At 45.6% G+C, this 70,801-nt stretch overlaps 1 protein-coding gene across 1 annotated transcript; it reads left to right on the top strand.

Annotated features, from left to right (window-relative positions):
• Positions 1-41,672: 41,672 nt before the first annotated feature.
• On the top strand, positions 41,673-68,178 carry PAK3 (p21 (RAC1) activated kinase 3). Its single transcript, XM_018070683.2, has 15 exons — positions 41,673-41,918; positions 42,433-42,629; positions 47,868-47,968; positions 52,653-52,806; positions 53,752-53,789; positions 55,000-55,131; positions 55,719-55,881; positions 60,073-60,136; positions 62,322-62,370; positions 64,053-64,165; positions 64,983-65,100; positions 65,453-65,552; positions 65,981-66,177; positions 67,519-67,656; positions 67,913-68,178. Exons 2-15 carry the CDS (start codon positions 42,455-42,457, stop codon positions 68,000-68,002), a joined length of 1,632 nt encoding a protein of 543 aa, XP_017926172.1. The 5' UTR covers positions 41,673-41,918; positions 42,433-42,454; the 3' UTR covers positions 68,003-68,178.
• Positions 68,179-70,801: the final 2,623 nt, after the last annotated feature.

Below are 70,801 nucleotides of genomic sequence, written 5' to 3'. Positions count from 1 at the left end.
TTATATCCTTGACTCAAAAGGTCATCTTCATGATTCTTGAAATGCATTTTTACATTTGTTTTTGATCTGTACTGGATGGAGAACAAAACTTCCATAAAGTTGCCATAAATTAAGTGTTCTCCCATCCTATGGATACATGCAGAAACTGATGTTTCCTTGAGCTTTCTAAAGAAGCTGATCACTGAAAGTGATTGGAAAAGGTCTCCAGCAGGTCTCACCCTCTTTCTATGGATTGTCCTGTGCTCAGGGTCTTATCAACATATCTTTTCTTAATCTTGGTGTTCAGAACTCTTCTACTGTTTGGATAAGACCTGTCAAACCTGGATTGCATTGTATGCTGAAATGTGTAGTTCAAGAATCATGAGGAAAAACTCCTCTATTTTGTCAGAAAACTCATGCTGCACTGCCTCTGAGCTCTGAAATCATGATTAAAAGATTATTTCTGGGATAGTGGCCTTCTGTCTTCAAACTAATGGTTGGTCCTGTCTATGCTGTGTCAAAGCAGACTAACTTTCTCAGTGACATGGAAGATAAATCTGTGGAACGAACTTCTTGTACCTGCACACGTGCTTACCTAGGTGACCAGCCTTTGCTATTTCTTGTGGAATTCTCTTTGTGGCCAAAGAAAACCAAGAGTTTAGAGACAAACAGTAGAAACAGGGCTTGGCATGAACAGATCTGGCTTTGCAGTGAAGAGCTGCAAGTGTGTGCAGAGTTATCGGGGAGAAAGGGAAGGAAGGTGCTGGAGGGTTCACAGACAGTGATGAGGAGGAGAGTGGGATATTCTCCTTTAAAGAAGTAGGTGTGCTGAGGTTGTCTTGGAGGCAAGGTTGTGTTTTAGGCTCTAATAGCTCCTCTCAATACATATAAGTTTGGGGTTTAGCACATTCTCCATTTACTATCATGATGTGGTCAGTCTTGCAAAGACAGTAGTTCTTCCTCTGGACCAACTTCCTGAGACCTTGTTTGAAGTGTCTCACTGAATTGGGTTTCAGAGGAATCTTCAGCTGGTGCAAGTTGTTTGTATCACCAAGACAGAGTCAGTCCTGCTGCTTTAGCTGGCATTGGGCAAACTAAAGGGAAGAGGGACACTTCAGCCAGTGCAGTTGGTGCCTCTGTGCTATAGCTGAGAGCCATTGATTGTTTAAAACAGTATCAACCACTTTGCCTGGTCAGCAGCCGGAGAGTTTCTTGCATTTTAATTTTCCAGGTCACAACCCCAGCAAGCTGGGGAAGGGTGTTCTCTAAGTCAAGACATACAGTCTTTATCATGCTTTTTCTAATTGTAAGGCTTTGGTCTTGCAGGCTGGTATGTGCTGTAAGACCACAGACAGCCCTTGTCTCTGGTCTTCCAGCTGCTGGGAGGGCACTGCCCTGAGCTGGCATGGCAATAAACCCTAACTGTCATGAGATATTCTCCAGGCAATGAAGTCTTCATTTGTGGAATGGGAACCACATAAAGACCTTTTTCTTCTCCAGACCCTCTGGGCTGATGTTATCCTGATGCCTATAGAACCTTTGCATTGCAACACACCAGTAACCCAGCGTTCTCCAGCCCTCCAAGCCATCATGCAGTGCCATGTGTTTTCCATCCATAGCACCTTTGTTCATACTCACCCGTGACACCACTGGAGTTGCCATAGCTGTGAAATCAGAGTTCATACTCATCCAGTATGAAATTAATTCTCAGATTCACAACATTTGTTGTGGGAAGAGTGGATCTTCAAGAGGGAGCTGAATATTTCCTCTTCAGCTTATCTGTTTCTGGGCGTGAGTCTGTATCTCCATCCTGTTTTGTAGTGCACTGCTGCACCCTTCACAGGTTGGCTCCCTTCCTGCTCCCATGGAGCCTGTCTCAGGGCTCATAGGGAAATCCTGGACTTCAGTGGCATCAGACTTTCCTGCTTTCCCCAGAGTACTCTGAAGGCAGCAGGAGATGAAACATGGCAAAATTTTCCTGGCAACTGCTCAACACTGCTTCTCTTCCACAGCAAACAACACTCCAGTATCTTCAGTCCAGTATCATCCCCCACGTGAAATCTTCTGGTGATGGAGTGCCAAAAAAAAGGCCTGAATCCCTGCCTAAGTCCTTTCTCCTCCTGAAGCACAACTGCATTGAGTGGAAAAGAGCCAGAGAGGATGATTTTTTTTATTGCAGACATGTCTGACCAAGAAACAGGCATTAAAAAGATTTGATAGTGGTTCCAGTGTAAAAGGTGTTAAAGCCATTTCATCTTCTAACAGCCTTATTGGCTTTAATCAGTTCATTTTCATACCTTCCCTTTGGACATCACCTCCATGTGGTTTGTTCTGGGATGCTGAGATGCTCTGGACAGTCACAGACTCTGTATTAGCCTCTATATTCAGCATTTCTGAAACCCCAAAATACCAGGTACCACCAGTGGTTGACACCTTCCAAGTCTGTACATCGAGGTGGGAGCTCAGCAGGTCTCCTGCTGTCACATGTGTTCTGAGCACAGAGCTGAGCTCAGGTGTCAAGAGCTGAGGGCTGTGCAGGCAGGGCTGCTTCACACTTACTCCACCTCAGTGCTGCAGTAATTAGTCCTAATGATTACATGGAGGTGAATGTAAATTAAAACCCCAGCTCCAGACACTGCCACAGCATGGCTAAGCCTGAACACAGCCTGTAAAATGGTGACATTTCACCTCTTGAGCCTCTCTGTTTTGATGTCTCCCAGCAGGTAAGAATTGGTGTCATTCCTGCTCACAATTAATTGGGGAAAAAATGGAGAATAACTTGTCTAAAAATCTAGTATGGTGGCAAATGCATTTCATATTAAAACAAATATAAACAGATTGGAGAATGGTTTTTATGTGTCTCACTCAGCTCTAGGCATTTTGCAGGTTGAAAACAGGGGCAGGGTGATGTGTGACTGTTCCAATGAAGAATCAGTGTTGAATGACAATTTTTGGAGATGATAAATTTGCTGCACTGGCCCATCTTGCTGTGGTGGTTTTACTGTCAGATTGTGCCCTTAAAGCATAATGTGGAGCTGTTCCTACATGAGAACTGATCTCTCACCTCTGCTGAGACATTGTAGTGCAGGGGGTTGTGCGTGGTCACGGGTCAGTAACTCTGGTGTTTGTGCTGGGCCGTGACAGCTTGGCCACACTCCTCTGGGTCTGGGCTAACGTGCTGCATCTCAGAATCTCAGCACCTCTGATGCCAGGAAGAACTGGAAACTGTTCCATGCTGTTTGGATAGATAGGGTGAATCTTGGCTTTCTCAATCCTGAGAGCAGATTGGATTCAACATCTTGAGCAGATAAAATCCAGCAGGTATGTGGGTCGTCTTTGCTTGTGTTCAGTCAAATGAGATGTTCCCCAAGAAGGAGGATGGGAGATGTTTAAGTGCAAACTAGACAGAATTGGACTTTACAGGGATTCTCCTGAAAAATTCTGGATCCCATTGCCGTTTCTGCAGGAAGCTGTGATGTGTTCTGTTTACAAGCTGTGTTAAGGTAGGGCTTGATACATTCAAGCTGTTAGTCCTGCTACACCTGCTGGAAGGTGATTTAAATTGCAATTTCCAAAAAAAAAAAAGGGGCCTGGGAGTGACACTGGGGATCCGTGGGAGGCGATTCCACTGGGAGGTTACTGCACAGCTGCCACTGAGCTGCTGCCCAGCCTGAGCAGCTCTTTGCCTCAGTTTCCCCTCTGCCAAAACTGAAGGAGCAATGCTGCTGGGCTGTACAACTTCTTGTGGAGAAGAATCATTAATTACAGCTTGGGTAGGATTGTGAGTTTAAGCAGTATTGGCTCATATTGTTTCCCTCTTGCAAAACCCTATTCCAGTATGGGGATCTCCTTGCAGGCATTCCTGTCCTTTCTGAGAGAGGCAGGGTTTGTGAACCTAGTGCCTACTATAATTCTGAGAGTATTTCTGTTACGTGCAATCAACTGTATCTTTGTCTCAGCTTTGAATTTTATATCACACACTTCCCCCCAGTAGGACAGCACTAAATTAAGTTTTACTAGTTCGTGGAGGTGGATTATATCCCACTTGATTGTTTACAACAGTTGTGAAGATTCAACACCATTTTAATGAGGTATAGCAGTGGTATATTAAGAAATGTGTCTATTAAATGCAGTCTTTAGTAGTTGATTGGTATTTAATTGACATGTGTTAATAGTCTTATTACGTCTCAGTTAAATCCACAGTTGAAGCGCTAATTTTGAGTAGGGAAATTATGGTTTGAGGTAAAAATATAAGCTAAAAGTACAGCAGCTTTTAATAGGAAAACTTCATTAATAAAGTCTTACACTGACTTAAGCAAGTGTCTACAGTAGATATTTTTAAACCAGATGAAAATTACATAAAAGACGCATTCTGTCAATTATTGCTGTAGGATTCATAAGGAGTTATCTATGGAGGTAATTTCTGTCTCCTCTTAGGAAAGATTCAGACTGCAAAATTTTGCAGGGAAGTGTTTCTAAAAAGTGTGTTATTTAATGTGAACGTGGGCATTCTTCTCCAGGGACCTGGTCCCGGGGATCAGTAATCTGGCAACTGAGCTTCTCCAAGCTGGGGTATTATTGCCATCCATGAAGGTTTCAGACTGCAGCACCCCAATCCACTCTTACTGCTGCCAGAGGGAGCTACCTCATGGTTCTCTTGAGTACAGGGTGAATGTTTCACAAAGACAAGATGAAAGACAAAGAGTTTCCTGGGATGAGAAGACAGTGCATGTGTAGATCTCAGGGGAAGACACTGTTTGGTGCTTTGCATGATTCCCTCAGGTTCAGTCTCCAGTAAGGACAAGGGGCATCTCTGTCCTGTCTTGCACCTGAGCTGAGAGGATGCTCAGGACAGCAGAGTCATGCATGAATTCTCTTTGAATGAGCTGTGTTGCTGCCAGTCTGTGCCCTGCCCTGTGCAGAAGGACAGGCATGGTGGTGGGAAGGTATTCTAGCCATTCAAAGAAGTTGCCTGCAAATAGGGTAAACTAAGGAACAGAGTCTTTCAGTGCCTTACCCTCTAAGAGGGAGCATGTGAGAGCAGCAGCACAGTAGGAAGGCCTCTGTGCCAGCCTCACCGTGTCACTTGTCCCAGGCTGCATTACTGCCTCGTGCTCAGCAACTCAAATCGTTCCCAGGCAGCACTTGTGTGTCCTCCTTGCTCTGTCTTTGCCTGGATCTCAGCATACAGCAGATCCCACAGCTGAGCAGTTGGGACCCCCTCGCTGCTGGCAGGCAGCCTGCCTGTTCCCATCGCTACGTGTCGGTAGGTGGTTCCTGTCTAATGAAGCTTCTTTCCAAGGGAGGCTGTTGACGTGCTCCAGCATCGCCAGATGGTCCCCTTACCTCTTCTTCTCTCACGCTCCCTCGGAACATTAATGATCCCTAAACCTCTCTGACGGAGGGGCTCCTTTTTGTGACAGCCTCATTACGTGGTTATCAGGAGCTGCCACTATCCAGGTTGTCAGGACAACCAGCCTGATTCAGAGCCGCTGGGAAAGGTCTGAACCTCAGGCAAATAACCATCCCCAGCTCCCAGCAGATGCTCACCCGCAGCCAATCGCCGGGGCGCTGGGAAGCCATGACATCATGGGCCAAGCAGGCCCCCAGATTTAATTGTTGGCTTTTGGCTTCCCTCCGTGTCCCTTCCCCCCAGCGCTCCCCACATCAGCTCCCAGCACAGCTAATCCAGTCCTGCTGCGGTGCCGTTTCAGAGCCCCCTGGAGCTGCCTGGGCTTGGCAGGGCTGATGGAGGGGCCCCCAGAGCCCCCCTTGTAGTGCAGCCTTGGTGAGGAGCGGGACTGTGACTCGCAGCCTGGCACAGGGGGAGAACTGCAGGGTACTGCAATAGCCCAGCTGTGAGGGGCCACAGTAGGTTCCTACTTGTTGGAGTTTTGTTAGTGGGGATGGGAGTTAGTTGTCAGAGTTGTAGGATGAGCTCTCTGGCAGCTACCACTAAGTGTGGGAGATTAATGGGATACTTAATGGGATATCCTCTTCCCATGAAAACCTGATACCCCAGCAGCAGTCACGCTGTATTGCTCAGATTGTGTCATGTTTGCCAGTGAGGTGTGATAAACGTGGCAGAACCAGTTCTGGTGCAGATGGAGACTGTGTCCACTTTCCTGCCCTGCTGAAGCAGAGGGGTTTGCTCCATGACCGTATGCCTTCACTGGGATGTATGTGAGCCACCTCTGGAACTGCATAGCCCATTAAAGTTACATCCTACATAGCACTAGGCATCCTGCAGATGTGCAGATGCAGAGCTTTCCTGAATTCCTGTTCTGCTTGAGCACATTCCCTTTGAAAGCAGGATCAGGCAGCTCTTTGAAAGGATTAATCTTTTTGCTCAAGAAAGATTTTTTTTTTTTTTTCAAACTCCCTGGCCATCCTAGCTAAGTGTATGTTTGGTTTACAAAAATGCCAGTGCTCGGTGTCCTTCGCTGAGACATTCAGCCTTGCACATCCCCTGTGGCACAGGGCAGGGTGCTGGTCAGGCAGTGTGAGTCTGCAGCACTGCCATCAGTTTGGGAGGTTCTAGCTGATGAGATCTAAGAGGTGAGGTTACCTGGCATTTGGCTTCTGAAGTCCTCAGGCATCTTTTGGAGGCTACAAGAAGGCTATTTGCTGCTCAGAGCTAATATTTCTTTCCCTTGCTATGCTGTGTTGGCTACCTGGTCCTGAATTTCCATGGGGTTGCATCTTCAGGGAGGAGTTGCCCCTGGGCCACTCAGGGTTGGGAGTGCCCCAAGGAGGGGCTGGGAAGCTTGTGCACAGCCCAACACAGAGACACTCCAGCATGGATGGTTGTGATACAGCCAGCCCTGCCTGTTTTAGTACAAAAGAAGGGAGCTTGTGATGGATCTGGTGCAGCCAAGTCCTTCCTCCTGCTTCTCAGACTCCTAAAGCATTGGGCATTGGGGCTCAAATTAGGGCAGCTTCTGAGATTGCTTCTGCAGGATGAGACCCCTGCTCAGAGACCAGGTGGCTCCTGAACATACAGGGTTTGGGCAGGCCTTGGGGGTCTCAGAGGCTTGGACCTCATGGGCATGCAGAGCCTTGAAGTATTTCCGACTTGCTTGGACACCCATGTGACAGTCACATGGGACTGATGTCTAGCAGGGAGTGGCCTGCTTTTCCATGCCCTATGGGGAAAAAACTGTCACCATGTCCATGTCTGGGCTGGATCAGGCTCAGCCATGCTCTGCAGGTCTGGCCCAGCCCAGCCCGTGGAGCAAGTCCAGCTTGCACTGCTGAGCCCGGCACCCCGGGACTGTGTGGGTGCCTTGACCGTGCAGTCACTCCGTTTTTCCCCCTCCCAGCAATGTGCTTGAGCAATGTGCCTGTTGTCAGGACACTCAGCTGCTCATGGTGTGTGGAGGAGCCCTCCAGCTCCCACAGGGTCAGCCTCATGTATGGTTGGGATGAGGAGCAAGAGAGCTCTGCGGCTTTGTGGCCTTTGCTTTTGCTTCCTCTCTTAGTCTCCTTTCCCAGGATGGCATGGGACAAGCATGCCAAATCAGCTTCCTATCAGGTATGGAACAGTTGGCTCCCATCCAGTATCTTAAAGGTAGCTGGAGAACCCAGGAAGGCTGAAATGCACAGGTTCAAAAACCCTCTGTGGTTTTCAGGAAAAACTCCACATGCAGAGTCAATAGTTGCAAGGTTTCTTTGGCTCTCAGGAGAGTTCTAACTTTGGACAAGGCTGTGAGTGAGGGATCTGATCTTGCTTTTTCACTACATGCAGTAACAGAGTCAAGTTTCTGCTCTTTCACAGGGCAAAGGAAACTGAAACTCTTCCTTCATGTGCTTTCGCCCAGCCTTCGGAAAAGTCAGACAGGAGCCAAGGCACCAGGCTGCAGTTTTCTTATCGTGCTTATAAGAGCAATTTTGCTAATAGTTTATGCTAAAACTAGTTTTTAGTTGGACTTTTAAAAATGAATGGAAGGGATTCACCCACAGGTTCAATCCCAACATCTGTAATTGCCTGACTTGGTGTTCTCTCTGTAGCTTTTCTTGAGCTGTTTCCCTCCTTTGGAATGGGACACAGATCTCCCATGGTGTGTGGTGTGCAGGGATGTGGGGCTGATAAACGACCCACCTTCTGTTTCTGAGCCATCAGGAATAATTTTCACTCTGAAGGTGGCTGGGTACCACTGGTCCCCCACCTGCTCAGTCCTTTCTAACTCTGGGCTGTTTTAAACAGCAGTTTGCAGCAGCCAGTGTGGTTTGCAGGGCTGGGTGAGACTGTGGGGACCCTGACAGTGTCAGCTGCATTCCCTTAATCACTGCAGTCAAGGGACATTCCCCAAAATCTTTGCAGGGACATCGCTCCTGGATTTACAGTGTGCTGTCACCAGGGTGGACACTACTTGCAGCAGAATGTGGAAGGCCTTTTATTCCACTGTCAAAGGACAGCAGCTCTGCAGGATTCCTGCTGACCTTAGAGGATCCTGAGAGTTACCTGTCCACTGGGTTATTTCTCTGTGGGGAGGGAAATAGCACTGACAACTTGCTCCATGGCTTGACTGTGATCCTGCAGAGCCAGCCAGCCAAGTGACAGATTTGACTCATACTGGGGAAGAAAACCTTGGTGAGACCTCGGCGTACAGCAGGAAGGGATGGTGGTGATTCAGTGGGGGCTGCTTGTCACGTCAGTGTGGATTGGGTGACTCAGTGAGCTCCTGCTTCTGGAGAACCTGTCCTTTGAACGAGCTCTAGGGCAACAGTGTGACCAGTCGTGGTCAGAGAAGATCACATGCCGTGTGGTGGGGCTGGGAGGGTTTGTTATCTCCTCTTGGTACGTGTGACCTGCCTCGCCTTTGGCAGCAGCAGCCTACAGAAGGCAGTCTTCATTGCTCGCCCGTGGCTGATGCATAATGTGTTGTTAAACACACCTTGTGCCTCTCCATCAGGAAAAAACACCAAACAAACAAAAAAAATTTGGTCAAAGGGATGCCCACTTTGGTATGTAACAACACAGCCCTTTCCACTGCGCTCGGACGGGCAGGACAGCAGCTGGCAGAGTGTCCTGCCAGCCCCGGGACCGGGCACAGCCCCGAGCTCGGACCCGGCACTGCCGCCTGTCCGCGGGCTCTGCCCCGGGGCTTCTAAAATCGGTCCTGTTCTTATGTGGATTTTTTTTTTCCTGGAAATACTGCAAACGTGAGGTCATCCTCATCAAAGCAGGGTCTGTTTCTAGTTTTGAGACCTTTCATGGAGGAGCTGAACTCGGAGGAGCAGGAACGGGACGACGCTCTGCCTGGGGAAGCGTAATTCGAAATGAATGAAGGAGAAAAGAAAACACAGACCGTGAATAAGATTTTCCTTCTGGTGCGTTTGGGAATCCTTGCAGGGAAGTGCCCTCTTTGTCGCAGGAGTGGCCGGAGCTGGTTGCTCCAGCGTCGCTGCCTGCTGGGTTTCTCCCACGTTTGGATGCGGACTGGAGAAGCCCACAAGCTGTCACACGCAACGTCATCCGGGGGAGCCCCGAATTTCACGGTGCATTTCCTATTCCCAGCCGACGAAGACCAGGCAGCGTTATGACGCCTCGCAGGACCCATTCCGGCACCGGCCGGTGCCAGTCACGCCTCCGAGGTGCCCGCGCACCCCCGAGGGGGCTCCCGGGGAAGGGGCTTGGCGGGCGGCCACCCCCCCGCGCCGCGCTTTCCCTGCGCGGCTGCCTTGAAACACAAGATTTGCCCCAGCGCCCAGCCCCGGCCCGTGCTTTCGTCACCCGCCGCACCGCCTCGCCATTGCCTGCGCCGGCGCGCTGCGGCGGCCCGCGACGCGCGGGGCCGGGCGGCGCGCGGCGATTGGCGGCGCACGGGGGGACGGGCCGCGCCGGGGGGCGCTCGGCGGCGGCGGCCGCGGCGGCGGGGGACGGGCGGGGCGGCGATGACCGACCAGAGCTCAGGTAACGCCGGGCGCAACCTGACGCTCCACTGCGGCTTCCGGGAACCCGGGCCAGGTCGCACTGACCACCGCGGCTACCGGTACCGACCGGGGCTTGCCATGACCCAGACCGGGGCTCCCGGTAACCGGCCGGGCTGCAGTGACACACGCGCGCTCCCGATAACCCCCCGGCCGGGCCCTGCGGCCGCCGGCGGAAGCGCGGTGGCCCGTGGCCGCGCGCTGCGGCGCCCGTCTGTGCCGGGCGATGGTGAGGATGCCTGCGGGCAAGGGCCCGGGCTGCGTCCGGTGCCGGGGCTTTGTCGCTGCGTCTCCCGCCCGGTGCGCTTGCACGTGAGTGACACCTGTGCTTGGCCGGCGGCCGGCGGTGGCCGGAGACCGGTGTCCTTGCGGGAGGGCTCCTTCCGAGCGCAAGAGACCGCGGACCCGGGCCCTGAAGTTGTGTCAGCACCGGCACCGGCCAGAACGCGGCCGCGGTGCGTGTGTTCCCCGTCTCCCAACAATGCCGCCTCTGGGCTGCGCTTCTGCAGAGGAGTGAGAAATTCTGGGCTATAAATAACTCCGCCTTTTCCTTTTTTTATTTTTTTAATTTTTTTTTTTTAATACTCGTTATTGACAACGCGCATCCGATTGACCCGTTCAGCAGCACCTGCCAAGTTTTTCTCGAAATCCGTTCAGGGAAGGGTGGTCTCTCCCTGTGCGTGCCTGGTGGTGCCTGATGCCACACTGGAGCCGGTCCCTGTGCTGGGTTGTCCCTTTGTCCCAGACTTTTACACCAGGCAGCCGAGGGAGTGCTTCGGCGTGATGTCTGGCTGCTCCAGGCTCCCCTCCTCCGGGAAGGGGGGATGCGCTCGGCACGAGTGGCACCTTGTTTTGGTCATCGAGGCAGTTTTCAGATCCAGTTTTCACCGGTGCCAGAAACGAGCTGTGCTTTAAATGCAGTGAGGTATTGAATGTGGAAGGCTGAGGAAATTCAGGCAGCAGAAGCCATGGCTTCAAAGTGAGCGGCAGCTGAAAGAGATGGTGGGCCCGGGATGGGAAGAGCGGGGCTGTTTCGGGACCTGCAGCCCCAAGGGGTGACGAGCGGCTGGATTTTGCCTCTCCCCGCGTGGCTCCGTTTGCGAGGTGGGCACAGTGCGTGCCAGCAGTGAACAGCCTGGGTGTCTGTGGTTGGCAGACGCTCCTAAAGGCTTTGTGTCTCTTTTGCCCCACCTGCCCGGGGCTGCGGGAGAGGGGAGCCTGCTTTTTGTTGTCCTCCTGGGCACGGTCCGGGATGCCGTTCAGCACAGAGAACCTGGAGGCCGGAGATGAGCGTGGGCTTTGCTGAGCCGCTCTCAGACATGAACCGCCTCGGAGCGGGGAGGAAGAGGAGGAGGAGGACGGGCTGTCGGGAGGGCCGGAGCCAGGCTGTGCCTGCCAGCCCGAGGGGACAGGGAAGGGAGCGCTGCGGCTGGAGGGGTGATGACATGAGATCGTCTGCCCTGGCTCCTCTCGTGTGAATCCACCTTCTCCGTGGCTGTCAGACGGGGAGAAGGGGGCCCGGGCACATCTCCAGAGCTGCCCGGGAGGAGGACGCTCTGCCCAGGGAAGGGGGAAGTGGAAGTGGGGCACGTGGCTGCAGAGGAGCCTCAGGCTTCCAGTCACAGGTTGCCCAGCGATGTGAGCAGAATACAGAGTAAATCTGGAGTCGGCTGTAGTGGGTTTCAGGCCTGGCACGTGGGCTGGTGGGTTGTTCAAGGCCGAGGAGTGAAGGATACCGTGACAGGTTATTTGCATGGAAGGGAAGGATTGCCCTGAGCCCGGGTTTTCTGCGGTGAGCACAGGCTGGTGAGGGAGAGCGGTGCTTGCGGCTGCATGGGTTGGAGCTGCATTCCTAGAGCGTGGAATTGGGCAGAGGAGCTTGTGGCCCGCATGGTGTGGGGGGCTGGGGGATGCCTGACTTCATGGGTGAGGGGCTGCAGCTGCCTCTGGGCTGCAGAGGAGGTTGTGCTGTGAACTGAGAGCTGCATGGATGGCATTTCTTCACTGAGTGACTCTGGATAACTAAAAGTAAGTCTCAGTAGCTCCTGTGAGCCCTGAGCTCCTGTTACAGTATTAAGTTTCCGGCCTCATGGGCCACTGCTTGCAGCAGCAACAGTTTAGGAGGCAGCTGTGGCAGCAGTGCTGCAGGAGGCAATGCCCAGGGTGAGCTGCTTTGGCTGTCACAGGCCCTGGACTTGGGCCTCGTTCACCTCAGGGCTTCAGCACGAGCGTGCTGGCTTTTTGTAGGGGCTGTCTGGTGGGGGCTTTGTACCCTCTAAGCTAACAAGCCCAGTAGAACTGTGTAAGGGGGGGCCCACAGGAGAAAACTTTACCTTTCCGAGTAGACTGTTCCCTGGGCAGTTTCTATGTAAGGATCTGACCAAAACTCAAAAAATGTGGAAGTTGGAGTCCAGATTGTCCTGTGTGTCCTGAGCCAGCTCACAAGGTCTGGAAAAACAAAACTGGGCACAAGAGATTGTCTTCCTCCCGTCTCCTGTATTTCTTTGCAGCTTTTGTACATGCAGTTGCAGGGATAGGTGAGGCACATTCAGCTCTGCCACATATTGTTGGCCATAACAAACCAAGCTCCTGTGTTAGCCTGGCAGCATTTGCTCCTAGAGGAGAGCCAGTTTGTGGGGATAGTCCCATTTCAGTTCCTGTTCCCTCTGCCTAAAGCCTTCTTCTCTTTTTCTTTTAATACTTTAATTGTGACTGTGGATCCAAGTGTTTCTGGAGCTGCCAGTGTTCTGGGATCAAAACCAGCTGGGAAGCTGAAGGTCTTTCAGATCTGCCTTCAACTCCTCCTTAATTTTAGCCATGTCTGCACAGAACTGGTCACAGGGGGGATGTTGCCAGATTTGGCTTCCGCTGCTGCTCTGGTTGGACACCCTGTGACTTTGGGACATTAACAGTGCTGTCAGTTTGTGCCTTGCTGGTTTGAGTACTGATTTCTGTTCCTTGCTGTGCTACACAGTGGGCAGGCGAGAGCCCAGTGGGATCTTCCTCTTTCATTACTATCCTTAGCTCATGCCAAAGGTGCTTGAAGCTTTTCTCCCAGGAACTTAATGGGGAGGGCAGCAGTAGGAGGGGGAAGGAGGAACATGAATTAACTTACACCTGCAGAAATAAACCTTTTCACTTGCCAGTGCTATTTTGTGTTTAGCTAGCATTTTCTCCCTGCAGCTCTATTTTGCTTTTTACCTTTCAGACACAAACAGTTGAACTTGTGTATCTTCTCCTTCTTTTATGTTGGCTTTGATTTGCCTGTTACTTGAAGAATGGCATTAGGCCAAGTGGTAATTGGTAGGTTTCACTGGGCCCGGGTCAGCACAGGTAGAGACGCTGATGTGAACCTCTTATCTCAGACCTACTGTCGCTGCTGTGTCTTCTGCTCCTAGGAGCAATTCTGTAGTGGAAAAATATGACACAAGTATCTGTGGTTTGCTAGTGGTCAGGCTCAGTGCATGGAGTTTTGGAGATCTTTTCCAGGTGAATATCAGCAGCTGTGGCTTGTGTGCAGCAAACAGCAAGTGTAGCACTGTGCTTTGTTGGGGACAGCCCAGGGACCCTTCATTTTGCATGTTCAGTTGCACAGCTGCAGCTTAGCTCTGGCAGTGCCCTGTTTATGAGTTGGCTTCTTGGGTCTCCTGAGACAGGGAATTGGGCTGCAAGGTGGCACTCACCATCTCAACCAAGTGGTGTGGGACGTGGCAGGTGGGTGCACCTTGCTCTGGACAAGCAGTGTGGGCATCCACCCAGTCAGACCAGGAAGCCTTTATGTGATCTTGTTGATGTAGTCTCATGTCCCCAGCTTTTGGAGCTCTTGACCCAGGAAGCTCTATGGGGGACCCGCAAGCCTACAAGCGTTCCAGGTCTTTGGCTTCTGGGCTGGGAGGATCTTTGTGTCAGCATGTGCCACCAGCCCAACCTGCAAGTCTGATTCAGAGCAATGGGCTAAGTGCACCTCTGGGTGCTGGGATGTCCAGTGTCATATCGTCCCTTCTAGAGGCAGACTTGGAAATCATGTCCCTCTTAAACTGGGGCATGTCCTGCTCAGTTGGGAAACCTCTACTGTGAATGTTGCTTTGTTTTGGTCTAAAGACTTACCAGCATGACTGTGTGCATTAAGTATTTAGGGGTAAAATAGTGTTGTTATATATTCAGTGTGCTTATTTACCAATGTTATTTCTTGTTTTCAGTTGTTTATCTAATAGTGTATGGGCAGATGCAGCTGACTCTTGACTGATGCAGAGCAAAGCATATCTCTGCCCTGGAATCTTTGCTACCAGTTCCACAGTGTGATTGGTTTTCAGTGCCTGCATGTGACAGGGCTGGCTTTGGGGCTCGGTGTGGTACAGGTGGGAGACACTCTGATATAGCACCATGTAAGGCTTGTAAAGATGGGGAACAGCACAGTTAAGGTTGGATACACATCCTTTACTCTTCTCTGGTCATGTGTACTCTTTTATTGCCATCAGAAGCAAATTAAGGCAGTTTGGACCCCAAAACATGTTCAGGGAATCTTTGGGAAAGTTTTACATGTTTCTTTGCTATCCTGAGGGCAAAAGTGTCCTTTCTCTGGGAAATGGAAGCAAAGATTTGGATGTGACCCCTTGACTTCTGAAATGATACCTCACACATGGACCAGTGAGAGCTGTGCTGGGGTCCAGCTTGGCTTTGCCACAAGTCAGGGTACTGCAGTGTCATTTCTGTCCAGCTGTAGATCCCCTTAAGCCTGGAACAAGGTGCTACTTTGACATTGCAGTACAGCACAGGCTCCAGAGCTGGACCATTCTCATTTCCCTTCTAATCTTCAAGTGTTGAAAATGCTCTGGCACCTTAGCAGGCTCAGCACTGCTCTGCAGGGTGTGCGCAGCCGGCTGCACGTGACTAGGGGAGTACTAAAACATCTTCTTCCCGTGTTACCTGGCTGTGCTCATTTCTCCAGACGGTGCTGTTGAAGGGGCAGCAGCTCTGTGGCCTCCCCAGACCCTGTCCATTTGCTGGCATCAAAAAATTACTGTTTGCTTTATTTGGAAAGGGCGCTGGAAAGTACTTCTGTGTGTCTCTCAAGGGGAGTGAAAGGCCTAATGTTTTCCATTTTCTGTCTCCTCCTTCTCTATTCCCTATTGTGAAGGAGAAAATCCTCCAGATCAGAAATTTTCCATGCGCTTCCCTGCAGAGAGTCTTGATTCAACCTGCAGTGCCCAGATGCCAGCTCGTATTTATCAGGTGCACCCAGCCACTCCCCAGATGAAACACAGGGCTGCTGGTGCATGGTAAACCTGAGAGGGGAGAATGGAAGGCACACAATTAAAACCCTGGGCATTTGCTAAAACTGTTTTTAATGTCTCCTGCCCTCACAGGCAGAAGATTGTGGACTTGGATTTGGGATGCTCTTGAAGTGTCACCAGAAAAGCTGTCAAATATGTGCATGCAGAAATGGAGGCTTGGAAAATGCTTTTAATTGTGATTCTGCTCTGCACAACACAGATTGTCATGCTTTGAGCTCAGGTTTGTTTGTATCAGGGACTGACATTGATACCACAGCTCCTATTGGTGCATGAATATTTCAACGACTGAAACGATGCCTGCCTGCTCCAGAAAAGAGCTGCTTACATCCTCCTTTGATCTTTTTAGCAGGCCTAGCCAGCTCAGGTTGGCATCCCGGTTATTTATTTCCCACAGATATGGTCTGCATTAGCTGTGCTGTGCTATGACTCTCCTCTCTTCGTTCCAGAGACTTTGGAAATTCAAGTTGGGAAGAAGTAAGATTTTTAGCAAGGAAAAAGACTAAAGCAGACAGATTTGCTCCCTGGTTTGTTTCTTTTTGAGGAGGCTCCTTGCACTTCATAGGATGCATGGAACAGAAGGAGGTGGGGTAGTATTTGAAAGTATCTAGAGTGGCAGTCTGTGGGGACAGTCTTCCCTTTCATTTCTGCCCCACATCCTGTCCCACACCTTCTGTCCGTGCTCTTGTTCCCTCTCACTAGGGGAATGCAGAATCCTCCTTTCTGGTGGCATTAGTGAATAATGTTAAGCACTTCAGAAGGAGTCATCTGGGAGTGGAGTCTTATTCTTTTCTGCAGGATATTGACAGTTCACACACAGAGGTTGTGTCCTGGACCCTTTTTGAAAGCTGCAGTCCTACTGAAATGCTGGAACTACTGCTACCTTTGTGGGTTTCAGAAGTAAATTGTCCACAAAACATCTAAGACCTGTAATACAGACAGTGAGAGCTTTTGAGCAATGTGTTCTTCAGGGCATGGTCGGTCTTCTCCCATGGTCTGTGGTGCACTCTGGACATGCAAGGGTGAATGCCAGGCTTCTTCATGGAATAAGGAAAAGCAATAGGAATATGGATATGAGGTAGTTTTCCAGTTCTAAGTCCTTGATGTGGCAAGATCTCTGTCCTCTCACTTTTTAGTGAGCAACAGCACGTGAACGAAGTTTCCAGACCTGCACCTGACACAAGGTCTGTTACCAGATTCTTGAGTACTTTTTGAGCTGTATTTCACGGTGTTTGCATTGCTGATCCCAGCAGAATGGCAGAGCTTGGCCTCACGGGTACAGCTATACAGGTGTGATTCTGTTTGAGGACTGAATCTATTGCAGTGCTTTTCCCAAGTGTAATTGCTTGTGTACTGGAACAGAAATTACCCTTAGCTGTGTGTGTACCCCAGGAGCAGTCTGGTAAACACAGTGTAAAAGTCAACCCATAATAGGACTTACTTTTGGGCAAGGAGAGGTAAAAACTGTGCTCTTGCATATTCCAAACAGCCTCTAAAGTATAAGTTTTCATTAGGCTGTTGGCTTTTGTTGGTGGGATCATTGCAGAAGATGCCTTGCACTGGTCTGCCCTGCAGTGTTGGTGAGGCACTGTGCTGTGATCCATGGAGCTGGCCATGTCTGACCACCCGTGCCCTCAGCCATGGAAAAGGCAGCTCAGGCTCTCTCCCGCTGTGCTCGCTGGAATTTTGAATGTTGGTGCCAGAAGGCAGTGAGCAGTAGGTGCATGCTTCAAACATCTTTTCTGCACTCTGAGGATCTCAAAGCATATTTTCTGTGAAAACTGTTTTAAAGATTTACAATAAATGGCTTAAGGTCAGGCCTGGAAAAAAACAAGAGATGTGTTAAGGCAGGGCCTGACTGCTCCAGGGGAGGCTGGATGCCAGGTTGACTCCTGTCAGACGCGCTGGAAACAAAAGGATGAAGTCAGATGCCCAAGGTCATCGGTAGGGTGCTGTCATAGCGATGGAAGACAGCAGTTAGAAGCAAACATGATTGAACTTTTGTGTCCTGAACTCTCTGTGGGGAATAGGGGTGTTGGTGTGGCCGAGGACATTGAAAACCTAGGCTAGAAGGTACCTGAGTGGGTCCATTTCAACTAATGAGGACAATTTACATGAAACGTTACTTACTGTGTCCTTTTCCAAAGCAGACCTGTGGTTCTTCCATCCAGCAGTGCCAGGGAGAGAAGAGCACTGGCACCCCGAGGCCACAAGGCTCATTTGAAACACACAAGCTGAAGGAGGGACATGTTGGATGGCAAATTGCTATTTGTGATATGTTAGGTGTTAAATGCATTGGAACAGGGAGCTTGTTAAAGGGTCTGGATTTAGGATGTGCTTGTGCTTAGCAGAAATGTTCTGTTCTGTGAGTGTTCTGAGCAAAGAGACAAGGCCCCCCACCCCCTGCTCAGGCTGGTTGCCAAGTGAGTGTTGTCAGGTAACCATTACATGCTACACAGGTGGCCACGGGATTTGCAATGGGAGATGTAGGGATCCCAGTGGACTGGGGATTTAGGGGTGTTTTAGGCACTTTGCATTGCATTTTGCTTGTGAGTGTTTGGGAGGGGTGTCCTTGTACGCGTATATATCATATGCAAATATATTTTGAGTTGTTGTGTGTTTCGTCTGAATTTAGAAAAGGAGTGATTTGGATAAAGAATTCTCCAGGAAATGCTGCTTTTGCAAGCACAGGCCTCTTGACTGTGATTTGGGGGGGAGGAGGGAGTGGGAATGAGGGGGAGGTTCACTGAGGTTTTCTTCTTTTCTTGTAGCGTTTTGGGAAAACTCCAGCCAAGGCCCACATACAGTCGGATGAATCAGCCTACTTTTGCCATAAGTAATTGGCAGTTCTAGCTGCAATGCAGTTTTGATGTATGGCTAATACACTTTTCCTTGGTTTAATTGAGAAGAAACACTGCAGTAAACGCAGGATGTTGAGTTAGGCTTTGTATGGAGACTTCGAGCTAGTAGAGAGTTATTGTAGGCTGCTTCTTGAGAGGTTGGAATTTGCTGCAAATTATATTCCATACTCTAGTCTGAAGGCTGTCATTGCTGTTCATCTACTATAGAAAATACATTTCCTGTCTCATACACGTGTAGAGAGCACTGTAAGTTGGCACATGGCACTGTTCCTCAGTGCAGGGTTTCCTTGGAAGAGTCTGATTTTGTAACAACTTAACAAAATATTCATGTTCTTAGAAGAGTGACTGTTCCTGTGCTGACAAATAAAGCATTTTGGCCTTCTCATATTCCTGTAACAAAATGCAATTCTCTTGTTTTCCAAAGCATCTGGTGCCAATTCAGACTCAGAGGTTTCAGTGTCTGCTGCAGGATTTCCACTGGGCTCGGAAAACTTACCAGACAAGCTCAGCATTCACCACTGGAAGTATCTGGAGTAACTGGAGGGCTTTCTTGTCCTGGAAACAGGACATGTAGCAGTTGCCCTTGGCGGGCTAAGACTTGCCAAATGCCTTTTATTTCCTGTTGGAAGCCTATTTTTACATGGAAGGACTCTATTACTTTCACCACTGTAGTATCTGTTGGTAAATATTTGCTTTAATAACATACGCTTCACTTTAGCAGAATAACAACAGTGCAGAGAAATAAGCGTGCTGTACTGGGGCAGTAGCATCAGTGTTCTTTTACAGTGTTTTCAGTGGTAAATACCATACCTGTTATTTTCATAGCATTTTAAAATTCATTAGAAACAAGTCCCTTTGAGGAACCTGTAGTCACAAATGTGATTAACTCAGCCTTGGAGTTTTAGTCATGGCCAAAGATGCCCTAAATGTTGTCTAAACAGAGAGAACAAGCCTGACCTCAATTTATTCTTTCATGGGATTGCTTCGTATATGGGCATCATGTGGCCTTCCTCCCTCCACTTGTTCTGGGGGAGGGAAGCAGGCAATAAAAATACAAATAAAGTCTTCACAGGGGGCAAATGAAACAGTTGGCTGTGTAGTAGTTTGCACCTGAAGTGAAACACAAAAGTGGCTGATTTTGCCCTGTACTTTTTAGAGTACAGAGGGGACTCTTGGATGTTTGAAGATGCAAACACATAGAAAGTGGAATGGTATCTCCTTTCCCTGCATTCTTAGCTGAGCAATACTCTTGCTTGCTTGGTTCAGTGTGTTATGTGTGTCTGGAGAGGGATTATACCCAGACCAGTTGGGCTGAAGTTTGGTCTTTCTCCAGTTCACTGGACAAGTGTTTTACATCGTCTTCAGCGTAACTTTAAATGGACATTATTTTACCCTGTTCTGGAAAGGAGCTGGTATTTCTACAACTCATGCTGTCGTGTAAGTAACCTTTTTCTTTTCTGAACAAGGTCATTACATCATGATGCAGTAATCCTCTGCCTGTGGGATAAACCATCCTCTCTCTGTGTCTCTGTCTGCTGCTCTTATCTGTGTTTGTTCTTTCTTAAAGTGTGCACAGTGGGGAGGAGACATAAGGGGTGAGAAAAAGTTTTGATTCCGACCTGTTAAACTATGTTTAGAGAGAATAATGCATGGGTTGTGAGATGCAAAGGGCTGTTGTCTCTCAGAGCTATTGCTTTGATACTGTATCCACAAAGAGAAGCTCCATAGTCTTAAGTCAGAAGAGCCCGAGGATGAAATTACACCTTTGCCAGGCTATGACAGGTTAAACTTCATGGAGATGCAGGTAGCAAATTATCCACAGACTGAATTGCAAAGGAGGGCTTTAAAATGGGCTTTAAACCCTGCTGGGGAGATTAAGTGGATAAAAATAGTTAGTTCTTGTGTCCCTCATTTTGTCTGTAACGCTGAAAGCAATCTAAGAAGGAAGGAGGGACAATGTTGTTGTCTTGGTCTCAGCCCAGAGGAACCTGAGGGATGGAGCCACTGCCGGTGGAACGGGAAGCATGGGAGCTGCCGGCAGGCCCCAGCCTTCTTCCTGCCTGTCCCATTCCCTGGCCATTGGACTAAGCTGCCTCCCTGCCTACTGCAGTTTCTAATTTGTCTTGGATGTGTCTGTGTACTTTTTCCTAAGTCAGTTTAGACCACAGTGTATCATTCATGCCTACCCTGGGGTGTGCCCAGTGGAGTGTGGTTCGTAACTATTTTTGATTCATTTACAAAGGGGGTAGGTGACGTGGTTGCCTAGACAGCAGGGACTGGACTTGGTGACCCAGTGGGTCTCTCCCAGTCCTGGGTTCCTATGTAACCTGAGGTGATGACATCTAAGCTGCATCAAGATGCCAGTGATGTAATTTCAGACTGTCTGGCCTGAGCGCCAGCCCAGGCAGGGAGGCTGCACATGTGTAAGATGGGATGAAGCAGAAGAGAGGCAGGGCTTGATTCAAAATGAAACCAGTTAACTGAGCAGAGTACAGCAGATGGATTAGTTGTTAATTCCATCTTTCACCTGCTCTGAGAGGAAGTAGCCTATACTTATTTCACTGTGCAGCTCCAAGGTCTGTTGCAGATTAAGACAAATAACTAAGTTGAGTCATCAGGTTGTAGTGTCTCAACAAACTACTTAAAAAGATGTCAGGTTCTCACTGTGGGTGGATGTTAAAGTAGCACAGCTATCAGAGAAACGCATCTAGAATCACATGAAGACTTCGCTGTGTCATGCAGTGGTGGAGCACACGTCCTCCAAGCTGAAGTGACAGACGCCTGTAGCTGTCAGCAGGACAGGACGATGATGGACACCTTGCAGGGCGTGGGCACATCCACACTCACATGCCTTTACAGTTCTCAGAGCAGACACGTGCATAGAGTTGTTTGGAGTGCAGGCAGAGGAGCTCAGATCGGGCTGTGCCCATGTGGAGACTCTGCTGTGGCTGAGAAGTCCCAATTCCAGTCAAAAGGGACACAGTAACAGTCACTATATCCTCATGATAATATTTCTGTGGTTTGTACTTGTCCCTAATTTATTAAATCCCCAAATCCAAGGGTCATTTTATGGAGATTACATGGCTGATAGCATTTTCACCCATGTTTCAGCTGTGCTGCCACTGTTGATGCAAACAGGCTCTATGTAGTTTGGTCCAATGTCAGTGTTTTAATGGAGGAGGGGAGATTATTAATTAGATTAATTGATTATGCTTTTATATCATTATCTGTTACTAGAAAACTTCTAGCAAATGAGCTTGTACTACATTTGCATTATTGGTTTGCTTCTGTTGAATTCAGAACTTCTGTTGAGTGCAGGGTTTCAGTGCAGTGCAGATCAGAATCTTTGGACTCAAATTCCAAGGGGATGACCATGTTGTAGGAAAACCATGTTCACAGCAGAAATTCCCAGCTGTATTGTTGTGATAGCTTTGACTTTTCTGCCAGGCTAAATTTCAGAGCAACATTGATTTTTATTTCTTCATGCAACTTGTGATTTGCTGAGTTACAGCTGACAGCAGCATTCCCCCATCCTTAGGGTCATTCTGCATATGTGTGCATGTTTGAAAGCTGCAGAATCACATCTTACAAAGAAAGTCCTCTAAACATGCTTAGCCAAGTGTAATACCTTTCCTTTTCCACCTAGTTTTCAAGGCAAATATTACAAGAACAACTTTCAGTGCTTTGATGTGGGCTCCTAATTTTCTCATTGATGCTATTAATATTGCATGCCCAGTTGCTCCGTGGTGGGTGTCAGTGCTGTATAACAGCAGCCATCTGTGAGAAAGGAGCTGCTTCCTGGCGTGGAGTAAAATTTAGGCCAGCTGTGGATGCTGGAACCACATCTTAGAGACTGTTCCTCTGGGCTCTCCTTCCCTGTGCTTTGCCTGAGACTTGCACTGAGCAGAATTTCTGGTACCCAGGATCCCACAGCCTGGGGAGCTGCATTTCTGTATTAATGTCTGAGCTTCACAGTGAAGGCAGAAGGAGAGGCCTGAATTATTGCCACACTGGGCTTGTGCTGGTGTCATTCCAGAAAACTGGTTCCCCTCAACTCAGGGACTCGCCCGTGCTCTTGTTCAGTTTGAGCAATACTTAAAACTTGATGTGTCACCCTGCACCTGTTCAGCACAAGTGGTATTTTATGGGTCTAGTAAAACAAGTGAAAATGTAATTGCAGCTCTGGCCTGATACTTTATGGGAAGACAGTTTTCCTGTATTTTTTCCTGTGATGTTTGGAAAAATCTTACCACTCTCTCCTTTAGCTTTAATTGCTAGACATATAAACAGGATAGAATTGAAAGAGCAGGGGAAAACAAACTTCAAGCAGCATCCTAGGTAAGTCTTAGATATAGAGGATGTGTGTCTTGCCACATCTTGAATTGTTTTGCAGTCAGGCTTCTGGGACCGGAATGGATTTTCAAACCTGTGTCAGGGCTCAGTGGTCGGGTTGCTGTCAGCAAAAAGTAATCTGTCACTACTGTTCCCTTAGTCTGAGTTAACTATCTGGGCGCTTAATGAAACACCTGCTGGCCTAGAGGCCAGTCCTTATGAAAAATAATGGCTTTTGGCCAAGTTCTGCCTCCAATTATATGGCCTGATTTCAAGTTCTCATTTAATTTACAGAAATGAGGTTTATAAAATAGCTGTGTTTAATAACACATCAGTCCTCATGTTCGTATGGCACCTAAAGAGCATTTGCAATTGGAACATGGTCTGAAGATTTCTGTTGTTCTCCAGCACATGTTCATTCTTTCTGTAACTCCCTTCAAAGTCCTTTACCTCTCACAAGATTTCCTTTCTCAGGAGGTCTTGGGACAGGCATTTTGTGCATGGCTGCAGGTGTAGGTCCAGTCACTCAGAAAAGAGCTTTTACCCTGGAGGTGCTTCCTTATAGACAGGAAAGAATATGTGGTTCTGCACTCCATGTGGCCTTTGGAGGAATGGAAACTTTTTTCTATGAGGGCAAACAAACCTTCTGCAAAGACTTGGGAAGTGATTCATCTCCATTTACACAGTCTGCAGTATCAGCTTGTGAGACTAGGATCATATGTTGCACCTTATTATATAATGTTCCTGAATGTAAATCAGATCAAGACACTCTTACAGTTTGCAGCAGCCAAAGTTATATTAGTCCTGATGATAATTGCTAGAAGAGTATAATGGTCTACCCAGATAATCATGGCTGAGTTCCATCAGTAACATGGGACACTCACCTTCTGATAAAGGGCCCAGCTTTCAACTGTTGTGAGACTATTGAGCTTAGAATGGTACAAGCCCAGAAAACTGGCACGGAATCTGCCTTGGTGGCTGGTCGCATACTGACCACGTGGAAATTTTTTGTGGGATCAGAAGACAGATCAGAAGGGGGTTTATGATTTTTTTTCTTCATACTTCTCTATCATAGAAATCGGTGGAACTAGTCAAAGGGCAACTTTCCTCTTCAGCTCACAAGTCATCAAAGATGTGTATTATTTGATATGAATCCTGTTTCATACTTAAAGGAATGCAGTCCCAGATCCTTAAGCAGGTCCCAGTTTTTCCATTGCAAATACCAGAACCACTGTTTAACCCCTGCTGTGGTGATGTCAGAGGTCAGGACCTGAATGATCTGTGGAACCACCAGGAACTGTCTCAGTCATATAGAATCACAAAATTGTTTGGTTGGAAGGGACCTTAAAGACCATCTAATTCCAACCTCCTGCCATGAACAAGGACACCTCTCACTAGACCAGGTTGCTCAGAGCTCCATCCGATCTGGCCTTGAATACTTCCAGGGATGAAGCATCCACAGCTTCTCTGAGTGACCTGTTAAAAATATGGAATACTTCACAAGTTTAGGTGGGTTCTTGATACTGAAGATGTTAAACTTGGCCAGGCCCCGAGGGTAATGTGCAGGTGTGTGTGCTCAGTAAGCCTAAGAAACTCCTGCTTGGCAGATGAATAGAACTACTTGCTCTCCACATGGATGGTGAGGCACATGCAACCGGAGCTGGATTCCCATGGGAGCTGAGCACTGCCTTCCGTGTGCACCCGAAATGGGCAGTAATTTCTCTGGTACATTACTGAATCCCATCATATTCTTTGAAAGCAAATGAAAGAGGTTTTGGTCATAGTTGGCAAGAAGTTTACGGGTAAGATATTCAGCACAGGAATTTGGTTCAGGGAAGTCCAGGTATGGATTCAGGTGGAGGCCTTGCATGAGGAGCAAATGAGCTGTGCAGTGAGGTCTGGCAGTGTTTTCTGATCTTGTTGTCAAATACAACAACAAGAGGTGATGGCTTGGAATAGAATTAAGTATTTCTAGGAGAAGCACAAAATGTGTTCTATTTTCAAGATGTGCCTTAATGCCACATCTTAGATTTTCCTTGATAGCATTTCTAACCAGCAGGCCCTTATCCATTCTCTACCGGTATTAGTTGCAGCTTAATGACACATAATTAGATTGGTTCTTTATCACTCAACTTGCCAAGTCGTTTATCTCTTGAAAGACAGGATGGAGAGGAGAATTTATTGCCTCATTGTCTCTTGATGTTCTGCCACAAAGGCACATTTTGCCAAAGCCTTTGGAAAGGTGCATTATCAGGAATTACAGGCGATTGCACACCTAGAAATGGAGGTGTTGCACACTGCCTGCACTGATAATCTGCCCGAGTCCTTTTAATGTCACATTACCCTACATCCACAGGGTTTGGTAAAAAGGAGATTAGTGAGAAAGCTGGATGAGAAACACTTAATTTCTACTGTGTGCACATGCATACACATAAATTGGATTTTTGACAGCTGTTGCCAGCAAGTAGTTAAAGCAGATTTTTTACTGAGGGTAGTTGTGTAAAGAGTAGAGGTGTGTAATTCCTGGGGCACCAAAACAACTGCGTGTCCTTGTAAAACATCCCTCTCCAGCTACAAGAGGAGGCTCTCTTGTAGCCCCCTTTAGCTACTAGAAAGAAGTTCTGGGCTTGTCAGAAAAATGGCAGCAGCCTGACTTTAATTTAGAAATCCTCTGCTTTGAGTGGTGTAGACACCCAGTGTAAACGTGCTTGTGCAAATTCCAGCCTTAGCTTTGATCCATTTTGTGCAATTGGATTGTCAAATTAAGTAATATTGGCTGCTGAAAGAGTTAGGCCACCTTTAGATGTGTTGACATTACATTTTAGATTGTAATAAGTAGTTTTCTAAGGAGGCACTTGACCAGCGTTTTCCATGTTGACAGTTTGGGGGAAGGAGCTGAAGGGAAGGTGATAAATTCCAGTAGATCCAAGTCCTGGTGGTCCTCTTCTCCACTCTGGTGAGAGTTACTGTTCATAGTGCCAAGCTGGAAGAATGTCTGCCTCAGCCTTTGTCACTGTGAGGTTGGAAAGTTATCCCAAACCCCTTTGGTGGCACTTTAGGCTAAGTCAGCAGATGCTACATAGAAATGGTTTAGTAGAGACACATCTTCCTCTCTGCCAGCATCTCTGGGTGAACAGTAGCTTTTGGCAGAAGGGCTTCTTCAAATAGTCTCCTGGGGCACAGCGATGTCACAGCTGCCTTTGCATATTAGGAGTGTGTGGCCCTGTGCCCATCTCCAGAGCTCTCTTAAAAAGTTCTAGGCCAAGATCATCAATCACTTGTTATAACTCACATGTTGTGTTTGGAAGAACTGATTTGTGTAGAATCCAGCATCACAGATTCATAGGAAGGATAGATCCAAGTTGCCTGTGGCTTATGTGTCAGAAAGCCATGCTAATACTGGAAAATAACAGCAATCTCTCACCTTCTACCTTTTGTAAGCACTCACCAGCCATTAATTAATTAATAATCCGCACAGAATCCCTGGGAGTTGGCCAACAGGCTGGTTCTGTGTTGGAGGGAGGTTGAGTGGAGATTCTGACATGCTTAGATTCTCGTCTCGTGATACCCTGGTCACTGTGTGTACACAGCACCACTTCCAGGTAAGTGGAACCTGAGCTCTCCCTCTTGTAGGGCCAGGTAGGAAGTGGTTTTCTCTTCTATATCTCCCTGGCACTAAGATCTTTTAAAGCTTTTTAGAAAAGAGTGGGAGTGGAAGAAATGCTATTAAGTTTTCACAGAGGAATGGAAAAACTGCACTGAGGAATCTGGATCCCCTGCCTGCAAGGCTGGTGCCTGCATTCAGCCCAGGTTTCCCACTCCTGTTAGCAGCCCAAAGCCTGCACTTTCTTCAGATGCTCTCTGAGGAAACAGAAATGCTCTTCCCTCTCTTTCTTGTCATCTTTCTGATGAAACCTTCCAGAACAGTGGCATATTCCCATGAAAAGATTCTCTTTCAAGCCACTGACATGTAACTTGCTGAAAAATTCATGCCCAGCTCCAATCAGAGACCTTGGCTTTCCCAGGAGCTTGGCCTGTGCCTGTCAGATTGCAACATGCCTGCAGGGAGGTAGGATCTGAAGTACAGGATCAGTCCCAAGTGACCAGGGATTTGTTACAGAGTAATTGTAGCCACTGAGAAATGAGAGAATTGAGGCACATTGTGATTATGCAACCGGCCAGAGTCCCCTTGATAAGTCAGTTACAGAGCAGAAGAGAACATCAAATTCCTGTAATTTCTTCCTGTGCTCCTGCACAGGGAGGTGAGACGGGAAAAGTCCTTCTCATTGTTGGATTTGATTTGGACATTGAAGGCTGTATTTTTAAAAGGCCTCAGCTCTCATTGAGAAATTACAGGGATGTCAAGAGTAATTAATTTTTGGAAAGAAATCAGCCACTAAGTGATGTAGCAGAAGGGGATCAGGGGCTGCAGACATGCAGAGGGGATATGGGCAATGCATGTAGAGTATTCATTGAGGAGTGGGATCAGGTACACCTACCCCCTAGAGCTGCAGGCGAGTGTTTGAATGTCAGAATGTGAAGGTGAACATAGCAGAGGGTGTGCACCTTTCCAAGGGCAAGGCAAGTGTGTGGTACATAAGAGTTAGTGCTGCAAATACGTGATAGCTCAAGATAGAGGGATGATGATGTGAACTTTCCACAGACCTGTATCTGCACTGGGCTGTTCTGGATGGTGGAGATCTAGCAAGTGCAGCAGTACACTAGGGCAAAAGATGATTTTGCTGTCACTGTTTCCAGCTGACAGTGATTGCTGTTCCCTGGAGTACCGGAGATGCTTTGTACAATTTAATTCAGAATATAGATTTGATATATTAGATGCTCTGTGTACGGGGGGCAGAATCAGGGCACTTCAGTTGCATTTTTTAGCTGGAGAGCTTACAACTGCTAGTGGTGAATGCTTGGCAGCAAGAGGGGAAGTTTGGGCTCCTGAGGTGTGTATCAGGGACAGAGGGACAGGTGGTGGCATGTTTGTTGATTTATATGATTTTTACATCCGTAGATTTATTAGGGGTAATTTGCAGTGGTAATTTAATCTCTGTGCATTGATTTCCTAGTTTGTAAGCTCTTTGCTGACTGGGATCTGTGCTCTGGGTAGCTCAGGTAAGCTGTGTCCAATTTCTGATGCCAAGGGTGAACTCTGGGTGGCACAGGCTATGTGGTGTACAGTCTGCAGTGTCTGCCTTTAGTGCTTTTTCTATTTAGGCTGAAAGGCTGAGACTTTCAGCAGTGGAAAACCCAGGATTCTGGCTCTGCAGACAAGTGTATGATTTGTCTAATAAGAATTCACTGAGCTCCAGAAGTGTTTTGTGAGATTATTAGAATTAGGGATGGCTGCTACTGGCATTTACCTATATTGTGTCTAGGGATTTACTTAATTGTAGCTGGTGAAGGGCTTTATAAACCTGAGAGAAATCAGTCTTCAGGTGCACAAAATGTTACCATTCTGTATAAATATTTTCTAGATAATGGAAGAAAAATATTTTAAAACACAGGAAGTAATGGAGAAACAAGATCTGTTAAATGTTGAATTTATTTGGGAGCTGTTGCAGGCTGAAGAGTCTAAAGATAATGAAACAGTAATAAACCATGATGTGACGGTCCACATTTTGCAGCAGAGGCTCGTTCAGTGTGCACCATTCTGCGTCAGCCCAAATTAGACTCGCAGGTCCCAGGGTGAAATGGAGAATCGTGCCCACTGGTGCAGCAGGACTTCCATGTGCCTGGCACGCTCAGAAAGCGGCACAGGGCTGCCCATTCTGAGCCACGGGCTTTGCCTTCACACTTTCTTTCCTCCCAGGGTTTGTGCATTTACTAGCTGGCATCCTGGCGTTGGCCCCCGTGGCAGACAGCCTGGTTTTCGGCGTGCTGAGCCTTAGAGATGCCCTTGACTTCGGTGGGAGCAGAGGGAACGTAGCCCTTCTCATGGCTGGGCCAAGTGTGTCTGAGTCAGAGAAAGGGCAGGCAGCCAGGGCTTTTCCTCACAAAGGCAAGGAAGCTGAATTCATTTAGTTCTTAAAGGAGTGTTTAGCTCTCAGATTGGAAGGGCCCATAGAAATCTGATACAACATTACTGGAGTCTATTCGGATACTTTGGTGGGAATTGAATAAGACTTGAAATGTGTTAAAGTCTTTGCACTTTCAGCTGTAATGACGATGCTGATAAGCAGAATTGAATTAAAGATAATAAAGGAGAGAGTTGTCTTCCTTATACTGTTATCTAGTTTCTCTTGATAAAAATGTCTACATCTAGATTATTTTAGGTTTTGTTTTGTTTCCCTGTGGTATCATACTCTCTTTAATAAATAATTTGTGGTTCTTTGTGACAATTTTTTTTACTCCTGAAGAGAGGAGATCCAGTTTCATATCCCTTCTGGCTTTGAGGTGTGTAGTTGCAAACAGCTTTTACCGTGTCTTTTCTTCTTAACATTTCCTCCTGTTTACAGTTGTACCTGCACCTTGGAAAAAGTTTACTCAATGCAAGGTAAATATTTCCACTCTCCTGGTACACTAAGGTTTTGCTGTCTTATTTTGTTTCTGATGACAAATAAGAGCTGTTTGAGCTGCAAGAAATAATTAATTTTGCAAAAGAGGATGGGTGGTCACTACGTTTTCCTAGAAGGAGTCTGCTCTTAAGTTTCCTTCTGAAATTTATCACAGGGTGGGGTAAAAAGGCCTTGAACATTTACATGAGTAGATCTTTGCCTGGTTTTCTACTGTAGCTTTCTCCTAGCCCAGGTCTGTGTGTCTCACTGGTGGGGTGGATCTCTGATCTGCCAAGCAGTGCTAGAAAGATTGGAGCAGGTACAAGTTGCTGTAACTTGTTTCACCCAGGACGGGGGCACTCTGATGGTGCCTGTTATGGACAGAAGTTTTGAGGACAGTGCTGGCTACTGTATCATGACATGTAGTCATGCAAAGAGAGGGCAGTGGGTTTTTTTTTCCTTGTGATCTGGCCCATCAAGAAGCCAGTATTGCATTACTGGCTGTGGCATGCTGATATCTCTTGGAGTCTCCCATTAGAATTGGGGAATAATTTGGTGTGTTAATCTCCTGTCTTCTCTTCCACTGGGGCCTGCACATGTCATTCTGTAAAGTTTCCCTTTCTGCATGTCTTTGCTGCCATTAGTGACCAGCCAGGAAGTGCTGAAGGCTGATGCTCTCTGAAGAACAGGGGCAATTACCCCTCAGAAGTGCTCCATGGGGCTGTTTTCATGGTCCTTTCTGCTGGGCTTGTGACCCAGACACTGCTGGTGACTAGTAAGGTGTGGTGGACATGTCATGTTGCAGGGAGTGTAGCTGGTGGCTCCTTTTCTGTCTGAGCAGATGGATTTTGTGAGCTGTTAGGCATCAGCTGGTGAATGGGATGGGGCACTGACTTTCCATTCTTGCTCTCCTTGGGTTTGCTGCTGAGACATCTTGGTGTTGCTGTGAGCTGCTGTGTAGGACTTCGGTACCTCAGGGCTGGGCAAGGAAAAGCAGCCATCTGCCTAAGGCTGTAAATTAGGGAGGAGCTGAAAAATCATAGTAGTGGCAGAGCAACTTCTTGTGTACCAGCTTCTTTGCGTGGCTGAAGAGACAAAGGCTGGTCTGGGTCTCCAGCTCAGGAACAGGCTGTGGCTGTGGCTGCCTCAGCTTTTGTCAAGATAGAGTGATAATGCCTCTGGTTTTGTGAGGTGTTTTTTATTAAAATCTTGTATTTGTCCACTGACCTCAGAACACTTTTTTTATTCTACATTTTCAAGGTTTGGTGGCATTTCTTCAGTCTAAGATTGCCTCTTATCACTGCAGCTGGCTCTAAAATCCAGCTGGAATCAAATTTGTCTTTGATTTAATGGCACAGCAGCAAACATAGCTGTAGAGTGGCTGGCAGCTTCTTGGGCACAGCCTGACTGTTGAGAGTCTGTCTGCTGAGGTTGTACTGCAGAGATCCTTCTTTCCTCAGGAGCATCCTCAGGTACTGCATTCACACTTGTTATTTACTTTCTGGAGAAACTGCATTGTAAAGTTATTCTACTTTCTGTGTATGCTTACTGCATTGCTCTGAGCTGAGCCTTGTTCTGTTTGCATCTCCCTGTGCTGTGCTCTGGACCACAGAGCCTGTATTTTCAGGCAGTCTGTGTCTCTGTGTGTCCTGGGTTCCTTTAAGCACAATGCCAATGCTCTCACTCTCTGGGCCTGTCACTCTCCCACACTCACTGGATGGTCCAGGGGGCTGAGCTGTTTGGGGGCATTTCCCTAGAGTGAGATCAGGCTCCCTGTAATGCAGATGGTGCATGTCTGGGGCTGTTACCCATCTCACTGGGACACCTCTAGTATCTCTTTGGTTACTCATAGACACGGTGACGCACGACTCTGTAACCAGAGCATTTAGTCTTTGCTGCACAATTTTGCCTAAACAATAGTGCCTTTAGACAGGTTCATTTTGTCTGAGACCAGACAATATATCAGCTGTTCTCTGTTGGGGTTTTTTTTAGACACTGATCCTGGCAAGTGTCTTGCTCATTTCTCATTTTCTGCCACTTAGTAAAATTATTTTGCCTGCAGTTTTCTTGTCTTTTCCTCCTCAGGGACAGATCAGTGTACAGGCTCTGTTCTCACTTCTGTTGACCCTTTTTTGTCCTAGCAATCCAGCATTTCCAGAGGTTGATCTCCCCCCAGTACTTCCTGTTTTCTCAACTCATAGAAGATAGTTTGTTGTCCATTTTCTCTTCTTCCTTTGTTCTCCAGGTTGTTGACACTGTAGTGCATGTACTGTGTGCTGACTAACAACACGATTGCTGACAGATTTCTGAAACTAAATTGGTTCTTTATTAGGTTCTTTAAAGTCTCATAGATGTGACAAAATAGAAGCAACCTCTCATCTACATTAAGAAGCGAGGGAGAGAGCTGAGTTCCTCACAGAACAGGAAAGGGCACACGAAGACAGTGAGTTGTCTGAGGTTATTTGTGAGTTCTGTGGCAATGTCCCATCATGGTCCCCTCAGCATGTGGCTCTGTATCTCAATATGCCCTGCAAGGAAACAATACAAGAGGCAGAGCCCTGCTCCTCTCCCCTGGTGAAGACCAGCTCCAGGCACTGGTCTGTAGCAAGGCAGAGCTGAGGGTGGTGTGAGCCTGGAGGCTGGCAGTGTATCCCACTGCCTTCCTATTGCTTCTACTGTTCCTCTTGGGATGGGGCCTGGAAAGGAACGTGTTTATGTTGTGGATGTGGGCATTTTGTAGCCAGGTACCCATCTGAGGTGGCAGTTGCTGTCAAGGAGCAGCAGTTTACTGCTGTCTGTGCACACATGGAAATGCTCTTTACAGTTCCAAAATCAGCTGGAGTTTGTCAGTTCTGGGAGTGGGGCACGTTGTTTCACAGGCCCATTGAAATTCCAGCACAGAATTGCAAGGCTCTGTGGCTCTATATGAAGCAAGCATGGAGACTTCCCATCTTCTGTCTGCTCTCCAAGCTGGAGGGTCTTGAGCTGTCTCGTGCTGTGTCAGTGCAGCTGGATTTGCCTCCTCACTGGCTGTCTCAGTGCCCGCTTGCAGGCTCACCAGGGTGTGTGTCCTAGTGCCCACCTGGCCTTTGTTTGTAATGACTGGGAATAAAGGCAGGTGGAGGAGCTGTTAAGGTTTTCTTGGGAATCTTCTGGCCTTGGATACTGCTTCTCTGATGTCCTCCCCATTTCTCAGCCTGCTTCGCTGCTTATAGAATGTATAACAATGCAGCTGTCATTTTGTGCCTCATAAAAATCCTCAATTAATGTACTTTGTTTTTCCTTAAAGCCTGAAGTTGTTGTAAATAGAAAGTAGGGGTGTCAGACAGTAGTAGGCTTCCTCCAACAGCAGAGTAAATGTTGATGAGCTGTTTTGAGAACAAGTTTTTTTGCAAAGCTTTTTTGCCATAAATCTGATATGTGTGTGTGGCACAAGGAATCTATTTTGGGTCCTGTCGTTGTCCTCTTTTGTCTTCCCTTGCTTTTTTGTTTGTTTACTTGTTTCTGTGCCTTTTGATGGTTTCTTATTTTTGGTGCCTTCTTTGACCTGATACAGGATTGCATTAGTGTCAGCTGCTGCTCTGGGAGTTGGTACTTTTGTAGGGATTTGCCTCAGGACCTCAGGCTGCTTTAGAAACACCCACTGAGCAATGGAGGCACTTCCCTTTCACAGGAGCTGGTGCTCTGCGTGTTCTGGACAGAGACCTTGAGATGGGGGTACCCTGATGTGTTGGGAACAGAAGTGACTTGGCTCATGTCTGCTTATATCAAAAAAATTGAGTCCTTTTGCATCAATGACTTGTGAATGCGCTCCCAGGTTCTTCAGACAAGGCATCTGTGGTTGTAGGGAGAAGCTCAGTGGTTTGTCCTAGTGAAAATTCGCAGGAAACAGGAATGAAGCCCAGACGTGGGACTACTACCAGTTGTTCTAACTGGGATTTGTGGCATAGGTACAGTGTGATTTCCAAAACTAGAACGGTCCCTGCTGGCTCAAGCATTCTCCTGTACAGTGACTGAGGATGGAGTGACCTGGACACCACCACCTTGGGGAGCTTTAGTCCCCTGCTGAGCCCAGTGTCTTTAGTTGGTAGTTGCAGACTCTGCAGGAGGCTGTGGACAAGTGCAGGGGAGTTGTGAATAGTTCCCCAAACAGCTTTATTTTTTCATTTAGGTCTTAAGAAGATGGTGAACTGTTTTCTCTGTTGTAACGTGAAGTCAGGCGAGAAGGAATCTCCACTGCTCCACCACTATGGAGCAGAAGATTATTTTTTGAGCGCTGAAGTGTTAAATGCTGAATCCCCATTTAAGCAGTTTAAAAATATCAGACCATTGTGGTAGCTGAGAAAACAACAGATCCTGTGTGTGTATCTTGTTTGGCTTTGTGCACATAGGTGTCATTTCTCCCCTGACCTATTTAAGAATAGCATTTGTACATTTGTTCTCCTCGTCTTCCCGCCCTGCTGCTCTGAAGCCAAGGTCTAGCTGGCAACTGGAAATAAATAAGTGCACACAGCGACTGCTCCATTTCCCCCTGTGACTGCTCCAGATCCATAATTCCCCCAAGGTAGATGGGCCATTACACACGATAAGATCACTAACGTAGCAGGTGAATATTAGATATATGAAGTTAGTCAGCTGTAAATAAAAGGCCTGGCAAAGAATAAAAGGCAAAATGTTGTCCCTGAGGAAGTGAATGGGGATATGAATGCCTTCCTGCCCTAGTGCCCTAAAGAGCTGATGCAGAATCTGGACTGTATCCACCTCCCAGGTAAAAGGCATGTGGCAGCCTAGGCTTTGTCCTTTCCTTACTTGGAGGCAGGAGCTGACTCCTTCCAGGCATGCCTTGGGAAGTTGGGTACAGCAAATCTTCTCATGTGGTGTTGGTCTCTGTCTCTGCTTGTGGCATTTGGAAGCCTCAAGTCCATCCCATGCTCTCCTGGTTAGAGGTCTTTATCCAGCCCCCCAGTAGCAGAGCTGGGGACATCCAGCAGACTCCCCGTTCTTTATTTCTCCTTCTTGGAGTGTGGTTTGTCTCCCAACTCTACCTGGCAATCCTGGGGTGGCCTTGAGTTAAGTCTTTTGAATGTCAGATACATCCTTCTCCTCTGACACAGAGGTTTAGTGTTATTTACTGCAGCAAGTTTCTCAGCTAAGGATTGCAAAGGCAGAATGAGCTAAAAGGTGACTGGAAGGTACTAGAAAATTACAACTGTCTATAACTTTCAACTACTGCATTATATTGCTGCTTCCTTGTCTCTTGCAGAGTTCTGTGGTGGTTGTTGGCTTGGACTGCATTGTGTTTAGTGGGGCACAGGCCAGTGCTTCAGCAGTGTGTAGTTGTGGTCAGCACAGGGTACCTTCCCTCTTGCTGCCTTCCTGGAGAGCTGCACACGTGTGTCTGGAGGCAAAACCAGCTCTTGGTCTGCCCATGGGGACCATTGCTGGGAAAAGGGCCATGGACATTTCTTTGGTAAGCTTTGGAGTGGTGCTGGGCTGGAGGTTCACCTGGTTGTGTTTATCATGGCACATCTTCTGTGAGTATGTCAAGCAGAGAATAAACTGGGCAAGAGCAGAGAAAGCACTGACACCTGCAGAGAATATGAGGAACAGGGAAACTGGTCCTTTATTCTTTTTTCCTCCTCTTTCTTCTTCCAAACTTTGTTTGATTCTTTTTTAATGTAAACAAAATGAAAAACATAATAGGCAAGGTGCCAAGTGGTTTATTAAAAGCAGCCCTAGTGCACCAGCTGCAGTTCAGTAGTTTAGGGTGCTTGGAAAATATGAATTTAAGGACTTTTTTATATATATAAATTTCATTATGGAAGTCCAAGCAAGAAGAGGCTTCCTTTGATACTGAATAGTGATGGGAGCAACCTTATATCTGTTGCACTCTTAAGTGTTCCTGTAAGGAGCAGGCCTGGGTTTGGGTTTTCTGGACCTCTTTGGGGCTTTGTGTTCTCCAGCTGAACTGATACAATCAGTGAGTTGAGACATTTCTGAGACACTGCTATGATTCTGTCTTGTACCCGAAAAAGGCAATATCTGAAGAGCACAGACCCTTTTACTCTGTACGTGGGTTGACTGGTCAACTAAGTGAGCCACAAGTGTTCAGCTTGAACCTGGAAAAGGTCCAACATGGGTTACAGAACCTTCCTGTGGCCAGGGGATTGCTGCCTGTCAGGTGAGTTGGGGTCAGACTGGTCCACTTTAATGGTCAGTAGCTTGCAGTTGAGTCTGGCTTCTCATACCTGATCTTGGACAGTGCTTCAAGATTGACTTCCAGTTGCCAACTCAAATTAGAACTCAAACCATTTGTCTTGGCTGGTTTTAATCTGAATTAAGGTCTTGAAATTTTTAGTGTGGCAGTCATGATGTTGGTGTCTCCAATAAGTAGCTTTTCTTTGTTTACATTTGAGTCCTCCTAGAGAACAAAAGTGAACCTCAGGCTTAAGCTCTCATCTAGAAATAATAAAGTCCATATGGAGAATTATTTCATTCTATCTACAATGGTTTAAATCCACATTTCATTTCACACAGGCTCTTTCGTGTGTAGACAAGGGCAAGGAATACAGTACTGTGAAATGAGGGATATTTGAGAAGCACAGTTGATTTTGAGACATCCTTTTCAGCTTTGTGGAGACCTTCAGCTGTCTAAATAAAAAGCAAACAGGGAGTGGGTAAGGGGTTTTTGTATTCCTCTTGCATATTAATACCTTTTCTTGATACTTTTTCATTGTTTCTTATCTATCCCAGTTAAGTGTTTTGCATTACCTTAAAAGAAAAAAAAAAAGGCTGTGATGTCCTTCACTTTTTTCTCCTTTAGCTCTCCTTGGAGTGTCCATTGCTCTGTCAGTCTCAACATGTCTCCAGATTCAGTAGCTTAGAGCACAACCTTTTTGTTTCAAACCATGATTCAAAAACACATGACAGAAATACCAATGTAGCTGTCTGGGATTGGGTATGAGTGGGTGGAGGTGCTGGTGGCTCTTCCCAAGGCAATCAGGATGGTGGAAGCTCTCCCCTCACTCTCTCTGGGTGGCAGAAGTGTCCTCGTGATCCAGCTGGTTTTCCTGCATGATCATTGTGTGCTGTGTCCATACCTTTGTCATATGAAGTTAAGTCACTTTTCCTATCAAAAATAATTACCAGTTTCCAGGCCATCTCCTGATGCTGTGATGCTGTGAACTGCTCACTTAACGTAACCCGTGGGAATAAACTTCCTTTCCTTGCTGGTCTGTGATGAGATGTATTAATGAATGCCTGGACGAGCTTTCATCAAAAAAGCTGTTTCACTCTCCCACACCCTCTGTACACACACTTCTTCCCCTCCCAGGTCATGTAACCATCCCAAAGCTCAAGTGGTTTATTAAGTGGCCAGGACTCCAGCATGAGCACAGTTTGAATGGACTGTGTTTGTTTTGATGTGATCAAAAAACACCCACAAAGAAAATATGTTGGGCTCAGGTTGTTCTCTAGGGCTCAGCGGGGTGGAGAAGAATTCTCCAGTTTTTCTTTCACAGTGTCCCACAGCTATGCTGAAGCCCCAGCATCATTGTTCACACTGTCTTGTACATTAAGCACCGCAGCCTTTAATATACTGTAATGTGCAGCCCTTAAATATACACCTAACTTTAAACACCCCTGGCTTTATTATGCAAAAATAATTCCATGTTTTGCTTTTTGGGACCACAGCCTGAACAGCTATGGCTTTGTATGGAGACAGAAAGGGAGAGGTGCTCTGTTAAAACCTGGGCAAGTCCCAATACTTGTTGCACTTGGAAAAGTGAACCTGTGTGAGGAGCTGTGAAACTTTTGTAGTGGGGGCAGGCACGGGGCACTGGGAGTCTGCAGAGCAGCAGCGAGTTTGACCGTGTGGGAAGAGATTTGTAAAGAGGGTGGGCTGAAGGGTGTTGGGAGACGAAAGTCAGATGCATTTTGTGAAGTGTTGCCTGTGGTTGCACTGGCAGTTTGCAGAGAAGGAGTTGGAGAGTTGTGGAAAGAAATGTAGTTAAATGGGTAGGCTACGCTTGTGAGGAGGGGAGATGGATCCTCAAAGGCCATGGACTGAGAAATGCTGTCAAATGTAAATTAGCGGGGGGGGGGGAAATATGTTTGCAGGTTGTTTCCATCAGTTGTGACAAGCTCCACTGTTTTGGTCCATTCCCAGCTCTTAGCAATTAAACTGAGTGACTTGAGGTCCAGACAAAGGACATAATAATTTAAATTAGAAGAAATATTTAGTCAAAACCATTAAATTCACAGCTCCTGTGCAAACATCCCTTCTGTATTTGTTCTTTTGGCACTATTGCTGCAAGTGCACAGTCGAGAGGGAATTTTGAGCCAGTATTAGTAAGTCACTATGTAAAACTCTTAATACCGCAGTTCCTAACAGAAGCTTGTTTATCCCATCTCAAAATGGATGTTTCATTCCAAGTACTTGTGACCCAGGTAGTTTTACTTGGATCCAACCTGAATTCAAAATATCCCCTCCACACAGAGAGCTTCTTATGAACAGCTAGTTCAGAGGCCAAAAGTCACTTGTAGCAAGTACAGAGGATAACTTCTGAATAAATGAATATATTGGCGGAAATCATAAGCTGCTTACAGGGTGTTTGCAAACAGGAACAGAGAGTACATTCATCAAAGAAATTACTCAGTTTGAATAATTTGTTCAGCTCAGAGCATGTTTACCTGCCTGTGAGGGGAATGGGGAAGTTTAATTGGCAAATGTTTGTATTGTGCTTTGAGACAGTTGTATGAAAGGGAAGCGTTCTTGATGTTTCTGGGGTTATAATTCCTTCTGTAGTTTGTGTGAATGCCTCCTTTTTTCAGGGTTGTATAAAGAAGGGATGCAGTCGTTGTTGGCAACACGTGCACGTGGGAAAGGTCGCAGAAAAAGATGTCTTTACTCCTCAGAGCACCCCGGGTGGGTCTGCCCTGCCTGCAGAGCCAGCCCCACACACCCACCTGTGATCTGCAGGCACCCAGGGGTGGGCACAGACCACCCTAGGGTGTTATGGGCCCTCAGTACCCAGGCAGAGTTGTCTCTGCTTCAGCTGATGTTGGATATGGCCCTTTTTATCAAAAAGGCCTCAGTATCTTATTTTAGCCTAACCAGGTTTTGCAGAGTAAAGCATCTTGCACGAAAGCAGTGAAGCTGTGGTTGCATCTGTTCTGTCCAACTCACTGACTGCTCTTTAGAGGAACTGTAAGAAAACTACAAGGAAGTGTGCAGATGTAGAAAAGCACATACAGGTCTGAACTGGGCAGGAAAGTACTCTATAAATACCTTAACAAACAGAGTGTCTCATTACTCAAAATCTAGAGAGAATCCTTCTCAGTTACATCACCATTGATTTTTGGAAATGGATGAGTGTCACTGGGAGCAAAATTTGGCCCATACAACTAAGTAATAAATATCTTTTTTCAGGAAGTATATTTATAAACAAAGAGTGAGTCTTGTATCTTCAAGTTACATTTGTAAAGCTACTGCCTGAAAATTGGCATGGTTCCTTCCAGTCAAGGGATCTTGGAGACAGTTTTGCTGCATCACAAGCTGCAATAGTATCTCTGAGGCTTTGAAAATGAGCACCAGTGTCTCTGCAAACAGGATACTATTTGTGAGTTCTAATTGGAACCAGTCATGTCTGAATGCTGCAGACTTTGAAATAAGGGGGCTAACTTAAGAAAGCTATTCAAGGTCTATCCACAGTGTTTCCCAGATACACAGGGGTGAAGAGCTTACTGAGATCAAGGCCCAGCGTGAGATTCTGCTCTGAACTTGAACTGAATTGAACAAATTTTGTGTGTGTGTGTTGTTTTGAAGACATTGCTTCAAATATCTTCCTTCCTCTCCTCCCTAGCTTGGCAGGAACTAGATGCAAAAATATTATAAGACAGGCTTTTGCAAAGGGGGAATTGAGTCACAGAGAAGCTGAATACCATATATTTAAAGTCAGTGTTTGTCTTCACACTTAACAAAACTGGTGATTGGAAGAGGTAGGGGGGAAGGGAAGGGACAATGGATCATCTTGTAGAACTCTGTGATAGTTGTGTAGAAGCAACTGACCTGGCTGAGAACTTAATTTTAGCTTTTGCCACTTGGCTGGAAGCTCTAGCTAACACATTCAAATACACTCTTGTATTTTGGTGCAACAGTCTGTCTCTTTAAATGCTTCCTTAAAGCCAATAGGCATTGAAAAGAATTTTCTCTGGCAGGAGGTAGTTGTGCAACTTCACACTTTTAAAAGGGTTACCAACACTACCTTGGTTGCACTCATGGGGTCCTTGAGGACTGAGATGAGGAAAATACTGTTGATTGTGCACTCCATCCTCTTGGTGAGCACAGGCTGGCCTCTTCCAAAAGCTATCCCTGTTGACAGCCTGGGTGGCTCTCACAGCCCTGGTGGGTGCTCTGGCAGCTCTGTTGTTGCAGTGCTCAGAACCCAGGCACAGTGTTCCACAGGTCTGTGTGCAGGATTTGCCAGGATCTCATCTCCACTGCAGAATTATTCTGCAATCTCACTTCTGCTTTTAAAAATTTACTTTCTAGCACTCAGGGCTGCAGGAAAAGTCTGAAAACTGTGACAGGAGTGTAAACCAATGCCATACTGGCTCCCTGAGCTTAGAAGGGCTAGGGAACATTTGCTCAGAGTCCTTGGAACTGTTCCATAGCCTTCAGTCAGAGTCCTGTGGGTTTGGGGCATGGGCTGTGTCACTTCAGCATTGTTCTAGAATTTGTGGTTCTGTCACAAGTGGGAAGTGGAGGCTGTTTTTGTCTTGTTGAGGGGTTTGCTTTCGATAGCTTCTTGGGAGAAGGTGTTCAGAGGATTATGTGCTTCTTGAGGTACTGCATAGAAACTTGGATCAACAAGGATTCAGAGACTTGGGAATTCATCTTGCACCTAAGAAATGGAAGTTTTGTGACTGTCTCTCTCCAGGGCAGAATGCAAACATCAACACTTCGCATGTTGAGCTGAGACGAGGTTACAGAGAGCAGGGTTGCCTGGGAGCCTGCCAGGAGGTGTAGGAAAAACTCATGAAACCAAGGTGTGTTTTGAGTGGAGAGACTTGTGTCTCTGCGAACAGGAGACGAGGTATGAAAGGATAAGGTAGCAGATATTATTTCTGGGAGACAGGAATTGGTAGGATTATTAAAAAAGCCCCAAACAAACCACCCACCCACCCTCCCCCCCTTCAAATCTCCCTCCCCCCAAACAACAACAACAACAAAAGGCTAAAGAAAAAAGAGAAAGAACACCAGAATTTGACTAACTGAATATATGGATATGCTGTAATAATTTGCAGTAGACAGAAGGTGGTTTTTGATGAAGTTGGCCTATGCAGAACTAGACTAGTGGGACCAAGGACTTCTTATTAAGATGGGAAAACCTGGCCCCAGGATAGAGTCTAGCTTGGGCTGTTTGCTGTTGACATTCCTCTGCAGTGTAAACTTGAGAGTTTTCTCAGCTGGATATATCTTGTTGGCCCTCCACTGTTTACAGATTTTCTTTAAGTTGGGGTTGGAGTGAATCCGTACAAAATATTTAAAATCTGAAGTCTTATGTGATAGTGAATGTTCTTTTGTTGTGATGCAGTGGTACATGGAAATCCTCAAAATTAGAATGAATGGAAGAGCAGATGGGCTCTGATCAGGAAAACCATAAATTGTAATTCTCTTGGTGTGTATTATCTTGTGGTTTGCTTTAGTCTTCATTTAGACCAGCTTTAGAAAGTTAATATCAACCGTTAAACCTTTTAGGCTATCTTCCCCCCTCTTTTTTTTTTCTGTTTTAGAAATGAATAAAAGAGCTTTGTACAGTTCTTGAAACTGAGCCTGAAACAGCTCTGAACAAAATATAGTGTTCCTTTCAAAATCTTGGAAATAATTACATCATAGGCAAATTGGGCCAGAAACCGTTAATAGTATTCTTTGTGGAATGAAATCCCATGGGAGGACCTATTTCAGCAAACTGGCATTGTTTACAAATAGATGCAGTGGCAGATACAGTTGTCCCATTCTGAGGGACAGCTGAGACTGTGCCCCATAATGGACTTCACAGAATAACCGCCTTGCTTTTGATAAGAAGCCGAAAACGTGCCCTGGTGCTCCTGTGGTCGGCCTCACGCCAGCAGTCTCGGGAGTGAAGCCTGATTTTGGCACTGGAAAGCTTTTTGTAGGTGGGTTAAAGAGAAAATAAAAGCCTCTTTTGCATGAGCTCCTGCTCTGCGAGAATTGCTGGAGAGACAGGGAGACATATCCAGGTGTCTCTGCTGGGCTTCAAAGGCTGAGAACTCCATCACCCATCTCTGTGCAAAAGTACCTGAACATCATGGGCTGTCCCTTCCCCAGGATAACACACAGAGCACGAGTGGTGCTCCCTGTTACCTTACAGTAGTTTTCATCACTGGCTATTACCCCCCTTCCTTCCTTACTAGAAAACCTTCTGCATTTCAGGATGGAAATCACAAAGATTAGTAATATTAACTGTTTGACCTAAATCTACAAAAGCATTTAGTTCTTTAGGTAAATAGGCTAGTCTGTACTTGAAAACTAGATTGGCACAGGCCCTAGCCTGGGCACGGTTATAGCTGTTCCTGAGTGATATAAAGCACATTAGTGCTTCCATGTGTGCTTCCATAGGAGTGTGGGCTGTGTCCCTCCATTGCCAGAGCAGCTCTTTACTGGACAGTGGGGCTGTGTGGGTACAGCACTCTCATGGGGACCAGGCACATCCTGGGGATCGTGGTTTTCTTGTGCTTTCCCGGGTGGTGTGATCCTCTCTGACAACTGCCTCCAGTTCATGACTCCATTAGTTGGGACTGTGTAATCTTTTCCACACATCTGTGCCTGCAGGCAAAGCTCTAGGGAGCAACACCTGGACGGTGGCTGCCTGTGGTTCAGTGTGCAAGTGGAGGTGAGCACCTCCCGTGGGAGCAGACCTGTGTGGTAGCAGGACAGAATGAGACTTGGATTGTTTTCAGGATATGAACATTTTCCAGCTTTGGCTGATTTTAAGGTAAACACATACTCATTTTTATGTGTAAGAAAGTTTTTTAATTCGTACTTCAAAATGAGTTTCTTTTGAGAAGATTGTTCCTTTTGAAGCCCTAAGCTCTCAAAACATAGCAGGGAGGGAACAGAGTTTTAATGCCTGTTACCCATACCCCCTCAACATGCACTTTGTTTCTTACCTCATAAAAATGATTGACTACAATGCCAGGTAGTTTCAGTAAATCATTTAAATTTTACTTTGGAAGTCTGTTTTAGAAGAAAATTTGGATTGTAAACAACTACAGGGAAAAAGTTATAAGCAAATACTTAAAAAGCCTGTAACAGGGATAATACAGTGGTTTTTAGGAATTGGCCACTGAATTTATTTCTAGTTACCAGCGGTAACTTTATTCAGACCAAACCTCTAACAGAGAGGTTTTCTTATTCCACCAGAAGTCTTTTCTCACCCCCTTTCCCCCCCCAGCCCAGCAGCCTTGGCATCCTCCCTTCACAGGCATGTTCTGTGTTCTGCTTTGCAGGAGGCTGTGAGGGCTGCTGAAGATGTCCGATAGTCTGGATATTGAAGAGAAACCTCCAGCCCCACCGTTGAGAATGAACAGCAACAACCGCGATTCTTCAGCACTGAACCACAGCTCGAAACCGCTTCCCATGGCCCCTGAGGAGAAGAACAAGAAAGCCAGGCTGCGCTCCATCTTTCCAGGAGGAGGGGATAAAAGTAAAGTATCAGCAGTGCAGATGGGTGGCTCCATCTCTGTGCTTTCTGGTGGTTGGTGGTTGTGGTGTTTACTTTCTGCCACTGTTTTCTTTCTGTTTCGGTTGCAGACCTTGGTACCAAAGCCTTCTGTTCCAATTGCTCTAGAAACATGTTTGGAAAGAGGGGGAGGTGTTCAGTCAGTTACTTTCTTGTCTCCGAAAAGCCACTAAAATGTGCCCACATTGTGCAACTTGCCTTTTAAAAATAACTTTATAGTTAAGCTGGGGAATCCTTTCCTTTGGATTTTGCTTTGCATTAGCAGTAAAAAGACGAGGTTGTGTACTTTTGGAAATACATTCGCAGAAGTGAGAGGGCAGTATGCCTGACACTTTGAGGGGTTTTTTAGAGCACTTACATTCCAGTAAGAGGAGCAAGGCTCTTCTTTCTTGTTGCTTTTGCAGTGAGAGTGGACACAGAATGGCTTGGTTTAAAACCTACAAACTGTGATTACAGCAAGAGAGTCTTTTAAACATGCAGCGAACAGAATTCCAGTTGCATTCTTTGAAATGCATTTGCAGAAAGGAGGTGTTTTTTTTTTACTTAGTGTATTGACAGAATGAAGAGAAGGGGTCTCCTTTTTTTTCTAATGCCAAGGGAACTGATGGGCTGCACCCACAAATGCTGAAGGAGCTGGCTGATGTCACTGCAAGGCCACTCTTGGAAAGGTTGGGGTGACTGGAGGATGTTCCTGATGACAAACAAAGCAAATATCATGTCTGCCTTTAAGAAGGAGGATCTGAGGAAATGCAGGCCAGTCAGCCTCACCTTGTTCCTTGGGAAAGTAGTAGAGCAAATCCTCCTGGAAACCATTTCCACACAAATGAAGGATAAGAATGCAATCAGGAATAGTCAGCACAGATTTACAGAGAGTTCATGCTGAGCTATACTGACAGCCTTTTACCTTGAGATGACAGGCTTGGTGGTGAAGGCAGAGCAATGGTTGTTACTTCTGCTTTTGTAAGGTGTTCAGCAGAGCCTCCCACAGCACCCTCACAGACAAACTGATGAAATACAGTCTAGATAAGTGTGCAGTGAGGTGGACTGAAAACTGGTTGTGATCAGCAGCACAAAATCCAGATGGATTTCAAGAGGAATTCTGCCTTCAATGTGTGTCACTGTCCCTTCGAGGAGAGCTCAGAACTATGGAGCTGTGGTCATTCCCTTGGAGCTCCAGCTCACTTGTGCTGCTTAGCTGCTGCATTCATGAGTCTTTACCACAGGTAGTGTGGAGCAGTTGGAGGTAGCCTGGCATTCAGAACTCCTCACAGGCAGTAGAAGGCACAGTGTCAGCCCCGCTCCTGCCCTCAGCCACAGGCAGTCCTGCAGACCCCTCTCGTGGGAAGGCTGTGACTGGATGGGCCCATTCCTCAGGCAGACCTGGCCCCGTTCACTCTGCAGTGTGTTCCCCCAAATGTCCCTTTCTGAGAACAAAGTTAATTTTCCATTGATTCTTTTTAAAGGTCAAAATGAAAACCTCTCCCGGCTTTTTTAATTCCTGGAAAGACTTGGGTCACTTCTTCCCCTGAGTGATAGCAGGATGGTATTATCCCTCTCTGAGGGAGCATTTCTTAAATAGGAGGTACTGTGTGAAATACATGCAGAAAAGGGGAGATCCAGAAAAAATCCCTCCTGGAAGTGATCACTGACATTAAAAATGTAATTAACTACCAGTCAGAGCAGTCTTAGAAAATATACAAGTGTCGTGATTTTAAATGTGACTGTGAGGAAAAGTAAGGTAAGATTTATAGCTTAATTTTGTTGGGTGAACTAATAAATGGAGGAAGTTTAGCTTGACTGGCCAAGCCCCTTGAGGTGGTTTCATTGCAGGGTTGGTTTGTGGGTCATGGTATCAGCTGGTCTGTGTGTGCTTCACAGACTCTGTGACACATTTTTGAGAGTCCTGCTTATAAAACAGAAGGTGACTGATACGGCTGCTTTCATCTAGTGCAGTGCTTTGCAGCATCACAGTGTTATATTAATAGTTCACCACCGGTAGAAGTAAACAAAATGTGAAGAAAACACCATGGCAGGGTGTTTCTGCCTAAACCTGCAGGGACTTTGTTGTCTTTCCTTTGCTCACCAGACAGGAGGGATGCGAGGATGGATGTGGTACAGTGCGTTCCCTCCAAGGTGGTTGTGTTCCAGGACTGCTGTGCCTGGACACCAGGAATCTTTGCAGTCACTCCCCTGCTGGACTGCAGCATTTTCAGTTATTTTGGCAAGCCATTGATGGCTCTGTGGGGCCCTTCTGTGCATCTACAGTTGATATAAGCTGTGTAGGCAGTAGTGTCCTGCTCCTTCCCAGAGCACCTGACCTCGTACTCCTTTCTCTCTCTAATCTCTGGGGTAAGGTATCCCATTTCCTGAGGGCAGGAAGCCAAGGCAGACAATTGAAATGAATCTCCAGTGCCACACAGGCAATCCTCGTTGAACATGGAGCTGAACCTATTCCCTCATAGCCTGTGCTGAAGCTGTGAAATTGGCCTTCCTGTCTCAGAGCTAATGATGGTGATGGGAGCCACAGTGCAGTTCACAGCATTAGTGCTTCCTTTCAACAGAGGTGTTGCCTCAGCAGAATTGAGAGCAGAAAGTAATGACTTTCTGTGTGTTGTATCACTTGTTTGATCCAGCCTTGTTCTTCTTTCATTAAATCATCTGTAATTGCTGTGAAATAAATTAATACTGTGTGTGCACTGGTGGCTCCATGAAGGCCTGAAGAAATCAGAGGGAAGCTGGCCCACCACAGCTCAGATGCCTCTTTCAGGTGCAGAGGTCCATCTGTGTTAAGGTTACTGGGTGAATGGTATCACTTCCATTGAAGCTGCTTTAGACTTGGTTGCAGGTGGGTGCAGAGTCTGGCCTTTAGGCATCTGGTTGGCTGCTGTACAGAAAAACAAGAGAGAAGGAGGAAAACTCAGCAGGGTAAGGATAAATGGAGGAAAGAAAAATGACAAGGCTGCTGGGGTGGGACAGGAGGACCAGAGCAGGAAGGAAAATGAGAGGATGGCATGAGGGAGAATGGAAGGAAGAGAGATGGAGGAAGGAACAGAATGAGCTGAAGAGGAGGTGAGCAAACAGGAGGGCGTAAGCATGAGGTTAAACCCTTCCTCTGTCTCTGGAGAAAAGCTGCCACTTAGCTGAGTCACATTTTTCTCCCAAACAACTTCTCTTTTAACATAATGGTGATGATGATGGTGATGCAGACCGTGGGAGACAGAACAATCTTTCCTTGTTCTATTTTAATCTGTAATAGGTGCTGAGGTGGTGTGGAGGCCTTCCTGGCTAAGTGCTATGCAGCAGGAGGGTATTGTGAGGGGCATTTGCAAGAAAATCAAATAGCATGTCCAGTACAAACCCCTTGAATCCAGTCAGTCAGTGCTTCAAAGAAGCCATGCCTTTTTGTATCATTTTGCCAGTGTGTATGAAATAGAAGTGATTTGATCTGCAGGACCCAGAAGTGTCAAAGTTTTTAGACTGGGGAGAGGTGAGGGTGTTGTAAAGAGATGCTTAATTCTGTATTTCATTTATAGTTTATCAGCATTTGGACCACAGGTGTTGTATCACAGTCTGGTAGGCAGAGGTCCATGAAGCAGATGAACCATATCTTGGGGAATGATCTAGAACACTTGTCCTCCTGCAGGAGAGTCCTAGAATGTACAAGTGCTGCTTTTGATGGAATGTTTTCTGTAATCCCTTATTTTGCTTCTAGATTTGACTGTTGCTGTGAACTGAATTTGATAATTCTTTAAATCTAATTTTCACTGCATTTGCTTGCAAATGATGAGGTAGTAGAAGCCAGTGTTGTTATTTGCATAGAGATGATATCTTCTAACTGGCAACATCTGTCCTGAAAATTAAACATCAACTAAGCAATAAAAAAAGGGGAAAAGCCTTTGCATTTCTGTTTGAGATATTGCTGCCATCTTTACTGAATGCTAAATGAAACTGTTTCATCAATGAACGTTGGGTAGGGGCGTGCAGCACAGAGAAAAGGTGACAATTATTTAAGGAGGATAAATGCAGCAATGCAGAGAAAGTACTAGAAACATTCAAAATACTCTGGATGAAGAGTAGAGCATCTTCCACCTAAAGGAGGCTGTAAGGCAGAATAAGAAAGATGTGCGAAGACAGGCCTCATGGAGGTACTGCCTGTGAGCAAAGACAGACCCAGGCTGGGAGCGGTGCTGATACACAGTGAGTTCAGCCTTTGGATGAGACCCCTGAGTGAACTTACAGAGCTGGCAAACGTAATACTAAAACACTGAAGGAAAGTGAAGGCAGCTTCTCTCAGCCTTTATTCCACTCATTCTTTATCAGGGTCAATAAAACTGGGCTGAAGTGACACTTGTCAGCTGTCAGAAGCGCAGGAGATGGATGACCACATTACTTTCAAAAGGTGGTAGAGGGAGAGAGAGATGAGAAGCATATGCAGGCTGACTGACTTCCAGGCCTGTCTGCTTCAGTAAGACACTCCACACTCTGGGAATACTGGTGGAATGATTTAAAACCAACAAATTTCTGGAGACTCATAAAGCCTGTTTTATGATTATATGTCTTAGTTAATTGAGAGCTCAAATGAAGCTTTTCCAGTGGCATTTGTGGGATCCTGTTGCTGTGCAGATTCTCTGTTTTCTAATACAGAGCTGCTGCTTCAGCCTTTTACTTGGCAGAGTCGTCACCTCCTGAGCTGCCAGTTTTCACAGAACCTCTAGGAACCCAGTTGTCTTAAAAACCTCTCCTCTCTAATTTGGCTGATTTTGAAACAGGTTCAAACCACATTGGAAGAAAAAAGATCCATACACAGATGTATCCTGTGTGATTTACTTCCACAGAAACCCACAGAGTGAAGTTAACAAACAGGAGTTAGTTGCTAGATATGAAATCTCAGTGAAAAGAAGAACTGATAATAGAAATCCTACTGGTTAGAGATAGCCTAAGAAGGCTACTTCATGAGCAGCTTGCTTTGGCAGCAAGTACAGTGGCTGAAAGAAAAACAAAACAAAATAACACCTTCTAGACCTTCCCCAACAGGACTTGACCGGCTGGTGTTGTATTAGCTTGGATCTGTTTGTCAAGTTAGATGGATGTTAATTGATTTGTTTTCCACTTTTAAAATACTATTTTGAGCACGCTGATTGTGAGAAGTTTTAAATGAAAAGCTGTACAGAAAATAAGTGCTTGTTAACATTTTGCCTCTAGCCAACAAGAAGAAAGAAAAAGAACGTCCTGAGATCTCTCTTCCTTCAGACTTTGAACATACCATTCATGTGGGATTTGATGCCGTCACAGGAGAATTCACAGTAAGTAACTGCTGTATTTCATACTTACCAGAGCTTCTAGTTTCTTGATGGTAAAATAACCTCCTATTGCCAGAAACATCAGATGACAGCACCCAGGCTGTGAAGAAAGAGACTTTTCTTTGTTGGGCTTAGGATCTGGAGTGTTTAACTTGTGATTCAGGCTGCTTTTTTTTTTTTCCTCCAAGGATTGTCAGCAGAGTGTCTGTGGAAAATGAAAACTAGGAAGGACGTAGGTGTATGCTTTTATCAGTCCCCCAAGCTGCTACAAGAGTTGGTTTTTCAGTGTCTTTGGAAAAGCATAAAAAGCCCCCACACACGTGCATAGTAGACAACCAGCCTCAAAATGCAAAGTCCATGTGCTCTGCAGGCAGCCCTTGGAGATACCCAGAAAACAGCAGCATTATGGAAGTCCATTCATTGTAATTTAATTTCTTTAAAATACATTGACACCTGAGATGATCAAACACATATCTAGCCTTTGTGTATTAATGGAATAGCTGTCAGCTACTTGTATCTTGACAAAGTGCATGAAGTGTTGGGAAAAATGAGTTGATAGAAGCTCTCTGAAGCGTGCAGGGGGTTTCAGAGCATTTTTTCTCAGACTAATAGTTAGGTGCAGAACCCATTAGTCCCTTAAAGCTGAGATGGCAGTGAGCTTATGTGTGGTTGAGCTGTGGAGGTGAGAGGAAGCATTAGCAACTCTCTCTGTGCCACCTGTAGTGCCCTGTGAGCTGAGTGGTCAGACTGTGTAATCACCCTGTGTCAAATTGTGAATGAAGTGTGGTAGTGCTGACTGGCTGCATACACGAAACAGGATGGGACAAATCATTTGCCTGGACAAAGGATGGCCAATTTTTGGAATTTGAATCCTAAACGTGATTTTTTAATGATTTTTTTCTTTTGATTGCCACTTTTTTTTTTTTTGCAAAGACGTTTCAGAAAGCTGGAAACTTTCTGTATCCTACAGTAGCAGTAGCAACAGTAGTAATAACAGTAGAAGAGAAAAAGACACATTTAATGACAGCATATCTTCAAAGGGGTAGTGAAATTGAATTATCCTTTGTAATTAGGAAATACAGCTACATTTAAAATAAGCGAACTAGTTAATTAGCCTTTTTAAATAGGTGTCATATATAAAATTTATTCTGTGCCAAACCCTGGGGGTTGACTAAATGCTCATTTAAAAAGCCCAGATGTGGTCATTTTTTATCAGAAACTTAGCATAAAGCTTTTAAAGTTGTTTTTTCTGTGCTGTCTGTCCTGGCTTTTCCCATTTTTCCTCTCTTTCTCTCCCTGTAGCCACTTTATTGTTCAAGTTAATCTTCTGTGCCATTCTCCTTATCTTTGTATTGTATTATATGTTATGTTACTTTCTGCTTTTGTTTTCTCCCTTTTGTGTTTGCATCACTTCTTCCTGTCTATCTTTGCATTTCCTCCTTCCCTTCTCTCCCCACTAAACGTTCAGCTCTTCTTATTCTCTATCTGTTCTTCCTTCCAACCTTCTACTTTTAATTCTACCCTGTGCTTCAGACCTTTTCCTTCTGGCTCTGTGCAAACACGATGGGTCACAGTTGTGTTCTCCATAGTCTGACTTGTGGTGAGGGTCCCAGTTGGTTCATGTCACTGCCAGCTGGAACAAAAAGGAGGGATGTCAAGCTTAATGCACTTTGGTTCTGAGCACAAACACTCTATAAGTATTTCAGGGGTCACGATTTGGATCATTTTGAATGTTGTTATTATCATCCTGTGTGTCAAAACATGATGATAGCAGCAGAGCTTTTTACTTTAGCATTAGAGATTTTTGCTTTTTTATTTTTTTATTTTGTGTCAGATGCCGCCAGCACAGGTCCTGCCCTTTTATAGAGCACAGCAGTTCTACATGACTGAATATATCCAGCTTTGTTGCTGTAGCACAGTTCCTTTTTAATATCTTTTCCCCTTTCCAAACAGTGCAGATTAGATGGCTGCTATTTTGCAACCACACAATATTTCTGCAATAGCACTGAAGTGTGGAAGTGCAGTGCTGCAGTCTGAGAGGGCTCTAACCAATTCAAAAGGAACCAAAGGGACAGGTGACTTCCCCTGTGCAGCTTGCCAGCACAGGGCTTATGCTGCAGTCCTTAGGGGAGTCAAATACCAGTGAAAGCAAGGGAGTTTTTGCAGCATTAAGAACTGGATGTCAGTCCCAGCTAATCACAGATTACATTAGGCTTGTTTGATTTGTCCCAACCTGGATAGAACCCGTGTATCAGCTGGGTAGTCATGTGGTAAGTAGGTCCTGCTGAAGGAACTTCTACTAGCCATGTCATGGATAAATATTCCCACTGTCTAGTGGTCACGCTGTCTGTCTCTTTCAAAAGTTTGGAAGTGCCATGGAAGTGTTGGATAAATGTGCAAATGTATGGGTTGGGGTTTTTTGTTTGTTTCTAATTCCTGCAGCTGTCATGCCAGTCGTGCCTGCTCTCCTGGTTATGTGCAACCCACTGGGCCATTCTCTGACACCCAACCATCACCCCCAGCTGCATCCCCTGACTGTTGGTAGTTGCATCCCAATGCACAGTTGCATGGGCTCCTGAGTTCTGGCTTTCAGGCTTGAGCACCAGGCTGTGCTGTCCATCATGAGCAGATGTTATGTCTCCATTTCACTGTGCTTGGAGCAACCACATTTGCTAAGAAGTAGGGCTTTTAAAGCAGAGAATAAAACTGGTTGGAAACTGTTGGGTGGGAGCATGCTGCTAGAGCTTTATGTTCCTTTATTTGAAGAAACAGTTGCATTTTCTGAATGGAGGAGGGAGTGTGGTTAGCAGGGCTTTGGGGAGTGTTCTTTGTAAGAGATGCATGTTTGAAGCCGTTTCCTCATCCCCAATCTAGAAGAAAATGTGGTCACCCACCAAACTTTTAAAGCTTCAAGATTATGACATTAGTAAGTGAGAAAAGTTGTGGCTGTAGATCCAAAGAAGTTGAACATTCCTAATCAAATCAAGCATTTCTTTACAATTGTCCTGATTTTCAGTCTGACACGTATAGATTATTTGAGTTGTGGCCATACACAACCTCCCAGATTTCACAATCTGACTGGCTGCTCTCTCCATTGCACTTTGGGGACTCACTCACTGGCCAGTGGTGATCTCAGGGCTGCAGAACCCCCAAGCTTGGAAAAAACTTGTATAGAGCCATTCAAAAGTGTTAACCTGGCTTCAAAACTAGGCAAACAGCAAAAGCCCAATAGTTTTTGGTTTGGTTTTTTTTTTAATTGAGACAGGAAATCACAAGTAATTTTTTCAGTCACTTGCCATTAATTCTCAGGAATGTATTTTTATGAGGGAGAGAAAAACTGGTTTAAAAGCAAGAGGAGGGGGAATGATGCTTCCAAACTTTGGAATGGTTGTGATTTTTCTGTTTTCCTAAGCCTGCCTTCCTGTAACCCATCCGCCGCCGGATCTGTTTGGTATCCGCCTCGTAACTCCCATTTTAGATGGGACTTGCCCATTTTGGCCCATTGGTTTCCTCCTCCTGCCACCTTCTGAGTTGTCCCACATTCTGTTTTAACTTTCTTTTCTTTCTTTATTTACGTCCATTGCAGCCAGATCTCTATGGCTCACAGATGTGCCCAGGGAAGCTCCCAGAGGTGCGTCACAGGCCCCAAATGCTTCTTTGAGATGTCATAGCACTGCAGCAGCAGGTTGATGTGTGTGCAGTAGATTTGTTGCTTGGCTTTTCCCACTCTTTTTTTCATCAGTCCTAAACTTTGGAGGCCCATGTCACACATTGTTTTGTGGAGAACTTCTGAGGAAGAAGCTGTATGAAAGTAGATTGGGGTGGCACCAAGGCCAAGGTGTCGTTTTTCTTCAGTGAGCCCTACAATTCACTGGTCGCTGTCAGCTGTGCAGTAAAGGGGGGAAATGACAGGCTGTCAAATTTAGGGAACCATCCTGGGTAACTAAAGCAAGTTTTTATAAATAGAATTCCAGTGTAGAGCTGCGGCTTTCAGCGATTGGATCAATTTTCAAATGCCACCCTCACCCATAAGATGTCCAAGAATTCATCCAAGGCTTTGGGACTCTCAGCCTGTTTTCCGAGTCCCTGGTTTCTGTATGTTTGCAGTAGAGAACTTAGAGGCATCCTTTGCAGCAGTGGGACACCTCAGTGTCATGCTTTTGAGAGCTGAAAGACGGATTCTTTACCCCACAGTGTTCCCTGGTATGCTGAAAATGAACTGTATCAGGGTGGGGTTCACCTTGTAATCAGACAGCAGTGATCATTTCAGCAAAATGTGTTTGCATTCCTAAGCATGAAAAGTCCAGTGTAAAGCTCCTAAAAGACACTGTGTTGTCCACCAATAGAGAATAATTGTCTTGTTATGTCTGCACTGAATCACCAGGCAAACAAGCTAAGCCTTAAATCATTATTCCATGGAAGAGCAGAGTTGATTTCCAGAGGAGTTTCATGCACTTTTTTTCCTCTCACAGTCATTACTTTCTTTTCTTTTTAAAGTTGGGTCCTGGTTTTATCTAGATGTTAATAGAGAAGAGAATGATTGCATCTAATTTTAATTGTGAGGTGTCAGTGAAAATTTCTGCAAGTAAATTTGTGCTACAGGGAACGTGGGATCTTGGTAAAGATCTGTGAGGCTGTGGATTTTAAATACTCTAAACCCACTTTTTTTTGCACTTGACAACTACAGGGCATTCCAGAGCAGTGGGCCAGGCTACTACAGACCTCCAACATAACAAAACTGGAGCAGAAGAAGAACCCACAGGCTGTTCTAGATGTTCTCAAATTTTATGATTCCAAAGAAACAGTTAACAACCAGAAATACATGAGCTTTACGTCAGGAGGTAAGTTGACTTCTCCCTGTGAAAAAGGAAGGTCAGGCTTCAAAATGAGTCAGAGCAAAATTCAGTGTTCAAGTGGTCAAGAAGCAAACTGAACCAATTATCCTAAAATGAATTCCACATCTCCTCCAAATGTCATTGAAATGTTGAAACGGTGACTTTTTTTTGTCGCTGGTTTTTAGAACTAACCAAGATTTTGAAACAAAATTGCCATTAAGATACCATTAGTTTGGTAGAGCTCCTGTCAACAGCTTCAGCTAAAAAGGAGGTGTCTGTAGGCAGTGGGGTATGGGCAGCTTTGGAATGTAACCTGCAGGGTTCCATTCCCTCCACAGCATCGTCTGTGGCAGCTGTAATTTCCTTAGTTCGATGGTTCAACCAAGACAACTTTCAAAATGCAGACTAGGAAAGCTTCTCACAAGTCCCTTTAAAAACTGCACTTATCTCCAGAATTTTCCAAATTCCGTAATTAAAGGATTTGACTAAACTTACACTTACTGTGCACTAAAATAGTGATTCCCTTTATTAAGAAATGCAAACTTTGAAATAGTTCTGTTCCTGTGCTGTGTCAGAATAGAACTGCCATGCTTAAGGGGGAATTTGGGGAAGCTTTTCTGGGGATACGTTGTCACAAGCTAATTAGAATGAGTGCATGCAATTTATTTAAAAAAATAAAACACAGGAAAGAGAGGAGAAAAAGCTGCTTTAGCTCTTGGGTGGAACAGAAGCATTGATTGTTAAAGAACAATTTGCATTTTCTTGACCAAATTTACTGGCAAACAGGGCAAAAATTAGACACAATCTAGAATTTTGTCCCGTTCTCTTCTTTGCTGTGTAAAGAAACTGTTTCTCCTGGAGGGGTGGTGTTAACTTGTTCTGTGGGATTCCCTACAATGGTCAGTTTTTTTTCCTAACAACATCTGGTTCATTTTCCCTTGCTCTCTGCAGATAAAAGCGCCCATGGATACATAGAAGCCCATCCTTCGGTGAGTGGGAAAGTAACCTTTGATGCCCCTGGTGTTTCAGAATTATGCAGCAAGCCATGGGCTTTCCTTGGTTGTTTTTTCATTCTGTTTAATTGCTTTGAAACAAGTGAAAGTCTTATTTTGCAGACAGAAGATTGCTTGCCGGTTTTAGCCACGATGGAATATATAATTCACAACAGTATGCAGTACTGTCTAATGAGCCCATTTTAATTTAAACAACTTAGAATCCCATTTCTATCGAATTTCATGATTTCTCCTTAGTACAGCTGGATATATAGCTGAATATAAATCAGATTATAATTGATATGTAACTCACTGGAACCATTGAAAGAAAGTTTTAAATAACCATCCACTCTAATTAATGCTGAATTGCAAGAGCATTCCCAGAGATGTAGGAATGACATCCACATTAATAGTGACCAAATTTATTAGGGTTATTGTTAGTGCATTAAATAGCAAGTGACTGAATGGGAATTTGGCTTTTATTTTTAAATGTTAAGCAACTTCATGTGAGGTTTGTGATTACACAGCAGACTGTGCATAATGAAATGAAAAATTATCCTTGAATATTCATGCTTCAGATTTTCAGTCGATGCCACTTCCCTTATCTTTAATAAAACACACTTTTCAGAGGAAGTGTGGTGTTCACCAGAGTACAGTGAGCCTTGTATGGACACCTTGGCAGATGCTGTGGTGTTTTCTTCTAGCAGACAGAGGCAGTAGTGAGACAGTCAGCACGTCAGCTTTCCAAAGTTAGCAACTCAGGCCTCCCTGTTAGCTGTGGGCTTCCCTTACTGGTATTTCTTCTGGACCAAAGGGGTGACATTTTAAAGAGAGTGCCAATGAGATGTGAATATGTAGAATGGTGCCTTCAGTTTGCTTCAGTTCTCTTAAGTGGCCTCTTCTAGCCAGCTGGAAAGCAGTTGGTAAACACAAGGCACATTTTAATTTTTTTGTTTTACCAGCAAAATTTGGGATGACATGATATTACTCTGTGCCTCTGAGCAGCAGCTGGGACTGGTGGAGTTCAACTCACCTAACTTTAAATACCTTTAAATTGTGTTGTGCTGTAAGTTAGAACTGAGGCCCATAGGAGCACGTGCATGTCTAGATTGGATTCTGATCTCTGGAAGACTAAGGTTGTATGTAACTATCAAAGCTCCAAAGTGGCAGAATGGTGACTGTCACTCACACTACTGTCTGTCCACAGAGCACAAAAACAGCATCAGAACCTCCTCTGGCTCCCTCTGTGTCTGAAGAAGAGGATGAAGATGATGAAGAGGAAGAAGATGACAATGAACCTCCACCTGTTATCGCCCCACGACCTGAACATACAAAATCAGTAAGTGCCAGCTTTGGTTAGCACTGTGTTTGGTGCAGTGCAGAGCTGCAAGTTTCTGATCAGACAGCACTTGTCGTTCATGGCTGAAGACTCTGAGGGCTGGGGTCCTGCCATGACAGTGCTTCATCCCAGCCACTGACACCTGGAAAATCAGTTTCCAGCTTTCGTGCTTAGGTGTCAGGTTCCTGGAATTCTGGCAGGGGCTGTGACTTTCTCTTCATGATGCTGTGGGTGTAAAAGTGAGCCAGTTTGTCCACAGTACATGTGCAGGCTCCCTGTCAGCAGAGAGAGCTGTCCAAAGACACAGTTCATATACCTGGCAGAATATGTAGGACACACTGTCCCTTGAGGTACTTGCTCCTCTCCACGGACTTTTTCAGAAAATCCATGAAAATTGAATGTGAAACTGGCCATGAACTTGTAACCCTTCATTTTTTGCCCATTAAGTATAAGAAGTGGGCAGCAAAACCAAACAGTTTTAGAGCCCTGGATGTCGCTGACACCATCTTCCTAAGGGTTTACATTCGAAATATGATCTTGGGGAGATCTCTGCCATCTTCCTGACACGAGATAATTTCTTCTCACAGATCTACACACGCTCTGTCATTGAACCTGCCGCTGCACCAGCACCAGCTAAAGAAGCCACCACTCCCCAACCTGAAAACTCAAACACAAACACTCTGTACAGAAACACAGACCGGCAGCGGAAAAAATCCAAGATGACAGATGAGGAGATCCTAGAGAAACTGAGTATGTATTGTGTATTTTATGTCTGCTAGAGCAGTGTATTTTGTGCATATCTCAGCATTAGCTGTGCCAAATGTTCCTCTTCAGTTCAGTGTCACAGAGCCACTTAAAGCTCCCTACAGAAACTGTTGTTGAGCTTTGAGGGAGGGTGTTCCTCCTGCTTCTGAGGGCAGGTCAGGCTGGATTGGGTTTGTCTGAGCTGCTTCCTGCTCTAAAGGCAAAAGCAGAGGTTGTTTCTGGTTGAGCAGAAGGCTGGGACCTAGTGAGTGACCTAGTGAACTCCTGTGTGCTAATGGCCAATTGAACAGAATATTTGGGTTCCTAAATTCTCTTTAGACTCCTGACTTCTCACAAGTCATCAGAGCCAAAATACTTTGCAGAAATCTGTTGGGTTTTGGGTTTTCGTTCATGGGGCGTTTTTTTGGTGTGTTTTTTTTTAACAGTAGACAACTGCAGCATTAAGCTTATTCTTTCAGCCTCAAGTAACTCTCCTGCCCCAGCTATTCTCTTGCTGTCCTTCTTATGACTGTTATTACTGCTCCTACTTCTATAGTTTGTTTTTATAAGGATTCTACAATTTTGTCAGTGATACGTCCTGATTTTTGTCAGAAAATCAGTTGACACCTTGGATAGAGAGGAAAAAGGTGTTTCAATGTGCCCGAAAATTAAAGAAAATATTTGTATAATAGCTTTATAATATTTTTATTAATAGCTGCCAGTGCTGTGTTCTCGGTTGGGTTCAGAACAGATCCCAGTTTACTCTGTGTTTACCATTAACTGTTAGTACAAAAAGCATTTTGATTTACACCTCCTTGTGTCTGATCTCAAAGCCAATAATACTGTGTCTTCAAAGGGAGCAACTGCTCATAAGGGGCTGCAGTCTGGCTGTGGCTTCTTCAGAGTGGTTGTCAAGGCTCCACCTTTTTGTCATACCTGCCTTGCCACTGATGGCTGGTGTGACTGCAGAGGCTGAGACCTTCCTTAGCTGTGAGATTTCAGCTGCTTGCTTAGTGTTCTGCACCCTTACCAGGTTGACATGAATCTCAGTGCCATTAGGGAGTATCCAAGGGATAAGTTCAATAGCTTTAGCTGAAGGCAGAATGAAATAAATTCCAGAGCAGATAGTTACCTGCAGGTATGTCAGCTTACAGAGAGAGGAATTGTGCTTCTTCAACTGATGCTAAATGCTTGAGGCAGGCTGAGATCTGCAGGTACCCTGCATTATGAACATAAGCGTGTGTATCATTTATTCAAGCTTAGCTTCTGTATAGGCTGAGTTAGGACTGAGCTCTTGAGTTGTTGGGGGTTATATCTTTGAAGTGTTACATGCTTTCATGCTTTTTCTTTCTTAACAATTTGATACCGAGTGAGCAAGGTCTGAAGGTCTGGTCTGCCTTGGGCAAATTGTGATGTGGACAATGAAAATCTTTTTGTGCTTTCATGAAGCTATCTGAAAATGGGGAGGATACTTTTTTGTTAGAGTCCTGGACTAATTATATTTAGGCAGTGTGGTGCTCGTTCTGTTTTGTTTTATCTCGTATGACCACTTCACCTTGCCTACTTCCCCCACAACTGTTTTTATGCTACTTTTAGGAAGATGTCCTATGCCCTCTTTTATCTGAAATTGCTTTCATAATTCTTTTCTTCTTGAAATACCTTTAGTTCTTTTAGAGCTTTCAGAGTTTTATTAGTGAGGAAAGCCTGTATTACCGAGATAAGATCAAATAAAATTCTGTCTGTAATGAAATCATGACTATGTTCTACTGATAACTGTAAAACAGAACTGGCCCAATTCTGCTTTCTTATCCACTTAATTTAGGACTTGATAAAGGAAAGTGCTTAAAGACATCAAAATAGCTGATATGTCTATCTTTTGTCCACAGTAGTGAGTGCTGGTCTGAGCGGGAGCTGCATACCTGTCACTTTGTTGATATTAATGCTGCAAAATTTGATGTGCATTGGCCTAAGCACAGGGAATCGGCCACAAACAACTAACTTAGGAAAGAAGCTACTCAAGTCTTGAGGAAAAAACGCTGAAAATCTGAACTGCAAAATCAGTGGTGAATTTGGAAAAATGATTTTTCAAAATCTTTCTTCAGTCTTCTTTATTCTTTTCTAATGTTAATGAACTTGCATGAACTTCTGATACCTGTTCTAATAGGTACACAGTTCCATTAACTTGCTGAAAATAGCACCTAGCCATACAGACAGCACAGTGTTGTTCCTGTTGTCCAGCCCAGGCCAAGCACAGCATTCCAGCAGCGTTTGGTTTACTGCTGCAGAGCCTCCTGGGGTTGTGAGCCACAGGGTGTGAGACAGTCTGGCTCCATCACCCATCGTGGAGTTGGTGCCACTGAAAGCTGCAATTAAATCTTGCTCTGTTTGATGCCTTCTTGCCCACTCGGAGATGTAGGGAGTCTGAACAGGAAGGAAAGACAGCAATATTTAGGATATTGTGTTTGTGTCTCATGAAAGAGCCAAAATCTGATAGACTCAAACAAATCTGAAGGCTTAATTAAAGAAACAATATTGTTTTTTCTGGTCCAGTGATTTCCTAGCTAAAATGCAGGCAATGAAGCCTAAGGTGATGGCTCAATGCATATGCCTTCTAAAGATTTACCTTGGAATTTACATCATGGAAATAGTTTAAGATGAGTTCAGAAGGAAAGACTTCCAGTGATCCACAGCATATTTTTTTTTTACTGATCTGGCAGTATCCCTGTATGACAAATACAAACATACACTTATTTGTTTACCTGTGCTTCCAAAACAAAACTAGGTGATACACCCTTCACTCTAAGTAGTAACAAACATGTCTTCCCCCGTCAAGGCCATTTTTCTGGAGCAGAGGCTTTAGCATCCAAATGGGCATGTGACCGGATGCCTAGCCAGGAATCCTGCCTGCCAGCACGGCAAGAAGACAGGGCATCAACACCATCTGGTGCACTCCCTGCTAAAATAATTTTGCAACCCTTGGCAAGAGTGCTAATGGGAGCTGCAGGAGAGGAGGTTTCCTTTGCCCCACAGTACTTGCTCCCCTCTCCCAGCGCTCCAGGAACGCCAGGCAGTGCCCATTGTGGATGGCAGTGGGAGCCTGCCCACTGGCCTGGGATTCCAGCACAGTCTCAAGTATCCTGAAGTGGTCCTGCCCTGCTGTGCCAGCCTGCAAGGGTCAGAGGAACTGGATCATCTGGAACCTAAGCTGAGGGTGTAGTGCTTTCAGCACCTGGTTAACTTTTCATAGCTTCATCTCGTTGAAACACATACCATAAACCAAAAGGTCATTCTGCTTCTCTAGAGCGGGTTTTCACTACAGAATAACTCTTCAGTAGAGAAGAACGTGACCAGAGGACTCTGGGCTGTCTTCTGCATCACATCACCTGGACTTGTGAAAGGATCAGCATCTCGTTTGGGCAGCTGTCCGTGTCACCAGCACTCGAGAGGCATTGCTGTCCTTTGCTACCCATTCCACTTGTGCTGGTTTGTGAAGACCAGTGTGTGGACAGTGTTGAGAGGGGGAGTCCAGTGGTTGTGACTGATCTGTGTCAGGTTGAAGACAAGCAGTGTGGTTCCTCAAGCAGCACAAGCAAGATTGTCTTCAGAACTTAGCCTGGTAATCAGTCATGGAGGTCCTAGATCTAAAATGCCATCATTCTTGATGATAACATGAGATGCTGTTCTTTAAAAGGATAAAGGCATTCTTTTGGCAAACTCCTGATAGGTTGAGAAGATCCCCTCCTCTCCTGGAAACACTTTTCCAATGTTCTTCCTGCTCTGGAAATGGTGCCTTTTCATAAAAAAATATTCCAGAACCCAAGGTGCATTTAATCTTCAGAAGTATTAAACCTTTTGTTGCATCAGAGTGTTTATTCCCAAGAAACTAAGGGCACTGTTGTTCCAGCTCTCCTTAATGTTTGTAGAGGACAAACTCTTGCACTGGTACCTGTTCTTTTCTGATCTCTATCTGCTCTGAATGTTTCTCCATGTGCTTCGTTTCCTGTCGAGGTGACCCTTTAGAGGACTGTAGGAAATCAGTCTTTGCAGAGGCCACCTGTGCTATGGAGCTGCCTCTGGTGTTGCTGTTGTTGTTACCCAACTGACTACAGAGGGCTCAGCAATGGGGCTGCATTTCGGATCTGCTGGAAGGCGGGATCTCTGTTTTGAAGTCAACATCTTGCATTTTGTTTCTTTCAGGGAGCATTGTGAGCGTGGGAGATCCTAAGAAGAAGTATACTCGATTTGAAAAAATTGGCCAAGGGTAAGTCCAATCCCAGTTACTTATGCAGAACCACGAGCCACGTGTTTTGCTGGTGTAATATCAAGCATGAAGTCAGGCAAGCTCCAAGCATGTTCAGACACTGGGTTTAGATCCTTCTATCTCTCAGTACTGATCAGAACTTGCAACTGTGGTCAGAAGGCATCATCAAAGTCAACTTGATGCTGGCAGTATCTTGTCTGTGGCAAGGAGCAGGACCTGGAAGATCTCCTGTCCGTCAAGTGTGCAGCACTTGTTTGCTTGTTTTCTTCGGAGAAATAATTTTTGTGTGTCTCAAAATAATACACTGCACTCAGCAAAGGAGAAAAAACTTTTATTACCTAAAAGAGCAACTCAGATAACAGTTCTCAATAACATTTCTTTCCGACACTTTGGTTAAAACAATATTCTAAACTATAACCACATAGTTTAGAAACTGAAACAGGAGATTAAAGGAAAAGCTCTCTTTTCTAGCAGAGGTGGTAAAAAGCAAAAGTTCAGTAATAGACACAGTGTTGATGCACTTGAGAGAAAAATGCATCATCTGCGTGATGGCAGGTGCTTTATGGATCCTGCAGGTTTTAGGCATTTACTGAAAGTAATCACCCAAGCTATTCCCTTTTGAAACTCAGCTTTGCTTACTGTAAATCAGATTGATTTGAAATACTTCCTATGTGAGGAGGCAAGAACAAAAGAGCTTGCCTCAAAATTAGGTATCTGACTTGCATTTTAAATATGGACTGCCTGCACCGTCACAGTTTCCTTGGCAGTGCTGTAGTTCCAGGAGGGCTGGCACCATCTGTGTCACACCAGGATCACGCCGCTGTCAGTGTAGTACAGAAGCTGTTTACTGGCATCAGGAGATATTTTTCTGCCTTAACTATTTGTGAGGTTTGAGCTCAGGGTAGCCTGTTGCTGACCTAGAATGGATACATACTGCAGAAAGGCAGACACATGCTCATGCTCTTCCTCTGGCAAGTTTTATCTTGGATCTCTCTGGTTTGGTAAGGCCCTTGTGGGAAGGTGTTTCTGCTCCATTCATTGTATAAAAACCCCTTCTCAAATTCCAGCTTGCTTTCTGCTTGAAGCTTTGGTTCTTCCTGTCATTTGTAAAATGTCAGTGGACACTTAGGGCTGTTCCCATCTCTCAGAAGTGTCAGCTGAAGAAGTGAGAGCAGAATAAACATGCCTGTGAAGCAGATGACTGCTGTCACCGTGAGAACGTGAGCGTCACCCTCACGGTCTTTTATTTTGATAGTCCTAGGAGTGAGCCTTGGAGTACCTTGAGAGCTGGTGGAAAGACAAGTGGCCAATAGCTGGCCTAAAAGGGTATCTAAATTGATTTCCTCCAACTTTTAGTACAGCCTGAAGACTGCATGCCCTCCTTAGAGAGTGAGTGTGCTGCCATAACCAACTCATGCCTGTAATACCACAGGTCAATTTACACTGATAGGGAAAGATCCTGAAGCAAAAAATCATCAGGAAAGTAATGAAACAGGATGCTCAGGAGCACCCAAAGTGCTGCACAGCTGAAGCTGGCATGTCTGTCTGCAGCTGGGCTGGGCTGTGAGGCACTGCCTCAGAAGGTGTTGAAACAATAGGTTCCTTAACCTGCTCTAGCTGTGACCTCTCAGGATGGCTGGAGAACTGTTTCCTTGCATGCTGGAGAAAACTGTGTTTAGATCCTTTCCTCAGATGGCTGTCATGTGCTCAGGGTTCTCAGAATGAGAGTGTGGTATTACCCGAGTTTGCCAGATGGATTCAGATAAGAGGTGTGAGAAGGCCCAACTGGACTGTATGTTACATTCCATGGAAAAAACACATGCACAGAGACACAAAGGAAAAAAGGAAAAAAAAGCACCCTAAATACAACAAGGCAAAATGGAAAAGTTTTAAATCTATTACATTCCAGTTTTTATAGACACCCTCCCCCTTAGGTTTTGAATTAAAATGGTTTGGCGTGTACCTTTGAGATTTGCACCAGCTCTTTTCCTTCATGTTGGGCTTATTTTTCTCTTGGACACCCCGGATGGCTGAGAGTTGATGGGCTGCTGTGCTGTTGACTGAAGAGTCAATGAACCCAGGTATTTTATAAACACTCCAGGCAGCAGAGATCTCCTCTCTGGGCTAGCTTTCACTCCCAGGGACTAAACCTTTTCTCAGTTCTTTGCTGCTGTTTTCTTTCTAGGGCTTCAGGAACTGTTTATACGGCCATTGACATCGCCACAGGACAAGAGGTAAGTGTCAAAAATCCCAGTAGATTTTGCAGCTGTTGAGTGCTCTCCCCTCTGGTCTGAGCTGTGGGTGGAGCTTTGGGTGGCCAGTACATCTTTCCTGCAAAAGCTGTTCCTCTGAAGCATGTACTGGTGTCAGCTGGCAAAATCCATCTGCTGTCTTCAGCTTTTCAGTGGAAGCTCTTTAAGGGCAATGTGGTTCTGTGCCTCAGTAACTGAACACTTACTATGGCCATACACTTTCCAGCAACGCTGGAACTGAGGTGTTGAGAAATGCCTGAAAAGGTGCCTGCGAATTCCTGGGATCAGTAAGGGCCTTGGTGCTCTCTGTGCTTGGCTGGATGCTTCACCCATAGTTTTTAAGGCCAATTGTAAGAGATTTATTTTTTATTTTGTCTTCAGAACAGGTTGGTGCTCTCTGCACTGTTGTTGGTCCCACCCTGGTACCGTGTTACATAATCCCTGAATGTTTTTTTTTAATGGAGAGAGATCTGTTAAGAAATCCCAGCAAGCTTTTGTGCTGATAAAAAGTAGATGTTTTACTACCAGTGTAAATGTATTGGTTTAGAAATTGCTGCATCTCTGTTCCCCAGTGTGCATGAAGCTGTGCTTTTGCAGAGAATGCTGGTTCAGATGTTTAGCTCTGTATCTACAGCATAAAATCTGCCTATGCGTGTGGCCACAGATAGGTTAGCAATACAACTTGTGATGTTGAAAGATCTGTCATAATGAGACAGGTCACATGACAGTGGTCACAGATTCCCCTCTTGCTGTGAGGAATAAATAGTTTTGTTACATCACTTAATTTCAGGAAGACTTTGTCCATATTAACTACAAGAAAGAAGGAGGGCAGTGGTATCTTTCAGAGAAGGACATGCTGGCTCAGTCTTAATTACCAAAGCTATTGCATCAACAAACTGATGGTGACTGCCATCATTTGGGCCTAATTTATCTTAATCTCAGGTTTGGACAGTAATACTGATTACCATTTCTTCATTATGTGTTTGATCTTCAAGGTATAATTAAGGAGAGGTCATGTTTTGGGCACAATTTTGTGTTTTAGTCATACTGCAGCTGGTAAGAATAGAGTGGTGTTTTGCTCTGGTGTCAATGACAGCTCATTATGGTCATCCTGTTAGTAATAAGCAGCCGAGATAGTGTCTTGGAGAATCCCACTGCTCTTTGGGGCTCCAGCTTCAGATTCCTGAGTTCTCATTTCTGGCTGTCAGCAAAGACTGAGATGTGAATCTTACTGGTAGTTTCTTATCCACCTGCAGTGCTGTACTTGCTAACTGTGCCTAGATTGGGGTTTCCAAGGGGTCTAAAAACCCTAAGACCTCCTTTTAACCCTGCGTATATCCATAAAATACCAAAGCATGGATTATTTCTTTTTAAACCCGGACAGTAACTGCAAGTGTAAAGTGTGTTAACAAATGTTCCTTACAAGAGCAAAATCAGAATTCAAGAAGTTGGGAATTGCTAGGATTGTATTTTTGTTGTGGACCCTTAATGATCTTTTTAGGATAGCATTTTATCCATAATGTATGTCTATGTTTGCTTTGTTAAGCAACCAAGAATAGCAGCAGTTGCTGATACAGTCAAAAATCATATAATTACTCACTCCTTGTTCATTCTGATCTTGTGCAACAGACTACTCAGGTTAATGGTTTTCAATGTAATTTCAGGTGGCCATAAAGCAAATGAATCTCCAACAGCAGCCCAAAAAGGAACTAATTATCAATGAAATCCTGGTCATGAGGGAAAATAAGAATCCTAATATTGTTAACTACTTAGACAGGTAAGTAGTTCTGGTATTATCACATGAATATTTGTTTACACACTGCAAACCAAAGATCAAAAAACTCCTTTGGTCACTGGCAGAACATGGAGCTCTTTATTATTTCTCTGCACATCTCCAGTGGATGGCATTTGCTCTGCATTAATCTTTTCTGGCATATGTAGTTTGAAACCTTGTTTTCAAAAACCTGGACCGACCATATCTTACTAAAATGACAGCCTGTCAGTTCACTACCTCCATGTTGTTCTGGGGTTTGGTTTTTTCTATGTCTTATGTAGAAATTATTTCCTTTGGGCTTTTCCCAACAATTTTCCATTACTGTGGATGCAAGACTAGGTTCTTGTTTCCAGAAACACCTAATCTGCCAGGTTTTAAATTTTCTTTCCTGTTTCTGGATGTATTTTTTTGCAAGTTTCCAAACACTTGATCAACTTCTGACCTCAGTGGTGCACACCTTCCTCTCATGGATGAGTCTGAAAGTTGTATTGCCTTGTTCCCAGAGTTAATGGTGGAATTTATGAGTTAAGATGGTGAACTGGCTGGTGGCATGTGCCGATTCCAGATTTATCTTCACCATTACTAAACTGCATTTTTCACTTGCTTGTCACCTAAGACATCTTCTTTTTCATGGATGTGCCTTTCCCATTTAGACTGCACAGATTCCAAGTACTGTAGAACCTAGAAGGAATGTCCTTTATTCATTTTATTCTGTCTTCGCTTAAAAGTGACCTGGAAACAAAAATCAGCTGTAGAGCTATGATTATTAGGTAAGTTAGCTATGCACATTCATCTCCACACCACTGTTTTCTCCTTTCAGCTACCTTGTGGGTGATGAGCTGTGGGTGGTGATGGAGTACTTGGCTGGAGGCTCTTTGACCGACGTTGTCACCGAGACGTGTATGGATGAAGGACAGATAGCTGCTGTCTGTCGGGAGGTGAGGGGTCCCCCTTGTGCTTTGGTTTGCACAGACAGAGTGCTGCTTCTGTTTCTGTGTTGCTGTTATTATACAGAGAAGAAAGGGCATGTCCACTGCAGCAGCATCATTCTGTCTGTGTTTGTCTTTAGCAACAATTGACGTGTCTCTTCCAAAAGCTGATCTGCCTTCACTCAGAAAGATAGGACTCTTAAGAGTGTTGAAGCAGCAAGCTCTTCCTCTTGACAGCACCATGTTCTGCCATTACTCACCATTGCCCTGGAAAGGAAATCTCATAGAGCCATGTCCTTTTTTTGTGTGATGAAATCACATTGTGACTTTTTACCCTCATGTTTCTTTTTTTCTCCACCAGTGCCTGCAAGCCCTGGATTTCCTTCATTCCAACCAAGTGATTCACAGAGACATCAAAAGTGACAATATTCTTCTTGGGATGGATGGATCTGTCAAATTGAGTAGGTGTTCTTGGTCAAGTGCAGTGTTCCTGGGATGTGGTGTGGGGCTGCTTTTGAGTGACCGGCAATACCCCAAAAATGGTGTTTTTGGGCGTGCACGGAGCCCTGCTGCAAGCTAAGGGCACAGCTGCAATGTGCAGAGAGGTCTAGAGAGGAACAAGGTGTCAGGAGTGGCTTTGCTTTGTGTGTGTCCCTTCCAGAGCAGAGGGAGTTACAATCTAAAGCTTCAAGTGAATGAATAAAAGCCACTGTATGAAATTTCAGGGTTTCTTTAACTGGCCAATTCTGTATTTCCCTGACTACAGCCCTGAGGAAACACTGCTTTTCCAGCTTGATTCAGCACTGCATTCTCAGACTTAAAATGGGGAATTCTTTTACTTGCTTTCATGATTCAAACTGGCTTCAACAGTATTTGTTTTTCTCCTCAGCTGATTTTGGCTTCTGTGCTCAGATCACCCCAGAGCAGAGTAAAAGGAGCACAATGGTGGGGACTCCTTACTGGATGGCACCAGAAGTTGTAACAAGAAAAGCATACGGCCCCAAGGTGGACATCTGGTCACTTGGGATCATGGCAATAGAAATGGTGGAAGGAGAACCTCCCTACCTTAATGAAAATCCTCTCAGGGTAAGGTGAAATACTATCAGATACCACTGCCTTTCTAATCTGTGCCATATTTTGTCTTCCATGAGATAAAATCCCATTCACATCAGCTTGAATTCGTTCTGTGAAGGCCCACTTCTAAAAATGTTCCTGGAGCACATCAGCATCTGCTGCAGCTTTGATTGCATCACTGGGAGAACCTTAGAAGAGAAGTGACATGTGCCAGTGCAGAAACTTGCCATTTTGGCCTTCAGCAGTGCTTGAAATTTGTCATGCACTTTTTGAGCTTTCTTTGAGCCGTATCTCTGAATGACAAGAATTTTTCAGTGGCAAGTTTCTCCAATTGAAGAACTGTTATGAAAAGCATTGCAGCTGTACCTGCAGGCACAGAACTCTTTGGAGGCAGTCTCAGCTGCCTCCAAACAGGAGAGCTTATAAGCAAGACTGATTTTTACAGCAAAGATTTTTAGCTGATGGCACACAGTAGTTGTTGGATTTCTTGAAATACGTAATGAACATATTTCTTTCATAGCCCAGCCACTTTCTCCATGTCATCAAGCTTGAGCTTTCAGTAATCCAACTACCCAAACCTCCTGTTTCTTGCCTGGCAGTTTCTGAGATGGGAACATCATTAATGCATTTACTTGAGTATCAGAATTAGCAGAGGGTTACCATAGGGATGGAATTACTCCTTTTTCTGATGAGACCATTAAAAGTTTTTCTTCTACCACATAAGTGGAGCTGATCTGGAATGTAGAGACTGCTGAAAGACATAGTTGCAGGTGGCTCCTGTCTACCCAATTATGCCTTTTCATCATAATATATTTGTGCATGCAACTTAATGTTTCTGTGTTGAACGTGAGGCTCCAAATGTTTCTGCTTCTTTATCCAACAGTAAGATGATGGATTTGGTTTTTTTTTTTCATCCGGTAACCATTTTTTATCAAGAACAGAGCAGAAAACTTGATTACTTTTGTTTTATGGAAGCTGTACTTTAGAGACCAGTGAGCACTGCAGAGATGCATTTGATGTAATAATCTTTTGAAATAATATATTTAGACCACACTGACTCTTTAAAAACAGTTTGTAAAGCTGGTGTCAATACTTGGAGAAGCAAAATATGCGTTTGCTGATGTAGTTCCTACTAACTAGGTCAGCCAATGAAATCAGCTGTCAAGGCAAGATCATTTTGGTGTTGGAATAGCTGTGACTGCATCAGGATTTTTCTTTTCGTTGGTATAGAAAAATCATCTCCAGCCCTCTGCCAGGGAAGAAACTGCCACTGGAGACTGCAGCTTAAAAATTTGTGTCTTTGTGAGCAGTTCTGGGTATGAATGAAACAGTAGTGCCCTGTTTTTATTCCAGGCGCTGTATCTGATAGCCACAAACGGGACACCGGAGCTGCAGAACCCTGAGCGACTCTCTGCTGTGTTTCGAGACTTTCTCAACTGCTGCCTGGAGATGGATGTGGACAGGCGAGGGTCTGCCAAGGAGCTTCTGCAGGTAAGATGGGAAGTGACTACAGGTGAAACAGCTGCCTGAGGTATCGATTTTCTCATCAGATAAACTCAAAGGCATCGGGTGCCCCTGATGCCTAGAAAGGTTTGGGTTGGAAGGAACCTTTAACGGCCGTCTAGTCTGACTCCCCTCAGTCCTATTTCTGTGTATTTCTGGTAACCAGAGGAATCCTTGAGCCTGTGAGGAACTGAGTTTGGAAACTAATGATTCCTTTCTTTTTTTTTTTTTTTCCTTTGGGCAGCATCCATTTTTAAAATTAGCCAAGCCCCTCTCCAGCCTCACTCCTCTGATCATTGCAGCGAAGGAAGCGATTAAGAACAGCAGCCGCTAGCACTTCAGGTCGGCTTTCTGCCCTGCCAGCTCAGAGCAGGACTGAGAACACAGACTCTGTAAAACCTCAACTCTCGTGCTGCGGGACAGATGGATGGATGAACAAACCAATGGTCACAGTCATGGTGGTAGGACCACCCCAGTTCCTCAAGGAGTAAAAAATTATCATTTGTCTTCTTCCTGCTTTCTGGCTCCTTAATTTATTTTTAAGATGAAATGGGGCTAAGGACAGAGAGGTAATGACAGAAAATGCTTTGCTGTCTCAATCATTTCCAAGGTAAAGCAAATTCAGTTGGAAGATTCCCTTCCTTCTCACCCTGTGAATAAGCTGTACATTCACTTTTAAATTGTCAGTTCTTTCTTAACGATGTAAAGTCCTGTTTATGGGGTTTTTGGTATGGTTTGGAATTGAGAAGGGCAATTCTTCATTCATCAACTCCAGACTGCACTGCCTTTTGAATATGGCCCACTCACCAGTTTTTGCCCAGTCGTGGTACTTCTAGATGAGGAAGAAAGTGCAATTGCATTTCCAACCAAAAAGGAATGAAGAGTGGGGCAGACAAAACATCCTGTGGAGATACAGGTGTTCAGCTGGGACTGTGTAGTGTTTTGGTTCTTGCCAGTTGGATTTGTATCACTAACTGCAATCTCTTTGCCTGGATGAGAGTCTTACTCAACTGAAAAAGCAGAAAGATCAGTTGGTTGCTCAGAAAGGGCTCATCTGATGCAAAGCTGCCACAGCAGTGTGAGGTGAGAGCAGGCCCAGCCTTGCCCAGTGCTGAGCTCCAGCAGAGCCCTGGTAGAGCACAGGGCAGCCTCAGCATCCACAGAGCCAGGCTGGAAGAAGGCATTGTAGCAGCAAGTGGCAGCAGCCTGGCCCTGGGTGCTTGCCTCTTCCTGGGACTGGACTAATCACCCCATCTCAGAGCCAAACTGGGTATGGGCTGCTCCCGAGGTGAATCGTGGCCATGCTGTGAAATGTGCAGCCTGGTGGGATTTGCCATCTTGAGTCTCTGCAGGAGTAGAGAAGGGCAAAACAGAGCGGAGCGGTCTCTTCTGAGGATGCCTGCTCTTCTCCTGGTTGTCTTGTAGCTCCTGGGAAAGGCTGGGAGTGTCTGCAGCACTCTCAGCAGAGGGGGAGGGAGCCAGGCTGCTCCGCAGGCTCCCACACAGGTGAGCATCCTTTAGGCAGAGGAACCAAGACTGCCCCGAGGAACAACCTGCGCAGTTCAGATCTGCAGGAGCCAGTGCAGCCGCCAGCTCCGGAAGAAGGCGCCTTAGAACCTGGAGTTGTGCACTGAGCCAGAGCAAACGTGTGAAGTGCAGAGTGGATTACAGAAATATCCAGAGGCACCAAGCCAGTCCGCTCTCTGCTGTCCGGCGTGCAGCAGGCACTGCGCAGTGCAGCTCTGAGTTGCCGGGAGGAGGGAGCTGGGGATGTGCCTGAGGATTGTGCTTGGCTAGTCAGCGGATTTGGAAGGGAGCAGAACAGTTTCAGTATGCAATTTGTGTTTTATTTATTCATTTCTGAAAGAAAGACGCAATGTGGCTTCACTCAGCAAAAGCATTTGCACGGCGTATTTGTTGCTGTGTTTTAGGAGTACAACTCATGCAAGACCTTTAAAACAGCAACTGAAGCAACACACACCCAGTGAGCAAAAAAAACCCCACAGTAACACAGCTTTCTGCTATAGATCTTCATGTTCCAGCCTGGTCCTGCAAAGGGCTCAGTAGCCTTTAAGGTACTCACTGCCTTCATGTCTGGCCAGCAGGAACGAAGGGTGCTTGGGCTGGTCTTGAATCAGGCCATGAGCTTGTTTGACTTTGGCTTCCTGTTTTGTTGCAGCCTATGTGTGGCAAGTGTCCTTACTGCTGCAGACTGACCCATCCTCGCTCACACTGTCCGTCCCAGTGTCTTTGGCTGAGGCAGCAGACGGAGACAATGCTCCCTGAGTTACCACTGCTAAGTAGGAATTAACTTTTCCTGGTTTCCTGGGGAGCACAACAGGTACAATTTTTCAGATGGCCAGACAGCATGCCAAGGCGAGCAGCTCCAGTTTCCTGAACCAAGGGAACCTCAGGGGAAGCCAAGGGAGCCTCCAGGAGCCCACAGCTGGTGCAACAGTGGCTGACGGGACCTGGGTGGGCCAAAAGCAACCAAGCTTTGCCCCCATAAAGAAAGCCCTGGGGAATGGGAGCAGCCAGGGCAGGCAAACAGGCCATGGCACAGCAGATGGTGAGCATATCTGTGGGAGAGGAACTCCTCCTCTTAGGGCCAGAGCTGCCAGAGGGGGTGAATAGGGGGAGGAGTGTATGCGAGCTTTCTTTGCTTCAGTCTTTAATAGTAGGACCAGTTGCTCTCCAGGCACCCAGCCCTCTGAGCTGGAAGACAGAAGTGGGGAGCAGAATGCAGCCCCCATAATCCAAAGGGAAATGGTCAGCGACCTGCTACACCACTTCAACACTCACAAGGCTCTGGGGCTGGATGGGATCCACCCAAGGGTACTGAGGACATGGTGGAAGAGCTCATGGAGACATTTTCCATCATTTACCAGCAGTCCTGGCCAAGGGGAAGGTGCCAAGTGACTGGAGATCAGCAAATGTGACACCGATGTACAAGAAAGGCCAGAAGGAGGATCCAGGGAACTCCAGGTGTGTCAGCCTGACCTTGGTGCCAGGGAAGGTCATGGAGCAGATCATCTTGAGTGCCATCACACAGCACATACAGGACAGCCAGGGCATCAGGCCCGGCCAACGTGGGTTTGTGAAAGGTGGGTCCTGCCTGACCAGCCTGATCTCC

Source organism: Manacus vitellinus, unplaced genomic scaffold (genome assembly GCF_001715985.3).
Source record: "Manacus vitellinus isolate BGI_N305 unplaced genomic scaffold, ASM171598v3 scaffold_19_pilon, whole genome shotgun sequence".
Lineage (NCBI taxonomy): Eukaryota > Metazoa > Chordata > Aves > Passeriformes > Pipridae > Manacus > Manacus vitellinus.
The sequence above is the reverse complement of the archived record's forward strand: the minus strand, read 5'-3'. Positions and strand labels throughout refer to the sequence as shown.

Excerpts from the sequence above, each read along its gene's own strand:
- PAK3 (XM_018070683.2), top strand. The coding sequence starts at position 42,455 with ATGTCCGATAGTCTGGATATTGAAGAGAAACCTCCAGCCCCACCGTTG. Across the intron at positions 52,807-53,751 it reads CATGAGCTTTACGTCAGGAG|ATAAAAGCGCCCATGGATAC; the intron begins GTAAGTTGACTT and ends TGCTCTCTGCAG. Across the intron at positions 65,101-65,452 it reads TAGCTGCTGTCTGTCGGGAG|TGCCTGCAAGCCCTGGATTT; the intron begins GTGAGGGGTCCC and ends TTTCTCCACCAG.